This window comes from Pempheris klunzingeri, chromosome 4 (genome assembly GCF_042242105.1).
Source record: "Pempheris klunzingeri isolate RE-2024b chromosome 4, fPemKlu1.hap1, whole genome shotgun sequence".
NCBI classification, from domain to species: Eukaryota; Metazoa; Chordata; class Actinopteri; order Acropomatiformes; family Pempheridae; genus Pempheris; species Pempheris klunzingeri.
The window spans coordinates 18,004,546-18,076,634 of record NC_092015.1 but is presented as its reverse complement, the minus strand read 5'-3'; the positions used below and the strand labels follow the sequence as shown (position 1 = coordinate 18,076,634).

Here is a 72,089-nt window from a genome sequence, read left to right as displayed (position 1 = left end):
CCTGCTGTGCATCATTTCACTATTATCTTTTCATAAAGTAGCAGGAGCAATAGTTAATTTCCGTGAATGTGCAATATCAAACCATAGTTTACTAGGAGTCAGTGTCTTAGCTGATCCTCGTTCATTTGCAGTAATTCAGGATCACGCAGGAGGGAATTTAACTTGAGACTCATGAGAATGAGCAAAACCAAGAATGGGATAGAAATGGAGAGAGGCAGAGTGAATGAGGGAGATGAGGGATGTGTAGTTTTAGGAGATTAGATGAGAATTGGAGGCCAAAGAACAGAAAGAAGTTCTACTCTGCAGGTTGAATATCTATCCGTCAAAAATGTGTCCAGTATTTTTTTGTAGTCTTTCTACTACATCCCTCTATCTGTGCCCATATACGATTCAATGCAACCTTCATTATCTGACTATGGCTGTGTGTGTGTGTGTGTGTGTGTGTTCACGTGGGTGTGTATGAGTTTGTGATCACTGATATATCACTGTAGCAAACCTTTTGAAAATTAAGCCTTTATGGCAGACCAACCTGAGCATAATGACTCAGAGCAAGCAATCCTGGATGGAAGGAGCCTGTGAGAGAGGGAGTGAGAGATAAAGAAAGAGATGGTGAGACAAGTCACAACTCATTTAACAACACAATGGACTGTTGCGCCTGCAATCACGCAACATTCAGTGTAGGTCATGAAACAAGTGACAAAGCAGTTTTTGGCAGAGACAAGTGTTCATATACAAAAAAAACAGTCAGAAAATTGCACACTAAAATGTGACGCCATGTGTAACACACTTTCTCTGCATGAATGCATGTAACAGCCAGGGACTTACACAGCATGCTCGCCAGAGACATGAATAAATGCACAATTCACATCCTTACACCAATCTGACACAACAGTGGGCTAGCCTCACTTGTACCTGAGCTGGTGTAGAGGTGAATCATACTGTAAAGGTGGTTCCTGTGATCTCCTCCCAGGAGAGGTGACCCGGAATGAAAGGTAAGAGTCATTTACATAATTATCCTCTGGTGAGCAGTCACAAACATGAAAGAGAGACAAGACGGAGGCAGAACATCAGTGAACAACTGAGGTCAGTGCGAAACGGTGCTATTGTTAGAGACATGAAGGTTGTTGTACAAAGGAATCAACAGCCTGAGTCACGCTGCTAGGCTCTGCCTACAGCAAGTGTCTTATTTTATTTTTTTATTTTACAGTTGTCGAGGAAATGTTTTTGATTTAAATAAACATTAAAAGAAGACTTTTACTGAGCTACTCCATGGCATTTCCTGTAAAACCAAATGTAGAAAAAAACATGCTTTGAATAGTACACAAATTGCCCAAAATGAATGTCTCCTTTGTTAATAATTTGATAAATACAGGTATTTAGAAAGCATTATTGAAATAATACCCTAAACTTCCACAACATACAATTTTGTCAGGTGTAACTACTTTATTTTATTCTGACATCAGTAGTCATGGTGAATCGAAACAGTAAACAAACTATGATATAGTGCTTTGTGAAAAAGTGGGTCATTGTCAAGTAATGCTTTTCTGACTATTTTTGGCCTTTTCAATGAGGAGAGCATTTTGCCTGTTCAAGTACCTTCAACAACTCCAGTTGACTTATGCTCAACTCCTAAGGAATAACTGTGACCTGGATGACTGAGAATCTTCACAGACATTTTGCCTGTGTTTGTGTGAGTGCATGTTAACTGTCTTTCCATTACTCTGAGTGAGACAGAGAGAGAAGAAAGTTTTGGCAATGCAATAAACAGTGATAGTCAGCCGCAGGGCTTTAGATGAATATGCATGAGCACAGTGACAACAACCATGGGATGGAATGAGAGAAGGGGGTGCCTTTGTGTGTGTGAAAAAGAAAAAATGGAGAAGATTCTGGTAGGAGAATTAGTCTTTGTCTGGTTGGAAATTGAAGAACACAGCTGATGTTTCAGTGAGTGAGTGACAGACATTGAGTGAGGAAGTGATGCAAGCAAAGGAAAGAGAGAACGAAAGCAAACAATCAGGGTGTGAAATCATTCTGCAGGAGATTAAACCTGTGAGTGTGTGTCATCACAACAAAGGTGTGACAGAATTAATCCCAGTCGCTCAGAGCTCGTGTTTGTGAGGATTCTGGAGAGAATGACCTGAACATACTGCAGCGTTTCCACGCAGTTGATTATGTAACTTGTTCACACTTTGAACATTTTGCACGCAAAATAATTATTGCTTATAAAATGTTCTTGACAGACTTGCAGTACAAATCTACACTAAGTACAATAGCAGTATTTTAATAGTGGAAATACCATCAGCTATATCAGATGCTATTGCATTATAATTACATCAATAGAAAAGCTGCTCTGTTCTAGTGCCGATGTTGCATCAACACAGCTTCGCAGCTCCACGACTCATCAAAAATAAATCCAGTGTGTGACCTGTGCAGCACAGACTAGCCTCCCTGTGGCAATCGAGGAGGGCATCTGAAGCTTTCAGGTCCAGTGGTGCACTGGTTCTCTGTTCAGGCCTGTGTGAGACAGCAGATGGCATTTCTGCACACATACACATACTGTACAAATGGCACATACATACACTCAGTTGCCAGTTTATTAAGTACTTTGCCAAGAAAAATGCAGTCCCCTCGTCCCCCCCCCCCATGCACATGGAAATACGTAACGTTATGCCACAAATCCCCTTCCTTTCTCTGTCCTCCCCCTCAATGACAAGATGTTCTGCTCTGTGCGGGTGGACATTTGTATTAGACTGCATTAGTTGTAGCTAGGTGCTACATACACCTAATAAACTGGCATCTTAATATGCAGTACATAGATTGCATACAAGCACACAGGCACGCACCCCCCTTCTCCACACACTGCACACAAACATATACCAAACTATGTCACTCTCCTACACTCCACCTGTAGTCAACCTCTATCCCATTAACTCACTCTTAGCAGTATTAGCTCTGGTAGGAATATAATTGGATACCGTGGTGACCAGAGTAGGAAGCCCATACCAGCTCCAGGCTAGATTTAGACATGAGCAACCAGACAAATCTGGTTTCAACACCCATCGTGACACAGAAATGATTTTCATATCATCAGCTCAACATGGCAAAACACCATCAAAATTGAGGTCAAACAGGGTTAAAATAAGATTTTAGGGGTAAATCCAGCTTCGGAATCCCAGATTTAGTTGTATGTTTGGAACTGCACATCCTCAACAACAGCTGTAATAGCACAGCGACTCAATCCATTTGTCAATATCTGGCACAGAATCGTGGGATTGTTGGATGTGGGAAGGATTGATATGGATCAATCTCATATGGTGAAGTAAACAAAGTTAAGGGCTTATAGTCAGTTACATATCCCTGATCTAATGATCTTTTCATATGATTACACAAAAAGCTTGTTGGTTTATACATACAGGGAGGGAGGGAACGCTATACTTTCCTACAGCCTAGTGAACAAATGTTTCAGGTTCAGACACAGGACACATACATGTATCAGTGTGTGGGCACACACATACGGATACGCTCATACAGTGTCAAGCAAACCGTGTTAGCTCGAGGGTTGAATCGCAAATGTTCACCATGTCAAAACAAGTAAATCAATGCAAAGATTCATCATTACATCAATGTTGTTTCATCATTGTATTCTTCCTTTTGTGCAAAAAGACACATCCACTAACAAAAGAGACTAGAGGAAGTGTTCTGAAAGGCATCAGCTACTGTGAAATATATGAAAGTCTGCTGTCATAAAGCCACCTTCGTGTATCACAGATCTGAGGATGCTTGCATTTGCTTTAGATTGTGTAGGAATATGTAAGGTTAAATTTGCAAAATAACATTGCAAATCATGTGCCATCAATAATGCCATAAACAGTGGCTTACCTGTGTGCAAGAACATTTTGTTTATGAATTTTTTGTACTTGTGTGTGTCACTCATACAGATTATGTTACAGTATTTCTCATGTTATGGTTTTCATTCATTTTTAGATCCAACCAGACGTATCTTGTCAATTATTTTATCACCCATGCCAAGTACGTCTCCAGCGAAGATGACAAACCATCTTAATTACTAAATGAGATGTGGCTTTGTTCATCATGTGTTCGTCCATTTCCAGTTGTGGGGCACAGATTTTTGTCCTTTCTGTAAAAACACTCCAAAAAAACACTGATTTATTTAATAATTTATGATGCATTAAGAATCAGTGGGCGGCTAAAATTTGAGATTCGTTACTATGGACGCTAAGCCTATGTCACTGATGGGCTGTAATCCCTTTTTGGCGATTTACCTCCAGCTGCTTTGAAGGACATTTCAGGATTTTGTAAGATTTGATGTGTGTGACTGTGTTGCAAGATGGATCAGCCTTCCTCCACAAACAACACTCATAAAAGCTATTCCAGAGTGTTTGCATGCAGGTGAGGGTATGTGTGCGTATCTGTATGAAAATTAGTGGCTCTGTGCATATGGCAGTGTGTGTGAGCCCCTGGAAATATCTCTGAGAAAAACACCTGAAAGACATGCCAGATTGAAACCTGATAAAATCCAACCAAACCTCTGAAACTTTGCAAGAGTTTACGCATAATGGCAAAAGACATTTTACATACATAACGCAGTTAGTAAAATGTACATACCACTATTACAGACATAGTAGTTGGGTGGCAGAATGGCATTCTGAGGCCTTTCTAAGGGATTACATAGAAAATTACACAAAACATTAATATGTAAAAGACATATTTGTGTCATATGTATGAAATCATATGTATGAAACACAATACTTACTTTATAAATGCTTTGTAATTTAATAGGACGATGTCGTATACATAGAAGTGTGATGGTACATGTATCTGTGCCATACATAGTGTTCTTTTTGACCTGTTAAACAAATAATTGCCGTTTATGTATTGATGCGTCAATAGTTTAAAGTGGCAGAACTCAATATGTGTGTTAATTCCCTGTATTTTTACAGGGCACCTTTATTAGTCACATAAGGAAGCATGTTCACAGATGGAAACAGCTTTGTTATCTGCATAATTGGTCATTGTGGCGTAAAGTAGTAAAGAATGGCTGTGAACGCCTGTGCTCACACAAGTCTGCACGTCAACAAGACAGGATACTGACATAAATGAATTTCCAGTTTACTCAGAAGCATCAAAGCAAAAATAATCTCTTCATGTTTGTGTTTCGTGTTCAGCTACTGTAACACACCGTGACATGACATGTCAAACATGCGTGTGATCAACATGTTGACATTTCTCTTTGACTAATTTCTTGAGTTCAACTTACACTCTGTCTTCTGACTTTATGTGCTGCCTGTTTGTCATGTTGATCGGTTATCGTGTCATGAGCAGATATTTATTGTCGCTGCAGTTTCCATATTTGTCGGAGTGAGGATTCCGTCGCACATGCACTGCTGAAAATAAATTCCATTCAAATAGGATTTTTGTCCTTTGTGCATCTCAGTGCAAAAGGATGGTTATAATTAGGAGTGAGACTGACACTGGTGGGGAGTAGGGATTAGGGCAGAGCAACATGTGATATTGCAACAACGTTTATTGATTTTGCTTTATTTAACAGGAAATGTAGACTTAGAGATGTTATATGAAAAAACAGCATGAACACAAAATAAAAAATGAAAATAGATACAGCAGTTTTGGAACATCTCAAGGAGCATTTCCAACAGGTTGTGAAAAAAATTTGGGCTGAAATTCAAGTTGTAAGCTTTTTCAGTGTTAGGTGTCAAATTGATAATACAGTAGTTGCATTTTAAATACAGCGCTGTTACCTTTCAGGTGTAGACTTGGAAGAAAGCAGCCTGCAGCGCATCGGGTTCTCAGTTAAACTTTAATTGAAAGAAGATTTATTGGCACAAAATTATATAGAAATACTCACTGCCAAAGAAACAGATACAAATGCATATTAAGTTGACAATACTCACAATAAAAATGAAATACGGCTCAGATGATTTACAAGGTAGCTGGTGTTGGATGTCTAACAAATCTGAATTAGGCATGAAAATACAATTTATACAACAATGCAAAATCAGGCCTTTATATCAGGCCTTTCAGTGGCAGCACATTCACCATTGTATTTACTGCATAGTACTCAGGGTTTTAAATTGGTGTAAAGGCTGTGTTTTCTGCTAGCATGCCCCTAATAGTTTGTGGGTGGATGCAAAGTACAGTGTGTGTGTAAGCATTATGCATGGAGGCTCGTGGGATAGAGGAGTCTGCTGGAGTCAGAGCTCGTCATATGGGTGTCACTGCTTACTCAGGAATATACATTTTAGTATCTACATGTGCTTCTTTATTTACCCACAGAACTGCTGACGTTAGGAAGTACGTGGCCCTGAATGAGTCACATGCAAGGACATGACATGTGCCAGAGAAAAAGGAGCAAGGAAATGGAACAAGGAGAGTGGGAGAGGTAGATTAGAACACAAAAAGAGAAAGGAAGATGAGGGGAAGACAGAAATAATGGAGGGAGGACAGAGGAAAAGTGGTGCAGTGGTGACAATGACTTGAATTTGGTGAGGACAGAATGACTTGAGATGCACACGTACATACATGTACGTGATTGGTTACATGATTACATTATAATTCTGAGTCTCTCATAAGATATTTGTTTGAACCATAAACTAAACTAATTGCCAGTGGCACAGAGACAACGTGCAGTGGACAATGAAAGACAAGTCAACTACATAATAATAATAATAATAATGATAATGTTAATAATAATGCAATGTCAAAGTGTATTAACATTACATGTTAATACACCTTGCTGTGCATTCTGGATTGGTCAGTGTTGTATGTACACTACCACTACACAACAATGCTAATGTTGCTAGCAGTAGATTGCTACAGGTCACAGACTCACACATTTTTAAAAATCTGGTAGCCGAATCTGCATGTTGATATTTTGCTAAGCAAATATATTTTATGCCTGGTCTCAATATGAAGCCAGTTTGTTATTGTACAATTCTTTAAACGCAACAACATAAGTAAAAACTAGAAAATGCAATTTTTGAAGAAAGAGAATGCTGCCTGCTGAAAAGCTGACGCCAAACTGGACTGCTAACTTTTGAATGAAGGAGCAGGTGCTAAAAACATGGCGCCAAACCGGATTGCTGAGTTGAATGAAGGAACCAGCTGAAAGAATATGAATAAGGTTCCAATTTCTATGAATGGGATTTAAGAATTGAATAATGCCCAGAAATTATGAAACATGGAACATTTCAATGTTTGAATGAATTATGAATCAATAGATTAGAGTTGAAATTGACCTCTACCCTCCATTAAGTTGAATATTCTAAATAGGTTGAACGTGATTCAAGATATCCAGAATATATGTAGGAATAGTTGAAAGGCTGACACTAAACTGAATTGCTGAATTTACCATCTGAGCTATCTGATTGCTTTTACTTGGAAAATCTTCTTCCAGCAGACTTCTTGTTACTTGGTTGGGAGTCAATATGTGTTACATTTGTTTGCGTGTGTTCTTGCAGCATTCACACCAATTAGTTAAATTTTTCAGTTCAAACAGTAGTCAGCAGACTGATCGCCTGTGTCTACAAAGGTCAGCCATCCGCTCAGAATGGTCACAGCACACCACATGTGCAACGATACTGGGACACATGTGCAATAATTGGGGGGGCATGTGCAGAAGCTGCTTTTCCACAATAACGTGATCATGCCTTTATTTGATGTATTTTATGATGTAATGTAAAAGCACTTTGAGTGGTGGTCAAATTGACTAGAAAGGCGCCATACACATGCAGACCATTTTACCATTTACCATCTAAGTAGAGAGAGTAGACAGTGACATACCAGAGCCATTATGTTTATGGCTTGCTAGCATGTAAGCCCTTAACTCACTAGCTGCAGATGGCCACCAGCTAGCATTGTGAGTATTCCCTACCAAATTTCTAGTACAGTCTATTTTGGAAGGACGCCCTGATCAGTTTTGCTGTACCACTTTCTGCTGGTGTGACTCTGCATTAAATGTAATCTGCAGCCAATTAGAAATGAGCTATGGGATGCTAAGGATAATTTTGGACTAACTACATGAATTTGATACCTGTACTGCTTTGATAATATACAGTACTGTGCAAAGGTCTGTGAAAAAATGCTGTAAAGTAAGGATGCTTTCAAAAATGTAAAATGTAATTGTTGCTTTTAGAAAATGCAAAGTGAGCGAACAGAAGAAAAATCTAAATCAAATCAATATTTGGTGTGGCCATCCTTTGCCTTCCAAACAGCATTAATTCTTCTAGGCACACTTGCGCAAAGTCAGGGATTTTGTAAGGATCATAGTCAGGTGCTGATTAACCAATTATACCAAACAGGTGCTAATGATCATCAATTTCATAAGTTGAAACACAGTCATTAACTGAAAAACAGAAACAGCTGTTGGAGGCTTAAAACTGGGTGAGGAACAGCCAAACTCTGCTACCAAGGTGAGGCTGTGGTAGACAGTTTAATGTCACAAATCATTCACTACAGCACGACTGAGCACAGCAACAAGACACAAGGTAGTTATACTGCATCAGCAAGGTCTCTCCCAGGCAAAGATTTCAAAGCAGACTGAGGTTTCAAGATGTGCTGTTCAAGCTCTTTTGAAGAAGCAGGCAACGTTGAGGACCGTAGACGCAGCCAAGGCCGCTTAGTGCAGCTGATGGAAGACGCATTATGCTTACTTCCCTCTGAAATCAGAAGATGTCCAGCAGTGCCATAGGCTCAGAACTAGCAGAAACCAGTGGGACCCTGGTACACAGACATCTACTGTCTGGAGAAGACTGGACAGAAGTGGTTTTCATGGAAGGGCAAAAAGCCAAACCTGCAATTTGGAAACATGAGTAAGTGACTCAACTATGCACAAAAACATAGGAACTGGGGTGCAGAAAAATGGCAGCAGCTGAAGATGGCTGACGAGCCAAAATTCAAAATATTTGTCTGTAGCAGAAGGCAGTTTGTTCACCAAATGGCTGGAGAGCAGTAGAATAATGAGTGTCTGTAGGCAACAGTGAAGCTTGGTGGAGGTTCTCTGCAAGTTTGGTGCTGCATTTCTGCAAATGGAGTTGGAGATTTGTTCTGAATTGATGGTGTCATTAATGCTGAGAAATACAGGCATATACTTATCCATCATGCAACACCATCAGGGAGGCGTCTGATTGGCCCCAAATTTATTATGCAGCAGGACAACGACCCCAAACATACAGCCAATGTCATTAGGAACCATATTCAGTGTGAAGAAGAACAAGGAGTCCTGGAAGAGATGGTGTGGCCCCCACAGAGGCCTGATCTCAACATCATCCAGTCTGTCTGGGATCACATGAAGAGACAGAAGGATTTGAGGCAGAAGATGTGCGGTTAGTTCTCTGAGTTCCTTCAAAAACTGCAAGTGTACCTGGAAGAACTGATGCTATTTTGAAGGCAAAGGGTGGTCACAACAACAGATTGATTTGATTTTTGTAAATCGGTAAAAATGAACAATTGCATTTCATATTTTTGAAAGCATTCTTACTTTAGAGCATTTCTTCACACCTGCCTAAAACTTTTGCATTGTACTCTATGTAACTTTTGGTTGTCCTCTTGGCTGGTTTGTCCTCTACTCTGTTTTCCTTCTTTTTCTCTCTCTTTGTTCATTCTCTCCTCCCATCTGTCCCTTTATTACTACGTCGGGACAGAAATAGTCCGTTTGTTGCTTTCATACCCATAGTTTGGTGCTTTTATACTCTCTTTCTCTCAGGCTTTTCCATAAGTATTTATTAACGTAACAATGAATCTATTGTATCTGTCTGCCTGTCCTCTCTTTTTGGATAGTTACCATCAAAAACGCTGCTCCATCTGTACTCTGTAACACATTACGGCCCCCCACCCCCCATCCGTATTCAACCCTCTTCTTCTGGGAAGAAGCAAAGTGGTGCTCACAACGCATACCATTACTTAACAATTACCCTTTCAGATGGAACTGCATGACTATTTATGGTCTCCCTCATTTATTTCAGCCAGGCAGCAAAACGCTGATCGCTTCTAAAATTTCCATTTGTAGCTCCACTGAAAGTGGATTTATTGTAAGTGTTGGACCGCAGTGTGACTGTTGGTGCATTTTTGGATGTGGCTGATGTGTGTCTGTGTATGGGTGTGCATCCACACGAACAGAAGTAACCCTTCTAACATTTGCCTATAATTTCATGAATTTATTGCGCACAGAGAGACACAAATTTATCTATCACAGACATACACTGCTAACATTCTACTGTACTGAGACTGGACTGGTCAGTGTCAGTAGACATGTAATGAAATATCTACAGCAGTGTATGGGTGTGGGGGGCAGACACAGATATGTGTTGCCAGATGCATACAAACTTCACACAGGTACCGTTTATCATCTGTGTGGCTGATTTTCTTCTCAACAACAATGTAGATTAGCTCTGATTACTCCGACAAGTGTAAGTGAGTGCAAACTGGCAATGATTAGTGTTTTAGTAATTTAGGAGTTTTCTGGACTTAAGTTGTCCCTGATTTGATTTGGCACTCCACCGCTGCCTGAATTACTGTTGACCGCTGACAAAGCTTTACAGTAAAGGTGGGCATTAACACCCATTATTTTTAGGAGTTTCTCTTAATTTGGTCATTTAGGGGCTACATTGAGTCTTAATTTATTTTGTTGATAAAGCTCCTTAAGGCTATTAGTGGTATGCACTTGTGCTTTATTCCAAATGAGACAGTTTAGGTTCACAAACACCAAAACTAACTCAGACTGTGTTTGAGAGGTCCTTGTGTACTTATAATTTGAAAATGTACAAAGTTTGCCTTTTTACTGTTGCACTAACAAAACAGAAACGCTGGGAAAATACTTTTACCTGTCCTAAGTTTTGAGAAATTGAATGTAAATATTTGTTCAATCGATCGCAGACAACTGAAGAAAGTGTAAAATGAATGTGTTTATCTGTTGTATTGTTCAGAAATTATACTACCAAGTGCAATCAGATGCAGGAATACCCACACATACATCCACACGGTATTTACTGGAACTACAAATGTCAAATTATAGTTGAACATGCACAGTTATACACTGTACGAGAATAGACACTCACAGACACAGGTACAAGGACAAAGAGAGAGTGAGGCAGAGAGAGGGGAGGGTTTGCTGTGTCACATGATAATCAGCATCTCTCACGTTCTTCAAAAGAAGCATATGCTTCCCTCGGGGGGTGGAGATGTGCGGCAATACATCAGTGGGTTCAAGGACACACGGGCTTAATAGGGAAATCCTACTGTTAGATTTCTCTGTTTGAGAAACTCTCTGCATCGCATTAGCTTCAAGCTCTTGACGTAAGCAGCTATGGGAATCCTCGGTGTGACCTCGCACAGCAGCACTGTTATTTATACCATTGCCTGGGTTTATACTAATTAGATGAAAAGTTCTACTTTTCCGCACCAGAAGAAGAAGAAGATTCAGGTATCCATAAAAATAATCACATTTTTGATTAGGATTTTTGCTCACAACAGTTCTATGAGACATGTCAAAGGATACAGTATTATCTGTTATATCATGTGTGTGTGTGTGTGTGTGTGTGTGTGTGTGTGTGTGTGTGTGTGTGTATGTGTATATATATATATGTATGTATATGTAACACTGACATGAAAAATAAGCATCTTTAAGAGAAGAAATATCTCTAATATTCAAGTCAATCTGTGGTCCAACAAGACAAGCGTTTTAATACAATTTTATGTTGTTTTATTCTATATTACAGGATTTAAAGTGAGCTTTTTGTGTGATCTATTTTCCAGTGAACTGTTTTTCTTAATCAACATTTCCCTATTTCTATTGTTGTTTCTAAACTTTGAATTTCATCCGCTGGACCAAAGGGCTCAACAGAATACGCTGCCTTTAAAGTCCACACAAAACTAAAGGTTCAAGCTGGTGCCTGACGTATGCATCTCGTTAGCATCATCCAGTGTGCTTTGTTAAAGATAGGCACCCACAAACATCAAAACGTAACAAAGTTGCATTGCAGACAGGAGGGAGGTAGAAGCTGATTTTGTTTTACTGTGGCTTTACAGGAAGCAGTTTCATATAGAGGTACTGCTTTTGTGGAATGCAGTTGCTGTTCTGATTCAGTTCCATCAAATTAAACAAAATTTTCTCTTCAAAAACTTAGAGTAACTTACATTTTTATATTTTTTTTGTAGCTTTCTGTCATTGTTTGTTGCCAATTTATTTGAGCCTTGTGTCATTTTGTTTTGGAGTTACCTGAGTAACCATGTTGCAGTGCTAGCGATTATTACTATTATCGGGCTCAACACTTTGGCTTGATGGGTATAAAAGCCAACAAGGCGAGGTGTTTCATTACACAAAAATAATGTCCTCCCACTTCCCCGCTGCTTTTGATCAACCAGACATCTCATCCTGCATTAGCCTAAATATCTCATTATCTGACTCAATTAGGCTTTCATTTTGACAGATAAATGAGTTGCACTTCCTGTGTCTTTCTATTAGAGTAACTGCTATTAAAACAAGCCAGAATAACTTTCTCTGCCACTTTATTTGACTCCTGTAATCATTTCACCCATCATCCTGCCTGCTTGTTGAGCAGGAAATTGAGAATGATGGCAGATTTTTATTGTGGATTTAATCTGTTTCAGACAGGGGAGTGAGATGCACACCTTGATCTAGACAATTATATTATATCCAATTATAGCCAATGATTTGCACTGATGCCATTTCACTTTGAGTGCTGTGTATTCTATCCTCAAAACAGAAAGTACGAAGTAGTAACGAATAAACAGCAAACTTTTACAGCAAAAGTGCTCTTGGAGTGAGACACAAGATACAGGGACACTTTGTACGTGAAACTTTTTTTTTTTTTTGTAATTTTATACATCTTCACAAATAATAACTTGAAGTCCAATACAGTGATGCAAGATTGCAGCTTCAGAGTGAAAGACTACAAAGTCATTCTCAATTCATCTCTCTATTCAGACACAATCATTTTCATTGTACAATAGATCTCATCTTTGAGTTATTTTACATGTCTGCAAAGTAATGGTGCATAGTATACATTCCTTTAAACTATTGACTGGAAAAAACAACAATCATTTCGTATCTGCGATCACACACAGTGAAAGCACAGCCAATGTTGTTGAATTTGTCATATAGCTTTGGAATAAGCTGATATTGGATGGTCAGCAGATCATTATATATATTTTTTTAAACTTCTGAATTACACTTTGTCTTGCATGCATGTGTTGCTCTGTATGCGTGTTTCAATTCACGTTTTCATAAATGTTGTGGTGCACACCCTGTGATTACAGATAATGCATAAAAGACTTGCACAGCTCCGATAAATGTGTGTGTGTGTGTGTGTGTGTGAGGGAGAGAGCAACTTGAATGGATTTTGAGCGGCAAACAAAATCTCTTTTTGGCTTTGTGGCTTTTGAGTAAATTCTTCATACCCACCTGTCTTATTTATCTCAGTTTCTTGCCATGTGGTTACCTCTTTCTCTCTTTACCTCTCTGCATCTTTTCATTCTTTTGCTGCAATTATACTTCCCATGTACACCTTTATGTCATTTTCTCTGACAATAGTTACCAAACAGCATCATTCTTCTCCATGTAGATACTTTTTTTTTACAATACAGTTCACTGTCTGTCTGACTTGTAGCGTGTAAAACGATCCTTTAAAAGCAAAATAGATTTCTTGTAGAGGTGTAGTAGGTAGCTGAGGTGTAGTAACAAGACACATTATATAGTTCCATTGAAATAACTTCATAGCCACAGTGAAATTAGGTCTGGGTGGCCACAGAGCCTGTGTGTTACTGAAAAAAATAAAACACTCATGTCCTCAGGTAAAGTAGCCCGTGCCAAGATCTTCACCACCTCCACTGCTTCTTGATCCCATCTGTTCTTTTGTTGTTCTCATTTGTCTCTCTCCATCTCTCTCTCTCTGTCTGCCCCCCTCCCCTCCTTCCGCCTCTTAGAAGTGAGGACATAGCTGAGAGAGCAGTGACCCATATTACCCTGGCAACCACTTGTGATGAATAGTTTCTGTGCATTTGTGTGTTTGTGTCCTCATCTTCAAAGAGGCAGTTGTTTATGTCTGCAGTGTAAAAATGGTGTTCTTGACAAAGCCAGCTGACTGAAATACAGACTACAAATAGGAAATCTGAGAAGTCTTCAGACTTTCAGGGCCAATGGATCTTCAGGTCTTGTATAACATGTGATCCTCATGTGACTTCCCCCCCCAATATGGGCCTTCTTTCCAAGACTGCCCCTTGGTCTCCATATCAGGGAATTCTCCACAATTAGCTCCAACTTTCCCTGCCTTGGCATTTTGCCCACATGACCTTATAGTTTGTCAGAGGTCCAACCATCAGCAGTTATTCAATCCTAACTTTTTCTAACATGAAGATGACAAAACACTGAACATTCACGAAATAAACCAAAGCATGCACATAAAATACAGCAGGCCCTCACACACCTCAGCGTACATTAGAGTTTGTGGCAGCCACGGCCTTGTTGCCAGACACTGACTGGTGGACGCTGCGCTGAATTTTCACGTTGATGAGTGTTGAAGGAGTTCGCTTCGCTTCTTGTATTTTCTATGTGGCACGTGCTAATCATGTGCTGTGTTCCCGTACATCAGGTGTAAACCACACCATGAAAATCTAATGTAAATTAAATCAAAGATTGTCACAGACAGCTAACTTCCTGAGTAGATGTCTTCAAGCCAGGACTCTTATTAGACATGTGAAATGGGGCAGATTTACACTACAGTTACAACAAGATGGAATTTTGACACCTTGCCATGGCTCCTGTTTTGTAAAGACTTTGAACAACTTTTTTTCATTAAGGTCTTTCATATATGCTTACTTAGCTTGAGTTAGGTCTGAATAACTTCTCTGGAAAAGTTTGTAAAAGTATGAACCTTGTTTTGAGCGATTAATTTGACACCAAATTCAAAATGGCTGACTTCCTGTTGGATTAAGTCATGGCACCATAACACTTTTTTTAAGGCTTGGGATGTTACAAATGCCAATCAAATTTGGCACACGTAGGTGCGGACATTTTACAGCTTAGCATCATGGAGGTCTTAAAACTATACAACGACAGCTTTGCAGAACAAATCTGAGGTAGATCTTTTACACTAAATTCAATATTGTCGGCTTCCTGTTGACTGTAGAGCTTGACGCCCTTTGCCTTTTTTGAACATCTGGAGGTGTTACACATGTCTATCAAATTTTGTACATTTGTTCCAACTGCTACTTCCTTGAAATTTCATGACCATAGCTCATTATTGGCATGTATATGTCTTTAGGCCAGGAGTTTCAGGCAGATTTGACCTCGTACAGTCCAAATACAGAATACTTCCTGTTTTATGGGAAAACGTGGAATTTGGCCACATTGTGAGAGTAAACTTTTAAGACATTTTCGTCATTTAAGTTTTTTGTATACGCTACCAGACTCTTTCCAAATGGCCCAAAATACACTATAAATTCAAAATGGCTAATATTTTGGGGTCAAAGGGGAGTGCTCCAACATCCTACACATGCCTGCCAAATGTGGTACTTCTAGGTGAAACATGGACATGATGGCTTTCATTTTGGAATAGTATGGAGGGCACTATTGAGCCATTTTGCCACACCGTGTGACTGATGTCAAATGTAAATTTACACAAGGTGTGACTTTAGTAGCCCAACTATCTCATTTTGGCAACTAACTTTGGAAAATTAGAAAAATAACAGGGTCTTTAGAACTTTAACACACAGCTGATGTATATATATTACTGTCTACAGGTTTTAAACACTGGCACCTGAATACACATGTATACACAGCGTTCAGTTCAGCTATGCACATTCCTTCTAGACTCTAAAACAAGAACCTCCTCTATCACCTCAAAGCTCGTCATCTATCACTTGACTGTGTGCAATTTTTGCAGACGGCAGCTTGTGCACGTTTCACAGGAGCAAATGTGAGTTAAACTGGCAACAAATCTATGTGTACTCATGTGTATGCTGCTCCTCACAATTGTGTATGTGAAGTGGGTCACATCACTGATGTTTTGAATGAGCTGTTTCAAAGGTCAGCCTGACCGTGGCCATTTCATTAACCATGCAACTGACAGCCTTGTTGTGAGTCTGCCAAAGGATCCAGTGTGTTTATGTGTGTGCATTTCTGAATTTGCATGCATGCACATGACAAAGAATGCATTCTTCAGTCCTCACCATCTCACTTTGCACCTCTCTACATCTTTTACCTTTCATTTCCTACTTGACCTCTGCTTTATATCAGTATAAACTTTTTATTTCCCTTCTAATTTGTTATCCCCTCATGTACACTTCCCTTATCTAAGTCCACATTGTTTTTTTTTTTGTGACCGTAAATAACTCAGACAGAGTAAATATACTGCTGTTTTCCCATGTGGCTTTAAACGATTGTACCTTTGTATGATTAACATATTTTAACATTACAGCACAGCAAACTATGAGACCCACCACAACAAATGCAGATCAATGAAGGTTTAAAATGCAAATCTCCTGCTAGCTTTCGCCCTATTATGTCTTGCATTTTTGAGTAGCAGGCTCATTTGAGCACACAGAAAATCGAAAATACAGGATACCATTAGCTAATAATTTGATCACACGAAATGATAATATATATCTCCAACAGTCTCCTCAAATGACGGTTTAACCTGACAACAGAGAGTCAGAGTCTGGTCATGGCTCTCTTCAACCCCTACATTAGACTGTACTCCCAGGGGATGATAGTGATTCCATGTTTTGTCACCTCTCTTCACTGAGGTGGTGTGTCTGGTTGAGGACAAGCTGTGTTCTCTCAAGGACAATGGAACCTTTCTAGTATGGATGTTTGGAGTCGACCTCACCAAACTCTCTGAAATGCACAAACTTGAGTGCCACCTGCTCATTAGTAGTACATGCATGTTTTTGTGTTATTACTTGCGTAATGAATTGCATAAGATTGCTATATCTATTTATATTTTCCCTTTTGTGGGCAAGTTTCAGTTGACAAAAAGATGATAAGTTTTACATTGTTAGTAGTGCTTTTAGATCATTCAAAACAATTAGAAAAATGAAGAGTACAGCTGTCAACATCCTGTTGTCAGAGAAGCATTGTGCTGTGACACTCACAGGCATAAATGGAGTCTAATATAAGTGTCGGTCAAGGGAAAGTAACTGATATATTAGATGAGGGAACATTATTGCGTAGTTAATAGATGATGTTACGCTGACAGGTACAGCAGAGCATGTAGCTGGACTGTGACCTGCATAAAGACGCTGAGGTAGCAGTAGGAGTGTGAGAACAGCTCCGGGAATGTATTAAAAAAATTAGTGTTGCCCTGCGGATATAGACAGGCTACTGGACATGAGAAATATGACAGCCAAAAGCCATATGCTATGGAGGTGTTGCAATTGTAGTGCATATGAGAAACGATAGCCTTCGAAGCTGATACGTGATTATGGTCTTGGTTAATACTCGATTCTGACTGGCTTCAAGCTAACAGTCAGTTTTGATGGCCTTAAGGAAATCTGAAGGTTCACAGGAGAGATTCTGTCTTCAAAGTTTAAAAAGATGTTTTTAAACACTACTTACTTTCGTTTGTGTTAATTTGGCATTCATTTTGTGATTTTAAATGTAAATGTTCAAGCTTCAGTGTTAAATCACTATCAATAACAGCATATTGGCAAATTGTGCAATTAATTCTTTGATTTATTTGGATAAATAATGAAAAAGTTTTCATATTGGTGCATATCCAACAAAATATACACTGACACTGATATGTGATAGACCAATATCAGCTGATGGAATCGGTCTACCAATAATCAGTTGGGCTGTACTCTGTAGCAGCATGTGGATGTGTTAGTGCATGAAGGCAAGTCAGTGACAGCTAATGTGCACTGGTCATCGCAACAGATTGGTGTGGTGGTTAGGTGTTGGGCAAGATTGTCTTAGGAAACTGTGGAGACTGGAATAGTAGCTGATGGCTGTCTAATCAGAGTAACACAAGGATTTCCTACCATGTTGTTTAGACTGCCAGGCTGACACAGGGTGAGTTGGCTCCATCTGGGAAGGGCTAACCCACCATGTGTCGTTGCTGGTCAGCAGCCCCAGCCATGTGTCTGCTATTGCACCCTGCCCACGTCTTCCTTGACGGAGGCACAGGAGAAGCAGGCTCTTTCTCTTTTACTCTAACATTTTACTCTCTGTCCATGCTTTATGCAAGAACTGTGTTCAAAAGATACTATAAATACAGATATTTGTTGGCAGGAAGGCAAAGTGAAGAATCATATCATGCATGGGAACAATGCATGACATGAATGAGAGCATCTCTCAAAGCTGTTGCCCAGTTTCCATCAAAGTTTCAGTTATTGTACATGTCTTTGTGTGCCCTTTGCTTGATTTTTGTGTGGCCACTACAAAAGTAATCACATTTTTATTTCTAGAATTCACATTGAAAATAAATGTCTCCAGGGACAATATCATTACATCGCAATCCAGCGTCAATAAAATTCAATGAAAGGCCATCGTACACAAGGAAGGGTTTGATTCTCTGCATATCAATCAATCATCATACAGTACTCATCTACTGTGAGAATGAAGGCGTTACGGCCCTGCCCGTTTCTGTTCTGTTATGTGTTGTTGTTTTCTGTGTGGTCCTGTGTTGTCCTTTTGGTTTGGTTCTTGTGTTGTGTCGGAGTGAGCATTCCCTTTTTTTCCCCCTGTGATTGGTTTCTCCAGCAGCATCCAAGGATTTAAATCCAGGGAGTTCCAGTCACCAGCGGGAACCTCGTCTTAACAGCAGCTAGATTGGAACTTTGTTGTGAACTTTGTCCTCAGATCGGTTTTGTAGTAGATTGCTAGTGGTGCTCTGATTAGGTTTGTAGTTTGGGTGATGGTTTTGATTGTTCGTTTGTTTGATTGTTTGTCTTTAGTAGCACTGTACATATATTGCACTATTTTGTTTTTGTTCTTGGATCTTTTTACCTGCATGTCAGGCCTCTTTCTGTTGTTACAATAAATTGGTAAATTTGATTTGGAGACAAATTTTGTTTTTTCTCACTCTTTTATGTTGTGTCCCAGCTCCCCTAGACTGGGTCGTAACAGAAGGGCAACTGCAAGAGCATAGTTCACTATAGCACTTCAGTCAGTCAGATTGAACAGTTAATAGACATCATGACAATCATCATTCACCGATACTAAATAGAGCAAAGCGCCTAATAGTATATGGCTGAATTTTCCAAACAAATAAACAATACCAAGCCTATATCCATTATCCAAACGATGGTATGTGAGGAAGAAAATAATCATCATAATGGTAGACAAATCACGTCATCAACCAGGTTATGAGTGTAGTGTATCTCAACCTTTCCCTCTCTATGACCCACAATGAAGGGGATGTCTCTCATCTCTCAGGTCTGTAAGTGACAGAACAGCAGCGCAGCATCATTTGGTCCATATGGCCCCACTGTACTGAGGGTATAAATCTTGCAGGAGACCCTCTGCAACAACAGTTCGGTTGAATTACAGCCTCTGGGATTTGAATACTCTAGTAAAGCCTTTGAATACCAATAAACGTAAGTAAAGCTGTGGAGCCATGATTCTGCCCCTAGTGTCTTGTAATTGATCCATCCATCCAGATCACCCTCATGAGTTTTACGTTTCATTTCCTTGTCATGTGTAGGCCAACGTGGGCATTGTAACATACATATGGATATTGCAGCCTCACTGATCTCTTTCATCACGTTAAATAGCATCAGGCCATCTCTGTCCAGTTAGGACTATACAGTGCCCATCAAGAAGTGCCAGTCATTAAAAGACTCTGGGCTGTATTTCACCTGCTAGTGGCATGGATCTCTGCGTTTCAATACTGATCTCTCGGTTGTCCACTACTTTGGCACAGACTGCAATATCTCAACAACCATTGCATACAATGGCATGGAATTTGGTGCTGAAATGATTGTCTCACTCAAGACAAATTGTAAATTTTGGGTTAAAAGTTTAATTTGTACTGCTGCAAAACTAATTAGCTGCTGTATTTAGTATTTAGTGCCAATTAGCCTGTTTGCATACACTATGATGGTGAACATTGTAAGGATTATAACTACGTTAGCATTCCTACATTACCATTTGGCTTAAAGGAACAGTGTACCTAAGTGCAGTGTTACTGGCTGACTCTTGTTGGTACCAGCCTCTGTTATGGCAGAGAGTGCTTTTGTTTTACAATAAATGGCTCCCCTGTGTTCCCTTGTAGAACTTTAACAAAACTGGGGGTCTAAAGGGACGTCTGTACTCTGTCTCTCCCTTTGGCTGAGAACTGAAGAGCCCACAAGGGATGAGTGTAGTTAGACCTTTCTCATTAAATTAGCTCAGAGGCTTCTCCAAATTGCCAAGTGGACAGTGCTGGGTGTTGTTGTTGCCATATGCTGCTGATTGGCTGAAACCAATTCATCAGCCGCACGATCGTCTTTTATTGTCTTAGATTTTTACAATAGGATGGATTTTGTATGTCATGCTGAGTATGTCTTAATGCGGTTTATGCCTTTCCTTAAATGAACCATAATCTATCGCTGAGTTGGACAGGGTAGAAAATCTATCAAAATATTACATATATATAATGTTTATTTTGAGTTTACCAGCAGTAGACATAGCAGCAGTCTACAGGGCGAAAGGCCCGGGTTCACCGTCATTCCATGCATCCCTTCCTCATGACGTGCTCGACAGGAAGGCATAAAGAGCACTGCTACTGCTGGTTGACTGAGGTTATGAAGCAAAGGTTAGACCGGCATGGCTTTCCATAGTCTTCTGATGAAGCAATCCTCGGGTTTGTTGTCAGGCAGGGCAGAGTTGAAGGAGCTTCTCCTGTGTGGCTGAAAAAGCCAATGCAAACTCTTAGTGCTCTTATGCACAGAGGTGAGTGGCTCAGCTAATTAAAAAAGACAAGAGAAGTCTGTAGAACAACCTCGGCTCTATCACATGCCAACAATGGTATTGCAAACTCAGTAAAGGCTGCACTGGATTACAAGTCTAGATTGAGTTACAACTGTTTCAAGTATAAATGAAGCATGCAGCGAGTTGTTTTCTCTTTTGCACACACAATGAGTTTGAGTGCATTATCTTTTATTGTGGTAAAGGCCTACTTCTTTTTTCTTAATGTTCCTTGTTCTGTGGTCGAAGAACTAGAGCAGAAGCTCAATTTCACACCGTGTTGTTTGGAAAATAAGTTCTGCGTGTTTGTATATGTGTTTGTGTTTCTGTTTAAGTTTGTTCTAAGCACTAGTAAAATGGAGAAAATGTGTGGGTGTGTGGGCAGGCTCATGTAGAACTTGTGTGGTTAGTGGGTGTCTCTGTGAGAGATTGTGTTTGTGAGATTGTGTGATGTGAGCAGGAGAGTCGCACAGGTTGGTGAGGATGTGTATGTGTGTTTAATTCCTGTTCTGTACGGATGGCTAATTCCCTCAGACTTTGCTGTGATAGTCTGATTAATGACCCGCAGTCCGACTTAAAACAGCAGGCGACAGGATGAGGGCACAGATACCTTCTCTTCTCCTCTCTCCCTCTCTTTAGATTTTGTTTTCTCTTGTATTTTTTTCCTCTCCGTATGTCGAACCATTGCCTTCCCCTTGCGGTCTTTCTGGATCTAATTCTCCGTTTTCCTCCACCTATTTCTGTCTCCATCACCCTTCCTCTCTCTTTTCTGACTTTGTCTGTTCTCTTTCCTTCTTGTTTGTCTCCCCCAAAATGACCCTTTGTCTCATACGTCTTCCCTTGCCCTTTCTCTGTCTGTCTGTCCCTCCTTCTTTTGTTTTTTTTTAAATGTATTTTCAGGATTGTGGATTACCATAAACAAGATTTTTCAGAGTCACCAGGTCATTGTATTTGTGCTCTTTTCTGTCCTGTCCTGTCACATCTGCTTTGTCAAAACACCTGATCTCATACACCAGATTTGGACACATTTGGTACGGCTGTAGTGGATCTGTTTGACTAATGTTAACTTGTTTCCTAGAGGAAGTCAGGTGGGAATCAGTCATTCTTGTAGCTCTGCATGACTTGCATGATGCCACTAATATATGTAGCCTAGTTTTACAACACAAATGCATTGGTTGGTCTACCAGTCTTGGTGGTATGCTGTTTCTGGCAAATAACATGCAATAGGCCTGGTTTCACAGCACATGAACCCTGCATGGCATCTGCAGATGAATTTGAGTTTGTGTGCCCTCAGCAGTCTAGTCAATCCAAAGTGCACAAACTTGGTTCATCTCCTCACCTTATAAAGCGTAATGGGTTTATGTCCATTGAAGTTGCACTTCCTTGTGCTTTTGTTTGATAGTTACCATTTTCATTCCACCATGACCGCATACATGTCATTGAATATGGTTAGAGGATATATGGGACAATTTTGACAGGAAGTGAAAGAAACCAACTGTTTGGGCCCTTTATCGTTTTAGCAGAAACTTCTGATGTTCATGTCCTCGTCTGAGCAATATGAGCCCTTTTAGAAAAAAAAATACCCTCAATGTAATGTCTGTAAGCACAACTTTGTTGCTGACTTTATTGAAAGAAGTTCATGGACTTGTCTGTTCTCAGCCCACCCAAGCTGCTTGGTCACCTCGGTCACAGTGGTGCCACATTTCATTTCATTCAGTTCAGAACTTGATTCTTTCTGACTCTTTAGTCTAGGGGAGATGAAACTGCTTTAGTTGTGTGCTTCATCACGCTATGTGGAATGCACAGATTGCACAGATCCTGTTTTGCCAGTTTTTACTTCTGAGATGGCTCTAGATTATTGTTTATGGCAGTGCTTAGTGGATCCACAGACTGGACTGTGTAGGAGCACAAAGGGTTAGGGCTGCTGTGCACCTTAATGTCCTCCGTTTGATCGACTCCAATAGACATTTCTGTCAATACTCAGCATATCAATTATGTATTTACTCATTTTCAAATCACCATCACCTCATATTACTCTGCTTAATTTACATGGACCACTCACCTAACCGCGTGTGTGAGGCATGAAAATACCAAATGACCAAACAAAGCAACGTGAAAAAAATATCCAAGTTGTGTAGTGCTGCATGCAACTACAAACACTGTCTTGCATTCACTAAAAACTCCTTATTTTTTTTAAGCCCTTTGTTTTATCCGTCTCAGTCTTTGGCAGCGATGCTCTGTTATTCTGTCTTTATCCCATTTGTGTCTTTACACTTTCTATCTCGGTAGTCTCCCTTCCTTCTATCTCTCTGATACACCCTGTCACCCAGTGTTTTCCACTGATAACTGCAGATGGCCCCAGTTCCACATGGGAATCATCAGTGTTGAAAGTGAAACTAGTAGTGAAGTGGAATGCCTGAGGAAGCAAGGTAAATAATTTCACTAGACAGCAGTTTACCTGTTGATGTCACTAACAGATTGAAAATAAATGGGCCGTTTTTCTATGTTCTTCTTCTGATAAAACCTAATGTGTCCAGCTGAGAACTCTGTGTGTGTGTGTGTGTGTGTGTGTGTGTGTGTGAATGTGAATATCAGAACAGCATTTGTGCTTGTATATAACCATGTGTGTGTGTAAGTATGGGCATATACATGTATATGAGTGTGTGTGTGTGTGTGAGTGCAATTCTGTTGAGGTGGCCCACAGATAAGTGCCTGTGACAGCTTGTGATTACTCGTTGTTTCTTTCACTCCGTCCTCTTTACTTTTCTGCTCCCTCCACTCAATCAACCAACGTGTGCACACACACACATGTGTACACACATACGTGCACCCATACTCTTATCCTAAGTTGTCCACAGGGTCCACCTATTGTCCATTATTAGAAGAGTTTCCTCCCATGTGTTTACACCCATGTGTGCATCTCATACAGATTGTAGACTGTACTCACTCTATCTATCTATCTATCTATCTATCTATCTATCTATCTATCTATCTATCTATCTATCTATCTATCTATCTATCTATCTATCCCAATAGCAAAATGTCCTCTCAGAACATGAACCCTATACATTTCTTTTCATTGGGACTTGAAACCATTTTTTTTAATACAGAAGATTTTCATGAAGATTGATTGTATTGATTTACTTAACAAAAAGGACTTGTTGTTGCAACATTCTTCTTCATTGTGTGAGCTGTCACTACATACATTAAAGAAGCCTCCAATCCTCAGTCTGTCTCTGGAAATAACCTTACATACTATACTGAAGTGTCCAATTCCATGATAAAGGTGATAAAACAGCCTTAAAACAAAGAGACCATATATCCAATAATTCTTTATGTATTCTGTATGACATACGACATTTCAGCTTTTGTTTTTTTTGAATTACACAAATCATTAAAATTTTCTAGGTTTTTATAATCTTCCCTCCTGCTTTGGGCAGAATATCCAATTTGCTTTCCTTCACATTCTTCCTATGATTTTTGGGAGAAAAACAGCTTGTTCATTACTTGGACAGTGCAGCATTTGTGGACAGACAAACTGAAACCGGGCAGAAATGACAGAGTCTGTGATGTCATGCCAATGTATAGCCTGAAGATACGAAACTGAATGGGAGGCTGACTTTGTCGGCATGCAGACGTGTTTTATAACAACAGCATGAACGTCATTTTTGTTATTGCCAGGGGTCGACTGCAGCACCAAGTCAAATTCAGGAAACAAAGCCTATGACACAAGTCAAAATCTCCTGCTTTGGGCGAGGTAACAGCTGGGAATTTTAAAAAGTTTTAACCTTTATCTGTATCACACCAATTAGAATGGATTCTGTCTTGCTGCTAGCATAATAATCTGATAGGCATGTCCTGCATTATAAAGTCCCCATACCAAGTTTGAACTAAAACATTGATGTGCACTACAATTTAAAAGGCTCATTTGCTTGATAAAAAAATGTTGTTCCATCTACCAAACTTGGAAGCAAAGAGCTGCAGTAAAATAGGTCAGATTATTTCCCAAATCATTTTCATTCTGAGACATCTGTCCTCTGCAGTTTGGAGTGGGCACCAGTGTGCACGCAGCTTCAGGGCAGAGCTTACTGATGCTTACTGTTATAAACCTCTTTAGCCAGAGGGCCAGAGGTGTGTGACAGACTGTGAACAAAGCATGACAGTCTTTAAAGAGGAGGCACAAAAGACGTTTGTTACACAACCAAGAGAGCTGCAAGTTTATGATCTGGCCATTATTAATGATGTGCCACTTCTCGGCGCACCAAGAGCCTCAGAGATACAGATTTGGTCTACACTGATGACGGATGTGTCACGCCAGCTGACCCAGGTGCGTGAGAGTACGCTGGAGAGGGAGAGAAGTGGATGGTTGAAAGACATGGACGTCACAGGAGGAACAAAAACCGTGACCACCATGAGTCATAATTGTGGTCTCCGCATCCCAGAAAAGGGCTTCTATGACAGGTTCCCCCAGCAAACAGTCATTGCACACTCAAAATATACACTCAAACAATCTCTTTTCACCTCTTCCTTTCTGAGAGGGTGGCTTCTTAAAATGACACACTCCATACTTAGTCTCAGTCAAAGCACCGATACAGAAGAGCATGCTCCCTCGCTCACACTTTCAAAAATTAGACACTCAACGCAATTCAGTCGCTCTGACTCTGTGTGTTCTATTATTCCTCACTTCTCTCCCACTTTCCCCGGCACTCTTTGGAAACCTTTGCTCAGGGAAACTAAATCTGTAATCAGCTTAGTCGTGTTGATGCATCAGACATTTTTAATCAGCGGTATTGAAAAGAGAGCAGCTCAACGCTAAGGCGCTTGGCAAAAGCAATGCACCGAGAGGAGAGGACGGAGAGCTGAAGAGAGGACAGCACATGTTTGTTTTTATTTTTATGTATATATTCATTGATCAAATGAAAAACATCTTTACAATGTTTGAACGCTGCATCAGTGGTCTTTGTAAGGATTTAAGTAGACCCTCCCTTGGAGAGACCAATGGAAATTTGTTTTCAAAGAGAGAGTGATCGTAGAATGGCACTGTAATCAACCAAGTTTACCCTGAAAAAACACTGTGTGAATCGTGTAGAGTAGTGCCATGTGGGGAGCTGTAGCTTTACGGTATCGAGGCATTAAAAGAAAAAGTATAGAGACTGCTCCTAAAGACAAGTTAATTTGTTTCCAAATTCCTTCCTCACTCTGCAGGTGAGATGAAAGAAAACTCTTGTATCTTGAAGGTAAACATGAACATGTGCCGGGTTTAGAATATGCTATGGTTGCATTTTTGTCTTCTTTGGTTGGATTTTAAGATGCACTTCTCACTTGCAAGGGAAAAAAATACTCTTAATCATTCCCAAATCCCTTGGACTGATTTCAGATTTAATCATATATCCAGAAAATACTCCTTTGAAGAAAGGAGAGTCATCAGCGAATCAAGTAAACTCCTCGTTACACTGTAAATGCAGAAGGAGGTTAGGACCACTACAGCAAAGCAGTTTCTGTCCAGCTTAAAACAGCATCATTGGATTCAATTTTACTCCTAGAGAAAATTATTGAGCACAAAAGCTATACCATGAACTTTTGCTGACATTTCAAACCTCAAACTTTTTCCTTGAGTACACAGTGCCGTCATCTCTGTGTGGTCCAGACACAAACAGTGGCTAATATGGCTTAATTTTACTTGAAAGAGTTGAACTACTAATTGGCATTTGCTTTTTCTATGTGTCAGCAAAAGCTGCCTGATAAACTATAAAAGCAAAATTATCAGTTTCCAGCAGAAATTGATACATATTTTACATATTACGTTAGGGTGGCACATTATCTCAGCTGCATGAGTTACGTCCCCCAAAGGACATAAGTTAATTAGCTGTAATTACTCGCAGTTAATTGCTTTGTTTTTCTTAAGACTGAAGCTTGCAATAATGGAATAATGTAAAACCAATTAATTGAAATAGAATGAACACAAAGGAAATACACCTAAATGTAATCACTATTGTTTAATAGCATATTTTTTTAACTCTAAACAAAGATTTTCTCCTTTGAACTTCCGATTTCCAATAAAACCATTAAGGCCGTTAAGACTACTTGTGAGTCTGAAATGAATGTTTCTTATATGTACGAACAGAAATTCTAACAAAACCTGGGCCTATATGTCAAAGTGCCAGCTCAGAACCATCAAAGCCATTAACATTAGATATCTGTTTAGAAGGCAATCATTTCTTATATGCACTAAAACACAAACCCTCTGTTGCATATGACATCTAATTAGCGACTCATAAAGTTTTTCAAATTAACTAAACTCATGGCATTCTCTAAATGACAGTGATGTAGGAGTCTTCTGTTAAAGCAACAGAATTATGAACATTACGTGATAAATATTATACCTAATACGCTGTGGTGGCTTATAACATAAATAACAGGCCGATTATTTTCAGAATATAAATATGATTTTGACTAACTATTCCTGCCCTCCACATGTGCTTGTGCATTGCCTTCAGGTTACAGTACAAGTAGACACATCAGCTTCTTGTGTAATATCCAATACCCACAGTATTCAGTTTTTTCACATTAAATTCAGCTGATTGCAATAAAATGGTGTAGTATAATATTTTTCAAAAGGAAATTATGAAGAAGTGGGTGTGCTTTTTGAGGAAGACAGGAAGTGAGGCTTAAGCAACCATTGTTCAATCACAAATCTTAATGTTTTCCTTTGACTTGACGTTGCGAGGCTATATGGACAGATTCAATGCCCTATTTTGACAGAATAATGAAATAGCAAGACTATATAAGATACTGTTACTAGAAGAATTATTGAATTGTTATATGTTGCTGCAGTGGCATAGATAGAAAACATATACCATAGAAAATAGAAATGCTTCAGTTAAGGCACAAATAGGTTTCGATTAACAATGTCGATTAATTCATTACATGCAATAATACAAAAAAATCGTTTCCAGCGTAATTGTCTACATGGTTTTATTTTGTATTTTTTGTGTACATTTCTTGAGCACAACCTGCTGTCTCTTTCAAAGTTGGCCAGCTGGGGTGCGATGTGTGAAATCATCTGGCATAGGACCTGCATGTAATCAGTCAGCCTTCCATCCAATTTCAACACAATTCTTCTACTACATTCTATTAAAGAAAACACATAATTATGTATGTTTCAACCTGCTACTGTTCGGGAGCATTAATATTAACAGTTGGTGGCACTAACTCTCCACTTAGCTGACAATAATAATTGCCAAAATATAAAAAGTAATTGCAAATGAAGAGGGCACAACAAGTTGTTGTTAGTAAATGAGCACCACTCAAACCAAAATGATGGAATGAACTTTGAAGTAAACAAATATGGCACTTCCGTGTTTGCTTCATGTAGTTATTTGAGGAACGTTATTCTCCTCTCGGCTAGACACAGATCCATCTCAGCCAGTTGTTTATTTAATTTTTCTCTGAATTCCTGGCAAGTAGTTTTTTTTTTTTTTTTTCTCTTTTACAAAATGTACAAATTGAAAATTTGCTTCAAAACAGGCGGATGGAAACACAGTTATTGAAATCTGTAAATTACTTGTTGGACTAGACGTGTTTGTCTGACAGCCTGTTCGGGGTGTATCCTGCCACTCACCAAATGTAAACTGGAAAAGCTCCAGATTCTCAAAACAATGGGAAAAGTAAAGGCAGAAAAAAATGGACAAAAACTAGTCAGAAAGAAAGTAAATAGAAAATGGATGGATTATAGAGTAATGTCTCTTTGTTTATTCTTTGTCACAAGAGGGGTGACGGGGCCTTGAGCCAAACTCAGCAAACATTTAGAATCAGGTACCCGTGACAGGTTGGTGGTCTGTAAAAGGGCACAAAGACACCAGTGAGTTAAAATAATATCACAGTAAGGGTTTTCTTCTAATTTATCTAATGACCCGTGTTTTGTTGTTTTTATTCTTGTTTTTGTCTCTGTGAAGCCCTTTGAGATTCATATGTGATAAAGAGATAATTTAATAAATTACCTATTAGGATAATGAAAAGACTAAGTGAGTGAAGCAAGGAGAACTAAGCACATGATGGAAATTACCTTGAGTGAGGCCAGATGCTGAGATTTCACTAATTATAACAGACCTGATGTGAATACAATGCTATGAAAATAAAATCTGAAATTTTGAAATAAAAACGAAAGTAATAACCACAACTCATGCGGGAAGGATTTGACAGATATTCAAGAAAGAACAAAAGCAAAGACATAATTCTACTTCTATTTTATTTGATTATTTCAAGTGCAAGAGTAAATAGGGATTAATACTTTTTGCATATACTGCATCATCAGCTTCAGACACAGGTGCTTTACACAATCCGCTATCGCTTACAGGTATAAGCACGGTCACAACATTTATAGTGAGAGAGGTGAGGGACGCGGGGTAGGCAATTCGTTCCCTGTCAGTCAATATCCTTGTAACTCTACTTCACATAGTCTGGGGATTAACAAATTATATATGAAAGCATACCACAGAAAAATAATAAGAAATGGTCTGCAGTCTAACTGCAGCCCATCACTTACTGAAAGAGAGGTAATAATAATCAGATCATGCATTCATTTAACATGGCTTATAATCTAAGCCACTAGAGGCTGCATCTTACTGTATTTGTGGGCAGAACAGGGGCTTGCTTGCTGCATGTTCTCTACCCAGATGTTCCAACACAGGGAAAAGAAGCCAAGCTAATATAAGCCTAAGCACTCACAATAGAGCCCACTGATTTTAGGTTTGAAGTGCACGGAATTAACCCCAAACATCCATCGCGCTGCTGCTTGATCGTACATTTCATTCACCACTTCATTGTGATGAATATTATTGAATTAATTCTTTCCTCACCACCACTCAGGAGAAGGGACAAGGACAGTACATCGGTGGAAATCTCCCAGTGATATTCTTTATCATCCTATTCATCTCTCCTTACCTCTCAGTGACACGCGCCTTCATCTGTTTTCATTAAGCCAAAGCTGCAAAGAGGAGAAGAGGAAGCTGGCATTCCTTTAATGTGGGAAGATGGCTAATTTCCACAAATAGAAGTTACACAAAGCAAACCAATTTTAGATCTTTAATATGATGCATGACTCCTATTCCAGATCTGACTCACCTCATCTTATCATCTTGCAGCCTCCTCCTCCTCCCTTACTCCAGGGAACAAGATCAAGCGAGCAGTTTGTCTTTTTTGCGCCAACGCCCGGTTCCATGATATACCAGAGGACAAATATTTGTTTTACCCTTGGTTCTCGTCCATTTAAAACCCTTGAATGGTGATTAAAAACAATCTAGTAACAGAGCAGTTTCCGTCCCACACATTAGCACATGGGTCACATGTGATGAACTTTGACTTGCACTGCAATTTGCGCAGCAGACTGAAAGGCTCCAACATGGCGGAGCCTATAATCACGGCAGTATCACGTCATCTGATGTCATCTACTGTGCAGACTAAGGTGCACTGACGGCTCAGAAAAGGCTCTAAATGCATTATCTGCCTGTACAAAACATCAGTAAGATGCACTGAACTGCAAGAGTCCAAATCTGAAATGAATTCCACCCAATATGGTACTGTTGCATTATTATCCTCATCTTTATAACCATAACTGCTGAATTAAAAGAATGACAAATCCTAATGTTATACAATTAATAAGATTACTGTTAGGTCACACTGAATAATCATGAGCCAAGTATTTCTTTAATCCAGAAGCTAAAATATTCTCTATGTTCTTGTGACTGTGCTCGGTAATATGAAAGACTGATCTGACCTTCCTTTGTAGCTGAAATACATTCAATCACCAAAGTACTGTGTGAACTACTAAAAGACTTTTATCTCTAAGTAATGCCGGAAACAAACAGGATTTTTTTTTTGTGGGGGGTGGGGGGGCATTTTGACCTCTCGCATCTGAGGTTATAATGTCTCTTGTGTGTGACTGGATGTCGGGATTGGAATTGTACTTTGGTCAAACACAGTTTTGGTCTGCAAAGCAATCCCTCATGTCTGCTTTCATAATCTCTCTGGCATGGAACCAGACCTCACTTGACACAGACCTTTCTTTTTTTTCAATGACCACCTCATAGCACTCATAAACATACACACAACAACAAAAAAGACCACACACTCACACACACACAAACACACACACACACAAACACCGAATGAAAGTAAAAAGTTTGAACTAATGCAATGTTTTTTTGTTTTATTTTGTTTTGGATTGCTGTGCTGTTGCTTTGTGCTACTACCTACCTATTTTTAAAGTGCTTGTTGGCTGATGCTTGCTCTACTACTACAAGTGCTAGCACGTCGGGGTTCAAATATCAAACAGCCTCAGGATATATGCTGTTCCTGATCCAAGATGTTCTACGCCTAGGACTTTGGAATCTCCTACCAGGGGGGTGGGGTTTGAAGATGGAGCTAGCAAGGTGACATTAGTCGGTGTTCTCCATCTTGCGTCTGATATGTGCGGCCAGGGCAGGAATTTCTCGTCAGGCATGGCACTTGTTTCCACTCCGTTTGGCCTTATACCCCTCAAAAAATAAAATGCTCTGTGGCCACAGTTGCCCTGATGCCCTGTAGGTACTGCCCAAGCTGATTTTGCCATTTTCTCCTCTGCTTCTTTGCTGTGGCTTTGTTAGGCCCATGAGGAACCCAAAGTTCTGACAGCAGCCCTGAATATAATTCTAAATGTAAGCCTACTGCAATAGTGACAACTTCACTATTAACCTTTCCCTCTGAACCGCTCACATTCACCGCCACTCTCTGATGAGACATGCTAGTCTGTGCCCTATTCTATAAAGCAGCTAAGGTACTGTTACTGAAGGTCAGCACTGAGTGACCTAAGTTACAGCAGGAAGAGTAGAGGAGAATGGCAGGGGTCACTACAGATACAGGTTAAAAAATACACCTTCTCAAAAGAGAAAGAAGGTAGTAACACAGCAGAAGATATTGGAGAGATAGATAGAAAATGGAGACAGCAGATGATGGAGGGGTTGACAGTGCACTACACTGCATAAACTGTATTTAGTGTGTGTGTGTTTGTGTGATGTGTGTGTTTGTCCGTGTGTCTGACAGAAAGAAAAACCTTTTAATATTCCAATAAACTAATGTTAACATAAATTCATTCAACTGTTTCTCCAACTCTAGTCCATACATTTTTGATGATTTTGTTGTGGAATAGTTGTGTTCTGTTTCTACTCAATAATAAAACTAACAACTGCTAATATTTGTGTCACCATATTAATCAATCTAGAGAGTACTTGAGAGTTGGGGTGCACTTTTCAATGTTTTAAATAATTAGGACATACTTTGAATGGAAATAAGGTCAAAGTGCTTAAAAGAAAGTATTAAAATTGGAGCTGAGCTCCAGATGGAAGATCCCCCCACCACCCCTGCCTGATGTCCAGGCTGAGGAGCCCCCAATGCAGCTCCCCCTGGCCCACCATACCCATCTTCAAACAAGTCCAGTGACTCACCTTATTTATAACATCTTATTTGTTTATTGTAATCATAGTTATTCTATCTATAAAAAATAAAACCATCTAAAACCCAAAACACAAAAAATCATTGTATTGTATTTGATGGCCTTGCCTACCTGGCACTTGGCACTTCTGTCCACAAAAAAAAACTGACAATACCAAAGGCCAAGGGACTTGCCAGGCTTATGTGTGTTATACTGCATATGGAGGAGACAGAGGGGAGGGAAGGTCACTACCAATGATTTCAGATGCTGTGTGTACAACTCTTTCTAACTGTCCCCTCTCAAGGGCAGCTGTATTGCCATAACCATACTGACAGTGGCAAGACGAGGACACTCTCCACAGCAGCAACACCTCCCCAGTCACGCCAGACCTTTTAAGCTGGTGCAGAGGCCGAAGCCTCTGGTAGGCCTAGTTGATTGCGTGGCTGATGTTGACCTCTCACTTCAGCGTGCCATATGGCGTTGCCACGGAATTTACAGGTGTCAACCCTCTCCATTATGTGGTCGTTGATGACCAATGGAGGAGGGACGACCGCATCCCTCTGGAAGATTATTTCTTTTGTCTTACTGATGTTCAAAAAGTTGTTTGCCCCACATCACTCTAAGAGGGCCCCACCTCAACCCTGTAAGCTTATTCATCACCATTCGTCATCGTCATTCCTGCCACTGTTCTGTCATATTCATATTTAAACATCTGCACAGATAAGAGTCAGATGCTCAGAGACATAATTGTTGTAACAGGGGGAACTGAGGTATAGCAAAAGTTGAAATCAGGCAAATGAGATGCTTGGCGTTTGGTCTCTGACAAAGTTGTCTTTGCTTTTCCATGCCTAAAAATTGTCCCCATGCCCCACGATAAACCATCCAGTGTACATAAAAATGATTTCAAGAAACATTTCTGGGACCTTTTTCAATTTCCATGGAATGATGCTATTATATTTCTCCGCTTCTACTCATCAGTAGCCTGATGAAAGCCGGCTGCCTCTCCTTGTATCGTTCAGTGTCACCAAATCCCTTCTCATTTTGAAAGTCTTCAGTCTGTCATTACCCTCTCCGTGTCCCTTTGTCATATTTTTTCCCTCTATTCCATAGACTTTAGTGTTTATTTTTCTCGGTCTGCAAAAAAGGAGTCATCTTCCCCTTTGTATCCCTTGCATTTTCTTTCTCTTTCCCTGCCAGCTTCTCCCTCTTCACTACTTCAGTCTGTTCATCACCCCTTTGGTGTCTGAACCCTATTCCTACAGCTTTTGTATCTCCAATTTCTCCTGCACCTCCCACTATCATTTTCCTGCTGCCCCACATCACTGCGGCCTGTTCCCTATCTCTTCCTGTACCTCCCCCATTCTGTCTCTGTTTCTCTTTAGCTGTCGGGATTTGTCCTTCGCCTAATCGCCTGTCTCATTTGAATGATGTGTGTCTCCGTCTCAACTGACAGCTGAGGTCAGACTCATTCTCACTTGGCCATGGTGTTAAATAGCATTTTCTGGTTAACTCCAGGGGATGTCTGAAATGCTTCTTGTTATGAGATTAACCAACTGAGCGCTGCTGTTTCATGGACATACCAATCAAGGGCGAGGGTACATGTCCTGATGAAACTCTTGAAGGTGATTCAGGTTTTTGCCAAAATATACAGGCAATCAAACTGAATTTCTTGTGAAGAAGAAAAGTAGGTTTCCGTCTGTCCAGTTTAGGCTGTTTTGAAAGAGTTTGAAGGGAGAGAGTGGTATTCAACTGCTAATAATATATGTATAGCTTCAGTTATATATTTTTAAAAAAAATACCTGTTGTTTTGCAACTTTTTCAGTTTTTTTTTGTTTTTTAAATTTTCAATTGAGTTTCTTAGTTCAAGATAACATTTCATCATTTTGAACTCACCCCTGTGCTATTTTTGTTGATCATGTGTTAGGTAACTGCTACTCTTTATATAAATAAGTATATTAGTCCAAATAAGTTATTGCTAAATATGTCATTACATCACAATCTTTTTTATAATATCTTTATCAAAATAAGGGCATTAATATATGATATATATGAGAGTAAATACCTTAGTTGAGAGTGTCTAGATGAGCAGTAGACATCTTTTTTTTGTTTTTGTTTTTACAAAGAGGAAATGTGCCTCTCGGCTACCAAATTCAAATCCCTTTGCTAGTATTTTGACCCTGAATCCTTGCCATCTCCCTCTCAGATCTTTTCATTGCTTTTCTCTCTTGCTTTGTATCTATATATCTCCCTCCGCTCTCATTATTCCATTTTGTTGGACCAGAAATCAACTAATCTTCACAGCAAGCTCACGTATCAGCCAAACCGCCCAACCTCCACCACCACCCTGTAAGAGAGAAGAAGCCAACATTATTTTTATACGACGAGTTTCCCAGAATGACCTGGGGCACACGGAAAAGTCTGACAGAATGTAGAAGAGTTTGCAAAAAGTTGATCTAAAAAACATAATGATGATAAACTTTGTTACAGTTTCCATAACAAATCTGCAAAGTGATTTATAAAGATATATTTTCTGTATAGTTCAGCATAAAGGAAGCATCATAAAGTAGACACATATAGGACTAATTAACCTTAAAGTCAATGCTAAAGGAGAAAAAGGCAAATGAGAATCAAATCCTAAAAGGGCAACATTAACACAATGAAAAGGTCACGATGTAGAGTCATTTAAAATGATGATACTGATTTGCCAGCCTCAGATCCAGTTAAGGCGCATGAATATCAATTACTTAGTGGCCATCAATATGGAGATATATTTGAGGAAATACCCTCTTGTCACAACCACTATGTGATAAATTTAACACCTTAATAACTACTAAATTCTTTTAAAAAATATCAATAAAATCAGCACATACCCCGTGACCAAGAGAGGCAAAGATAGGCCTTATGCACTATTGTGATCAGTCCCTCTACAACTACTGCTTGTGTTCCTCAGTGTTAAAATCAAATTGCTCAATTGATTGTATTCGTTATTGTATATTCTGCTGATTGATTTCTCATTTTGTCTGAAAATGTTAGAAAAAAGTATCAAAACATGTTTTTGTTCTAACCTTCCTGTGTCCAAAGTTGCTTGTTTTGTCTGACCAAGAAACCAAAGCCCAAACATATCGAGTTTATATTCATACTGAGAGAGAAACATACATGAGAAAAATCTCAAATCCTCATTGAAAAATGACTAAAGGGATTAATCTGTTTTCAAGAAGTTGGCTAATTTATTCAGCTCTATCAGCATTTGCCGCTGTTGTGATAGTGCCAGCACTTCAGAGCGAAGCTGTTTCAGAGATGAGGAGCCTTTTGCTGTGGATAAGGCACCTGGTTAGGGTGCCAAGTGGGTGCCTCTTTTGGATGGTGAACTTGGAGCAGCTGACCAATTAAGACCAGGGCAGATAGGAAGCAGGACATCTCTCAGTTGGCCTGAATATGTGTCAGGAAGGGACCTGCAGGAAGTTTGTCAGAAAAAGGGCATGTGGACTTTGCTGCTTTAACTTGTGCTGCTTTACATAAATACACGAGTAAGTAAATAGTAACTGATGAATATGGGATTAGAGCACATTCTTTTAGGATGGTCTAAAAATAATGATTATTAATACATTCATTAAGACCAAATACTTGAGCTGAGAGTGTATAGCTGTACAGAAAACATTTCCAAACAAAGAGGGATTGTGCCTCTCAGTTACCAATACTGATCTTATCCTTATCTTTTCATTGCTTCTCTTTCTCTCTTTGTATCTTTATTAAAAGTAAGAAAAAAAAGCTAAAATAAAGACTCTTGTTTTTCACTAAATACTGAGTGAGTGCTACCATACATGTCATACAACTATTCAAATGTCATTCGAATGGGTAGCTTTTTTTTTAAGTGCTGCAATTTTCTTAAACTCTCCACTTTTCTGCCTCATGTGAAACAAATGTTAGTCTTTCATTTCGTCACTCTTTCGTCATTGTGTTCTGCCTTGACTTCGCCTGAGGGTTGGTAATAGTAATTTCACATGACACGCAGTGGGAGGTGTTGTCGTCTTAATTAATGAAACTGTCACTGTCGTGCATTAATCACAGCTCACCCCTGATATCTGTCAAAGTGTCATGTCTGAGAGCTAAACTGTGGCACTGACATGAGTCAAAACAACTAACCTCCTGTGAAGTGACTGTTCGTAGTTCAAAAGGATTATCTGTGTATGATTTCATATAAAACTGCTGTATAGTTTTTGCAAGTGTAATAATACAAGATATATAGAAACCCAAAAAGCATTGACATATTCTTCCTATGATACTGTACAGCTATATCAGAACTTATACATTTGAAAACCCATATTCGAGCGCTGCTAGCATATGCTGTAGTAGGAGTATTCAAGTCATTTACTTAAGTATAAGCGGCAATACCACACTATTAAATACTAAAAAATATATAGTAGCTAAATGAATGTCGTGGAGTAAAATGTAGAATATTTTGTACAATATTTTAACTGTAAAAATAGAAACATTCAAGTGTAGGAAATGTGGAGGATTGACAGGAGGATCAAACCACTAAGCCTACAATTAAAGGCCGGCCTGCTCCACCACCTGAGCCATAGCTGACCCAGTGTGGTAATAAACTGTGTGTGTCTAATGGTCCAAGAATATAATGAATTGAATACCATGTTTTTTTTGTGATTTTGGAGAGAGCTGTAAGACAAAAGTTGGTGTGGCCACATGATTACCACTCCACGCATCGCACCTGTCTGCCGACTGTGGCACGTGGCGAGTCACCAAAATACAGAACAGATGCAGCCAAGGACGAGCTGTCCCAGAGCATCATTCTCACTTGAGGTGCAGTGAAATAGGTTAAGCAGTTGTCTACTTTTTTTTTGTGGTCATTTTCAGCTTTTCTTTATCCCTGCGGTCATGACCAGAGAGGAGCATCACCTTGACTAAACACAGTAAAGATGCTCAGTCTGGGCTGGTATAACTTCTGTACTATACCTTCAAAGACTTCCTTATAATCGTTTACAAAGATTCCCTCTGTCTTCTTTTTCTTTGTTGTCTCTCTTTCTTTATCTCAGTATCGCTCGCCCTCCCTCTTGCTTGACCTCACTGTCTTTATCTTCATCCATTATGGATGAGGCGCACTGAAGACAATGTGAGTCTCTTTGGAAAATACCAAACGTTTTCAGAAACGAGGGTGCAGTGATGTCACTGCTAATGCCAACGGTCATGTCTCAACAGACCACCTTTGCCAAATGTACTCCTTCTGCAACTTCCCTGCTCTCTTTATTTATCTTACGTTCCATCTTTTCAAATAGAAAAGAGCTTTCTTAAGTTATTGTGTGTGAGTTTGTATGGGCGTGAATGGGGGAAAGAGTAAGGATCCAGATTATGACAGAAATAAATAGCTTGACACTAAAAGGTAGAACGAGTAGGGCTTGTATGTTGCAGCTCAGCGCTGTATCTGCCATTTTTCGTAGCTTCCTTTTGGATACGTGCTTACAATCTGGCCTGTGTGATGTTATTGACTGGAATCTATACACCGACTGTCCGAAGGTTAATGCCCAGAAACACAGCAGCCCCGAACACAGCTAAAGAAGAAAATACAGGCAGATACAGACACCGCCACACACACACACACACACACACACACACACTAGTGGGTCATAAGAGTGATTATTTTTGTATTAATCTTACTTTTTTTTTTGGAAAATCCTAGTCATTCAAGCATTAACAGTAATGGGTTTATTTTGGCAGAAAAAAATGAGATAACTGTAGCTAAGAAATAACATGTTAGCCATATTAAGTCTTTGCAACTTCTTAAAAAAACTTAATATAACCCCCGCTCACACACACACACACACACACACACACTTTGTACCAGATGCTCAAACAATGTAATTACTTTTGCACAGAGGTTTCTAAAAAGCATTCAAGGTCATTCAACCAAAGTAGTTCATTTGTCTCCAACATCTCATTAGCTTTTTGTATCAACACTCTGACCTTTGCTCGGCGACACTGTTTATTATCACATTACTGTCTTCACTGACAGAATGGGGAACAATAACACAGTATGCTAAACTGTGAAACACGTCCGACGAGAGTGACGAGAGTAAATATCTTTGAGCAAGTACTAATGGCAGCCATTGTTTGTATTGTCAGTGACACTACAAATAACTTGTGTTGACATAGTTGTATCTGTTGCTAAATCATATGAGAATGACAGGACTGACTGGTAATGCACTTACAGATTTTCACCCCCCAAAATGGAACAAATCAGTTTATACTCCCAGCTTGGTGTGCCTCTGTGCGCAGACAGCCAACATAATACATATAAATAGCATTAAAAAGAAGCATTAAAGAATAACCCACTGTGTTATCAAGCTTATATCCACATCTTTAATTATCATTACATGGTCTTTACTGATAAATACAATAGACGATACATCAATACAAATCCAGAGCATCCCTGATTGTCTTTCTGATTAAGTAGTTTGCAAGAAATGAAAAAAAGAAAGAAAAAACCTTCAGTAGTTCTTCCCTCAGCCAGACGTGGTGATAGCCATTTAGGGCATGCCAGATGTCAACGAGGAAGTAATGCCTTTTCAGCTCATTTCAGCAATTAAATCTGTGTAAATCATGTTATAAAATCTGACCTGGTGTCTGCCTTTGGTGTCAACTGCAATATATTCATAAACTAATCTCAGATTATATTCATGTTTCAGTCTTCATTTACCGTAATCACCATTTATATGCACACCTTTGACAGAAAGACATAAAGAAAGTAGCAAATGGTAGCTTAACATGAACTAGTGATCAGGAATAAAATCCTCATTTCATAATAGAAGCCACATAACTATAACTAAGGTTGTTGTGTACTTGCAAAAGAAAAATACAAAGTGTTGTTTGCTCCATCATGACAGTTTGAATTTTAATAAAATGTTGCATGTAGTCACCATAACGTGAGCAGCTGCACCTCTGAATGAAGCAATCACTGGACAGTGGTGTATTTGGTTGACTTGAGAGTCCCCTGTCAGTCCCGCAATCAGTATCTCTTTATTAAGCTGCACACTTGTTGTAGTAAAAACACATTTCTTTGAAAATATACATGTTCAATAGTCATATCTGTTATCATTATATTATTGTTTTCACCACTATTTTTATATAAACCGTTATATATGGCTGTAAGATACAGCCTCGCCCAGGCAGCTGTCTTCACTTTGTCAATAGGTTAAATTTATAGCCAATAAAATTAGGAGAAGCATATAATTACAGCGAAATGTGATCCCATTTCCCATTACACACAACATCAGGTCATCTGTGAAGAAAGAAGCAGAAAGAGACTTTTATTTTGTAATCTTTTACAAAAGGATTGCTTAACCTAAGTTGACTTGTGTATATATAGTTTAAAATTATTCAACTGCCATTGCAAATTAGGTGTGTTGGCAAAATTGACAAACTCTCAGCTGTGTTCAAAGAACAACTCAAACAAGAACAATTGAAATAGCTCAACCAAACTAATATGACAGGTGGTTTCTCCAAATTCAACACAATATGCCACTATTGTTTTCTAATAATATACTGACACTTTCAATAAAACTGATCTAAAAAAAAGTGTAATGTTTTGTCAGTCTTACTAGAAACGACTCTAGTCTGCGTTCAGTTACATGATGTGATTTGGATAACAAAGACATGGTCATTGTGGATGAAGAAGGTGACTAATTGGTGCCACACAGCAGACAGTGCCAAAAATTCTTCATATACAAGTGTGTGCAGATGTGCGGGACAGGCTGTGTGTGTGTGTGTTAGTGTGTGTGTGTCAGTGTGTGCGTGTGTGTAAATAATGACCCCAGTGGAGAGGTGTATTATTCACCCTGTGTGATCAGTGTTCAGTGAAGTGATGACTGACCCTCCTCTCCTCCCACTCAGACCTCCAGAACTGTGGTAAAGCAGAGGGGGAGCGAGCCAGGATACAAATCTCCTCCACAGGCTAAACAAGGCAAATCGCCTCCCTGGCAGACCCTGATGCAATGGCGCCTACTACAAATAACTATGAGGAGTTCTGTGTGTGTGTGTGTGTGTGTGTGTGTGTGTGTGAGGCAGAAAACTACATACAAAGATGGATAGATGCTCTGTTTGTGTTTGTGTGTCTAACCTGAGACTCTCTGTAATTTCGGCATTAATTTGCCCCAGAGATGACACTCGTCGGCGCTCATCATTCTCATTTGCTCTGGATGATTGTAGTTCAGCGTGACATACTCCTGCTGTTCAGGGGTGAACGCGGGCCAGTTAGCTCCATCAATGCTCGGATTCCTGACAAAAAGAAACGCCAATCAAGACAATTCAACAATGTCATGAGGGTCCTCACACAGCTTGAGTGACTAATCGTCAAATCTAATGATGCGTACCCTGTCCGAGCAAAGTTGACCCAGTGCTTCATAAACTTCTTGGTCATGTTCACTTCATTCTTCGTGTATTCCAGAGATGCATTCAGAGGCATTCCGAACACAAATTCTATCTCATAGCCGTGCATAGCACCCATCCATTCGGGCCAAGGATTAGTAGATGACCGGTGGTCAAATAAATAAAGGAAAGTCTTACCACCACGCTGTGAATACCTGCAAAATAAAATGAGAGTATTGAACGATCTATGCACTGCACTAGGTAAGGTTAATTAGAGAAAATGAAACACAAATGTGTATACAGTATATCTATCAGTCCACAAGAAATGAGAATTAATCGTTTCTTCCTACATTTTAACATGTACGATGTTGGATAGGATAGTCAGGCTGTGTTCAGGCAAACAGCAGATGTGTATTAAAAAAAAAAACACACAATCCCCTTCATTCATTCGTGTGAACACGAGTGCTCCATATGCAGCTAGGTAATGCAGAGGGCTCTGGCGAAAAACAAAGAAAAAAGCAACAAAATCCGGCTCAACGTTGTCCCACAATGTTATCCTGCAACGCGCTGCACTGGATCAAATGCAGATGTGTGTGCGCATTTCTGATAGATTACTTTAGTCATATTTCTCATTGGCATTTACATTTTATAAACACCAATGCTGTGTTGTAGCAAGTCTCATGGATTAACTCGTGGATTCCTCAAACTGGTCCTCCTAGATTGTATTTTACCATCTCACCAGAAACTAAGAATTCACAAATTCAAGGTTTTGCTGCATAAAACTAATATGTGCAGTGAAGTGCAATGTGGCTTGCTCATAAGGTCACACTGAAAGTGTCAAATTATTATGAAAAAATATCAAAAATACAGAGAGATTATGTCAGTGCAAAGGATTCATTGATTGGGGATATACAGAGGTCAGAGTTCACCAGCCTAACAGAAACTTTTTTCTTCTGGAATAGTATTGCTGAGGATGTGATGCACCTTAATAATCCAGCTAGCTCTGATTCTGCATATTCTGGTGTATCAGAACAGCATTTTTTTTTTTTTTTTTATCACAGGGCTCTTTTTGGTCAGAAGACCAGGTAAGACAACTGAAACCTTCTGGGATTTTAACCATCAACTTTTGTGGCCATTCATTATGACCATAAGTCAGACACATCATGAAAACTCCAAATTGCTCTTTACCTGTGAGCGAACTCTAGCACAGGACAAACGATCTGTTGGTCTCCAACCAGACTGCTCAGTGAGTCACGATTTTTCATCCTGTTATTCTCATCTGTCCAATCAGTGTACTGGAAAATTGCCGCTTCTTTTGTGACATCACTTGCACTTGACAATGTAAGGGCCACGCCAGCCTGGAACTCCTTTCTGGTGATGAGACTCTGCCCAGTGATGTTAAATCCAGGCGCTGAATAAATTAAGAAGTAAGGGCCTTCATCCTTGTTTAAGCCAATCAGCACCTCTTTCTTTGGGAGGTTACCGGTACTCAGCAACACCTGCAGGGATAGACAAAAATGGTTTGTTTGTCATGCAAGTAGCAGATAAGACTGCAACATTTTCATTTTGAGCCAAATAACACTGCAGTAATTACCCACTGAACTTAGTTTTGATGATGATGGCTACAAGTCTAACAACTTTTGACTTTAACCAACTGCATCTTAGTTAAAAGTTTGTTAGACTTACTACCGTAGCCTTGTTATAGAATATGAATATTAAAATCAACTGAATATGTATTTCCATGTGTGAAAGGTTTCTGGCACTAAGTAATTAAAATGCAGAACCTAAAAGATATAGCTTTGGGTCATTGACATTCCCTACACCAGCCATTTGAAGTAAGTTATCGAAAACACACAAAATCATGCATCATGCACAACACACACACACACACACACACACACACACACCTACTTCGACTTTATCTGGTAGGAAGTCCCCATCAACATGAGGGGCAAAGGGTAAGGCTAAGAGTGTAGGCTCCATGAAAACATCATTTTGCTTCGCTAAGATTTTCCCGGGATCAGCCTGCTGCAGACAAGCTTCCAGCTGAGCTGGATGAGATTTGGGACACCCCAGTAACGTTGCCAGCTGCATGGACCTGGATATTGACGAAGGGAGGGAACAAGGAAATCAGCAACTGAGCATGTTTGCTATTACTTTAGGTTTAATTCAATGTAAAAGGTTGCATGTTGCAGTGTGAAACAATCCATGAGAGCAAACGTGTCATAACAAATCACATGAGAGAGTGAAAAGACGAAAGTGAACGACTAAATAAATACAATTACTTAGTGAGTGAATTAAGACACCCTACCTTCTCCAGACCTCAGACTGGCTGAGTGTGGCCCAGGGTGCATTCGGAGAACCACTCTGCATTATGGCCCTTTGAAAAAGAGCATGGCTGCCTGGGGAGAGCAGGTGAAAGCCCACAGATGCTGACCCAGCGCTCTCCCCAAACAGAGTCACCTAGAAACGACAGCAAATCACAAGCCAGCAGGTTGTTTCCTTGTTTGTTTAAACAATTTTAACAATTATCTGCTTTCAGGAAAGCAGACCTAAAAAAATAATTACCTTTGAAGGATCACCTCCAAAAGCAGCAATATTATTGGCAACCCACTGGAGGGCCAAGCGCTGGTCCAACAGGCCCGCGTTCCCCCGAATGTTCTTGCTGTCAGGAAGAGACAGGAAACCCAGTGCTCCGACTCTGTCGTGGACGAACACATGAATGAGGAGAGACGGTGATGGCATTTAACCAAAGATAAATTCTACATTCATTTACTCTCATAGATTCCACAGTAATGAGTACGATGAGGAAAGAGATGGGTATTGCTCATACTGATAAGGACTTTCCTGTTTACAAATTCCTTTGCTCTGCTTATTGCACCCAATCCAGCAACCATTTTTTGATGACATTAGTCTTATGCAACTTGTATAAATCTAATCTCTTTGTGTGTGAAGAAGAAAACCTGTTCCAAGATATTCACCTCATTGCTATATTCACCTCAAGGACATTCCAGTTCTCATTACTAGCAATTTATATTTTCACTTTACTGCAGTTCTTACCTGTAATTCATTGATACCACAACAGCGCCTTCAAATCTACTCAAAAAGCGACCATCGTACATGTCCAGAGAGGACGTTCCTGAAGTGAACCCCCCCCCATAGATCCAGACAAGGACGGGAGCTGGTGCCGAGCTCTGAGGCTGTGTTTTGTTGAAACGTGGGGACCAGACATTTAGAAACAGACAGTCCTCACTCAGAGGAGTGTTTGGGTTCCACATCTCTGTACCTTTGAACCCTGGAAAGAAGGATAATTTTAATGTCAATACAAACAGATTGGGAATGCTGTCGGCTTCCAAACTTTTACAGAAGCAGTAAATAAATAAATGTATAAATAAATCTGTGGTTTGTTTTTCTCTTAATGAGCTACAAAGTAGAAACAGCAGTCTAGCATCAATGCCTTCGGTCTACATCTATCTATCATATCTATAATTGGTCATAACTGGCTTCCAAACTACCCCTGACAGGTGGCCGTGCCTATAAATATCTATTTACCCGTGACCCAGCTGCAATCCATCTCTTGGGTGGAGGACTAGACCTGTATCAAATTCTGTTTGTGTGTGTGCTTATGAATGTGTACTGTGCCAGTAGATTTTTGTTTGCTAAACTAATATATCTCCAAATTGCTTTTTACCATTCACTCCAAAGATTTATTACTGTCTAAAATACAGTAATAAATAATTCAGTCACTCACACACTGTGTATGGGTGGGCGGGTGGGTGGGTGGGTGTGTGTGTGTGTGTGTATGCGTGGCATGGTGTTACATAACTGCCACCCTACCCTGTAAATACAGTGGCCTTTTAAAGTCATTTTCTAATCAAACATGTACGTAGATGGACTGCTTTGGTTCCCTGTCACTCTTTGGTCATCCGAGAGTGACAACGCAATTCTAAACAAGGTTCAACTCTACGTCAGTCTTAGTTAAGTCCGCAAAGTTTCAACTTAAAGGGGCAATCCATAAAGTTTGCACAGGAGCATAAGTTTACTATTCGTGTTTAGTCTGACTCAGACTGGTGTTGTGGGATGTTTTCTGTGGACCTCAAAATTACATTTACATTGGGTAGGACCTGGAGATTTAAATTTAAAAACAAAAAGCCCGCATTTCAAAAACGGGCAAGGAGAAAATAACGAGTTGACCTATCAAATTGCATCATGGGAATTGTAGGATCTAAGGTTTTTAGAGCTTCGAGTATTCTAAAGGTGACTGAAAGCCAGTATATCTGTTTGTAGTCTATCAATTTGAAATCCCCCAACTTTATGGTTGAACCACAGGGACAAATTGATGTTTATAATGACAGTGCAAGTAATGCCGTCTACTTGACACTAAAAGTAAGGAAATTAAACCTAATATATTCCACTACGTGCCCTACTAAAACAAAAAAAAACAGTTTTTCTCTTTAATAATATTTGTCTTTTTTCCCACCAAGATAATAACTTATGTGCAGAATATCTGGATGTAGTCTGCACGTGATAATTATTTGTGTGTATGTAGGGATGCTTTAGTAATGAAGAGAGTAGTCCAAGATTAATTCAAGAAGTTTATGTAGGTTTACGAGCTCGGAGTCTAACATCACAGGCATAGATGAGACTAAAGAATACAGAGCAAAGCTTTCACATATATATAGGATTCCACAAGCAAGATCTGGTTTCAGGTATGTGAGGGGGTACCCAAAAGATGGACTTAACCTTTACATGTGCTGACCATCGTCCAGACAAAGTGGAGTCAGGAAGATAGAATGCTGACTTTAGAGGAACGTGTATGTTATCTAGGACACATGTCCCTACAGCATGTTACATGAAAAAGACATTCTAACAGTGTACAAAATAAATTATTAAAACAAATAATATACCTATTATGGAGGCTCCATATAGTCCTGGTGAGTCATCAAGTATTGGCCGACTGATTTCATCAAGTGTTTTAATTACTTGACCTCTTTTTGAGGTCGCACAACACCCACTTGAATAATTCACAGTACACGCACACAGCCCAGTTTACAGTGCATATACATGCATGCGTGTGTCCCTCCATGTGAACATGTATCCTACCTGGAAAGGCTGTATCTATCACCTGGTAGCAGGAATTTGGGAATTTGGTAGCATCCTTCACTCCTTCCCATCTGTCCACTGGCTCTGGAGCTTTGAATCTCAGTTTCCCCAGAGTTGGTTTACCATAAGGAATTCCAAGAAATGCTCTGACATTACCGCCAAGCACTGAAAGCAACTTCCCTTGAACTTTCCCATGCCTAGTATTGATTACAAGGTCATCTTGAGTTGCGGGTGATGCAGTCAGGAAATGAAACAACAGAAGAAGAAGTGCGGAGTATGTACACGGAGAGAATGTCGCCATGGAAAGTCCTAGGGAGAAGAAAAGAGAGCACAGATGCAAACATTTTATCATCAATCTTTACATATAATAATGCACCCTATTAGATTAAATAAACATTACATTGAATAACTGATAATGGAGCACATGGCACATTGCAAAAAAATGTGTGTGCTGACACTTTCAATTCCCTTTATTGGCCTATATTTTCACTTTACGTTTTACTTCTATTCTTTCTATTTATACATTTTAATTGAAATTGTACTCGAGGAAAGAATTTGAGTGCTTTCAAAACCATTGATATGATTGTAAGTAAATTCTCTAATGAGAATGAAGTTTTATAACAAATAACAAATTTATGACCACGTCCTCAATATTTAATGCTCATGCTTGGGTTCAAGGATCAAGGACCGGTCTTATTTAGTTAGATTAATTTACTTTTACTGCTCAAGGCATAGTCCAAGTTCAGATGCTGTATAGTTAAGACGCATAAGGCGCATTCTCTGCTCCCACAAGCCTCCACACTGTGAGTTTCCCTCTCTTTCTCTCTCCCTCTGGCCTCTCTTCTCTTTGTGTGGACTGCCCTCCTCCAGGTCTCCACAGTGGAGAGGAGTTTGTGTGCTTCTTGTTCTACCTGTTGACTCTTTTTTTTTTTCATGTTTGCTTTGCAATCTATATGTAATTTTGGCATCAAAATTTATTTACACTGTGATTTTTACTGATGTGTTCTGTAGACATGATGCCTACTTGAATGTCTGCCCCCACTCCCCCCCCTCTCTTCCAGTTTCTTCCCTTTTTTCGTTGTTAAAAAGGTTTTTGTGGGAGGAGATTTTCTTTATCTGAGGGTGTCGTGCTGGAAAAATTACGAACCCCCCCTGAGCAAAATTGTGGCGTGTGATTTTGGCCTGTATAAATAAAATTGACTTAATAAACAACAGCCTGTTGTGGAAAATACCAGGGAGCATCAGCTCTATGAGACATAAGCAATAGCAAACAGGGCAAAATGTTAAACATTTTAACAAATGTTTGTACAAAATATTAAACATCTTTTGCAGATGTTTAACATCTCCATACGGGGCCCACGTAGTAAAGCAACTGGCAGTAAACCAACTGGCTCTGGTTCCCAACAACGCCTTTGGCTAATCAAAGCGTGGATCAAAGGTCCAGGTCCTCAAAGAACACTTGGGAATGCCATAGTGGATGTGTGTGTGTGTGAGATAGAGAGAGAGAGAGAGTGTGTGTGTGTGTGTGAGAGAGAGAGAGAGAGAGAGAGAGAGGTTAATTCCCGCGACAAGTCTGTCACTTTTGGAGCGCCTTATAATCCGCAAATATTTGGAGACAATAAGGCCGTTGGTTAACTTGTAGGCGCAAGTGAGTGCACTGGCGCAGCTGGCTCGTGGAGCCGCTTCACTTCCAATAGACACAGACTGAAGCAGCAGCAGCAGCAGCAGCAGCAGCAGGAGAGGAGAACGCGCGTAAAGCTGGATTTAATAAGGAGCCGCACGAGAGACGCGCTCATGCACTGATCCATAAAAATAACCAAGTAACAAGACACATCCTGATAGTAAATCGATCAATAGCAATTTTATAAAAATAAAAAAAAACCCTAAGTGACGTCTTACCTTGTCAGTTAGCGGTGTATGTCCGGCTGGAGTGAGTGAGGACACTGCATTGATGGGGTGAAGGAGGCGTGGACAGAATCCCTCTGTCCAGAGCCTGCTGGGCTGGCCCGGCCCTGCCCGCCACCCTTAACTACGGCTGCTGCAAACACAGTAGTAGTGATGAGAATACTAAGAAATGTGTGGAAGTCTTCGGGTGTGAGTAGCTTAGTCAGTCACCGAGGAAAAGATGCTGGAACACTGGATTTCTTACACAGTAATGTTTATTGATGCTTAGCAGGGGAGAAATGAGACGGTAATAATAATATAATAAGAAGAAGAAGACTGAGAGAATAAGAGTAATAATAATAGTGATAATAATAATAATCGTCATAACTGAGGTATCTGGTGGTTGCATCTATTTATGACTTGTCCATTTGGTGTTTATGGCTGTGCCTGTTGGTGTCTGTCTATCTAAATGAAGGATGAAGTATTATTGTTAAAATTATTATTATAAACTTAAACACTAAGGAACGCGTGAGGAGGGGATAGGCTCATTTAGCACAACTTCCACGCTTTTGTTTTGTTCGTGTGTGTCAACAACATATATCTTTTTTCCCCTCACATTATCTGCTCTTGCATATCTTAACAACTCGAGCATTATTAACGTTTTCATGGCTACGTTAAGACACTCCCAGCAAGTCCAAAGTTACTCAAAGCACGAGACATAAGCATGTAAGCAATAAGCTACATGGTGCAATGTTCATGTGTGTGGAATATATGCAGCAGTACTGTACCTACTCATATGTGTATGTGTGTGTATATATATATATATATATATATATATATATATATGTGTGCATTTCTTAGGTATGTATTTCTCTACACATGTATACTTACTTCTGTGAAGTATGCTGCTGCCGCACTTTTATTTAATTTTAATTTTAGTTCTTTCTATTCTGTTGTTTTTCTATATTGTAAACTAAAGCTGGGCAGAGTCCAGGAAAAAGTTCCCCACGGGGAAAATAAAGTATATCTTATCTTATCTTATGTTTACTAAATTAAGATTTGACTGAAACCACATTGGTCTGTAAGCTCAACCAAAGTCATGTATTACCCGTTGGCTGTGAAGCTATAGGCTTAACCTATGTGTGATAAATGGTTAACCTGAAATAAGACTGACACCGAGCGTGCCTCTGAGCGAAATCTATACCTAACATCACACCGGGCATCAATTTTCTTTCTTTTCGTGACCTCCAAGCTGATTTGCCATGATGACACAGAGTCTAGTTCCTCCTCATTGCACCACTTCCTGTTTCTGTCCCTTGTTTCTCACACTACAAGTCTGCTTATTCTGTCTGAGGCTTTTTTTGTCAGTCTTTGCTTTCCTTTTCCACTTATCCGGGGGCCAAAGCTGGAGAGAAAAGTAAACTCTTCTTTGGAATTTTTAGTCCTGTGTGAGTGTGTTTGGGTTTGCATATGCTTGGTCTGTGTGTGTGTGTGTGTGTGTGTGTGTGTGTGTGTGTGTGTGTGTGTGTGTGTGCGTGTGTGCGTGTGTGCGTGTGTGCGTGTGTGCGTGTGTGCGTGTGTGCGTGTGTGCGTGTGTTTGTAAGGGATTTTGTAGTGTACTGTATGTGTGTTTGTTTATGGATACATACATGTGTGAGAATGCCCATTAGTTATGTGTGTGTTTGTGTACGTGAGCACGTATTCATGTTATATATAGTGTGGTAATGTACTGTTGGATTAACATTACACAAAGCCTTACTGGGATTCTGCAGTGACTCGGCATTAGTATTATGTTCACTATCACTGTGCGTACTGTACATAGGCATAGGCCATAAATAATTCCCTTTATGACAGAAATCCAACGATTGAGATCTAGACTAACTTGGATTTCTCCCTAAAAATCTACACCCATTTACCAAGAAAAACATAGAAAGTAACGAGTAATAAGTCCTGCAAGATTTGTACTGTGTGTGTGTACTTGTGTTTCTGTGTTCCCCCTTCTTGTGTGTGTGGGTGCTGATGACTATGTAATGAAACAAGGTCACCCTCTCCAAAACACTTTAATTACTTTTCATGCAACACTGGCAGTTTCCAGGTCATCTATGTTGCATAATAGGCCACTGTTAGAGTGTATGTCAATTAAGTAGTACAGAATGTAAAATTTAAAGTATCAAGAATGAAAATTGCTCTAATGTTACCGCTATGCTCTTGTATCTCAAGCCGTCCAATTAAACAGAAAAAATAAATAAATATCTGCATTATGTATTCCCTATGAATTGATGTTGTTGCACAAATATAATCATGTAGATTTTTGCTCATTATTGGTATTTTATAAATCATAATAAAATGTATAATTTATATATCATATAATCTGACAAATGTTAAGGGTGAACAAAAATGAGAGTATATGCTATTTTTTTTTTGAGAAATGTCTCAGATTTTTGTTTTTCAGAAAACATAATCAAACCTTACTCATGGAAAAATATCCTGGCAGTAGATTCCTTAAAGTAATAACTTCAAACCACAGGAGAACATTTAACCTGATGATTTGGTCTCTTTTTCTGTCTCCGTCTGTCAGTCTCTCTCCCTCTCTCACACTGGCTCTCCATCTTTCAGCCTACTAGCCAGCTGTAACAGTGGACGTCAACCCAAGAGAAATCCAGTCATGGGAGGTCTAGCTCCGTATGTGCACAGCTCAGCAGGGGGGGTTGGATAAATGCACAGACAGAGGTATGAAGAGGGACAGAAAGATAGAGAGAGGGGCAGCAAACAGTTGGTCTGAGAAGCGAGACAGCACCATAACCACAAACCATCAGGGATTAGGCGGTTAAAGGAAGAAATGACAGGCATTTGATAGGAGCCTTTGAGAGAATGTTTTCTCTCTCTCATTCCAACATCATCAAAATAGGCTTGGGACTGGAATGCAACCCCCCCAAAATACACACACGCATAAGCACAAGTTAATTTCACCCATGCCCTTTTAATGCCAATCTGCTGTTATGAAGGCAGGGATAAGCAGTAAAAAAAAAATAAAATAAAAAAAAAGAAAGAAAGCAAAAAAAAAAAAAACCCCAAAAAACGCTTAATTCATGCCTTGTGTGTAAGCTTGGAGCAATGAGATAGTAAATATCCAATCATGGTGTCACAGAGAAGGATATTGGTTTGTGTCGTGCTCTTTCTTTCTGTCTGTCTCAGACTTTTATTTGAATGTGAATGTGTGTGTAAGTGTGTGTGTGTGTGTGTGTGCATGCATGTATGTGTCTATATGCTCATGTATATGTATGCAATTATTCAAACCCAGAGCTTGTTGAGCCACTTAAATCTTGTACTCGAGCACCATAGTTCTGTTTATATACACAAAAAAAAAATCTACTTTACATTTCAAAAACAGTGCTGGACAATAAAGCAAGAAAAAGAGGGCAGGGTTTAAAAGCTTAGAGCTGTATAATCATTTTGAACAAATCTGCAGAGACACAGGTAGCTGAAAAAAACCAATGAAACGTACATAAAAAGGAACAAGCTCTGATGGTTAAGGATTACAATTCCAAGTTGAACTGTTTTTTTTTTTTTTTTATCAAGATAGACTTTTTGTTTAGCAACAATCATGGGAAACAGGAAAGTCTACTTCAAGAATGGAGGACTGGTATTCCTTGACTTCCCCAAGCATCACCACATCCTCCCTCTGATTTCTGACAGAAAATAGTCTGCTACAGTGTGGAGCATATCAGACATGACACATGTGCAGGTACATGTGGTGGCAGGCTTACACATACACTGACGTGCGCAGACACAGACTGCCGGGTTTACCAGTGAAGGGTCTAGCATCCTTTAACCTTCACAGGTAATAGAGCCTTTGTCCTTCGCCGACATAAGCCTCCCTAATTGGTAGAACAGAGATAGATAGAGAACAGAGTTAGAGCTGGTGGGGTCGGGATGGGGTGTTACTTAAAAGCTGCTCAACTGAGGAACAGAGGGAAAGGGGTAATGAATGTGAAACAGCTGGTTAACAGGTTTCAGAACACACCACTCTCACTACATAACTCAGTAAATGGGGAGCAGAATTGAGACTGACAAGGTCAAGTGGGACAAAGTGGTCTATAAATATATAGTTCTCTTAATTGTAATAATTAAACCTGCTCTGTTTGTTTTTTGACTGAAAATTATTGCTGGAATGCACATCAGATGCAGTGCAGTATCCTGTATGGGCCCAGCCCCTGCATGTTAATATTCAAGGGGGGAAAAAAAAATCACTGAGCAGCTGTATTATGTAGGAGTAAATACAAAGATTGCATTGTCCAAAAGAAAAACGAAAAAAGGGGCTGTCTTATCAGATGACACTTCTAGCATTTTCCTGTCTCTTCATCTCTCTATCTCACACCATCATTTACCCGCCACATTCGTTACTGACTCACCGGCTGCAGATTAATTTTTTAGATTAATTTGTCCTGTTTGTTAATTGTCCTTTCAAAGGCAACTGAATTTAGTAGCAAAACACGTTCATGGAATTAATGTTTACAGGGAAATGTGGCTACATAAGACAAACACATTAGTTAATTTTATCAGACAAAAGAGGAGGTGAAAGTACTAGTGACAGAGTAGGGGGAGATGTTTGGGAACGTAGAGATATACAAAAAAATCTAGGATATAAATATAGGAGTGTAGGGTGTCCAAGCAGGCCTTACACCCTAGAACCTAGACCCCTGGCTTTATTGTGTCACCCCCACTTTTCAAATCAATGATATACTGTATATATATAATATGTTAAAAATATAAATTTGTCACAATTCTGTCAACAGATATGCTGTGCATAGTATAATTTGGCTAATATCAAATTCTCCTTCTGGTATGAACATGAGACCTGCCTCAGAGTGCATCCACATTAAGCCAGTTACATTTGTAAACTTATAATTTTCTCTCTTTTTCAGCCCTCCGTCCAGATTGTAATAATAATATAGTGGAACACATAGTAGAGCCTTTTGTCATAAACCTGTTTGAAAAATGATTTCATGATTATAAAAGGAGGATTCCATCAGAGCAGCGCGCAATTAAATTACTATTCCATTCTTGCCAATTTGTAACTTGTAAATATGTGACCACAGAAAGGATATATAACTGTCACTCAGCAGAGTAACCAGCTTGTGTAATCAGCCTCGGCTATGCTGGAACAAAGTTCAGAAATTCATACAACTTTCTCTCGTCTCTAAATTTTCTGTGGCAAGAAATTTGAAACCTTGATGAAGCTGATCATACCGTAGACCTCTTGTAATCAGTTTTTTTTGCAATCCGTTTTTTTTTTTTTTTTTTGTCCTTCACACTTTTTTAATCCAAGTCGGGTTCACTTGATTGGTTTACCCTGAGTAGATCGATTTGCTTCTTTAGCATTCATTTGATGGCAGACTCTGAGCACCAATGTGTGCTGGGATAGTAATCAAATGGACAGCTCTGTAAGCTGCAGTGCTAGCAGACAAGTTTGATCTCAGTTTGTCACTGATTAATTGATGTCTGTTAAAATCTTAAAATGTAAAAGTCAAGTATGGATACAGGGAAGAAAATTATATCTGTATAGAAGTCATTAAGTTTAAGACAATGAGATGGTGACTATACAATAAAAAAAACAGTAAAAATGACATATATTGTGAGTTACTGAGAGATGGTACAATCATAATGTACTAATTATAAAGAGGGGTTGCTGTGCAGCTTGTGCACAGGCAGTGATTTGGCACTATTTCAGAGACTAATCCTGCTCTGATTGGTTGTTTTCATTCAGGCTCAGTGGATTCTTGCAAATATCGGTAAGAGCACTAGGAGGAGCCAAAGGAGACTGATTTCACAGATTGCCTGTCTCATGTGCTGCTGTCAGGATACAGTGACAGTCTCAGCAAATATGACATAAAGTTGTTTTGTAAACGTTACCAACTGCTGCTTTAAGTCATCTTAAATCATTCCTCTGCAGTCACATGGTCAGCACTGGCCTTAAAAATGCACCCGTGACGTTCTCTCCTAACTCTGTCCCCACCTGAGAGCTTCAAATAACAGATGTGATGCCAAACATACCTTCCAATAAGCTTAGATTCACGACAGAGGTTGAGAAAAGGGTCAATTACAAATGCAACTTACAATAATCATAAAAAAGAATAATATATGCATTTAACCCCCCCCCCCCCCCCCCCCCCCCCCCCAATGCAGTCTTTGTCAAACAGGTTCTTCAAAGTAATTACCTTCCTTATATGCACAGCAGAACATTGTTTTTAAAACACTTTCAATTCCTTTTTTAAAATCAAGTATTTTTATGGTGAGTGGTATTGGATTAAAAAAAAAAGAATCCATCGTACCTGTGTTGTTACCAAGCATGGCTACAGTCCAAAGCAAGAAACAACCCTAAAAATTCCAATTTGAACCAGAAACACTGATCTCAGTGTGGTGATAAAGATAGACTGAAACATCCAATTGTATTAACAAGTAAACAGGTTGTGTTATTTACTGATTAAGTGCAAAAAATGGCATCAGCATTTGATTGTGCAATGATTGATGCACTTCCTTTGTGCCATAAATCTAGCCTTCATTTCTTCCAGCCAGAATCCAACCCAGTGGGAGACAGACTTGCATAGTGAAAGCCAGGCTTGTAGAGAACCAATCTAAATGCTGATGGTGTCATTGTTCTATAGCCATTACACTGTGCAAACATTGTAATGATAAGTTAAAGTTAATAAAAGTTGTCTACTTTCACTTTAAGTCACAGAGGAAATGCAAAGGAACACTTTATGTTAGCTAAAAAAGGTAGATAAATAGATAGATAATAAATAATAAGCCTTTACTTTAAATGACTATAATCTTTATAATTAGTCATCAAAACCGAGATAAAAATAGAATTCCCCCTCTCTGTAACAGGAGAGAGTGAGTGCTCTGTCCTGAAAGCTGGATTTGCCAACGATGGTTTAACCTGCTGCATTTTTAAAAATCCCCACCAGCCACTTAGAGCGGGAAATTTAGGTCAGATGAGTGTCCACTTTACTACTTTACTGAAGTCGCTGTATATAATTCAGGTTAATTAGGTCTTTAAGACCCAAAAAATGAAATAAAGTCATCTCCCACTGCCACTTGATGCTGTCATGTCCATTGGTCTAACAAAAAATATCTTTTTTTTTTATCTCCACGCAATCATGCATGACATCATATTACTAAATAATGGGTCACGTTCTCGGCTAATGCCCACATCCATATTAGGGTCAGGCTTCACTCTTCAGAGTAAGTCAACATGGTCCTCATGCATGTCACAGACAGATTACCAGGGATTTAGCCTGTTTATGCTGGAGTATGCTGGTGGCTAAAAGGTTAGAGTATGAGTGCAGCTTGACTGCAGGATATAGCAAGTGGACAAGAGTTATCTGTGTGTATGTGTGTGTGTGTGTGTGTGTGTGTGTGTGTGTGTGCGTGTGCGTGCATTTGTGTGTGTGTGTTTGAGCATATGCATGAGAGAGAGAGAGAAGGAGAAAGAAACAGGATGATATATTACACAACCATTTCAATGGTGTAAAATTTCATTTGAAATCCCATTTTGGATTCAATCTTAATAAAACACTCAACTGTCTTGCGACCCATTTAGCGTCTCATTGCTCACATACCTACCCGAAGCTCACTCTGTCTTTCTCACTTGCTCATGCTCCCAGGAACAAACACACACACACACACACACGCTCACTCATGTGCACACATGCACACACAGAAGGGTCTTATCAGGCTGCTGTGTGTCTGAAGTGTTGTTTTTATATTGCAGCCATATTTCATTTTGGCCTAGTTTCTTTAAATTGCCTATGGGGTTTTGTATGGGGAGAGGAACCATCACATCTATATATGAGATTGAGGGAAAGAAAGAGAGGTGGGAGACTTGTTTATGTTCTTATTCATTTTCTTTGCCTCCTTCTGACTCTCTGTGTGCTGCCCTTTTTCCTATTGTGTTTCATTTCCTCCAGTTTCTCTTTCTTTTCCTCTCTTTCATGTTTTGTTAACACATGTCAGATCCACGTCTATTACCGCCTCACGGCAGGTGACGAACAGCTCTCCATTACAAGGGGCCGAGCCTCAGTGCACTAACGGGGTTCACCTGCTTAGTGTCTCACCTATTGGCTCTTTAAGCTGTTGCGAGGAGACTCGCCTAGCTTATCTCACTACCTTCCTCCGAACGTCTGCCCTACTTCCACTGGTGGAGCACCCGGCAGAATAGCCTAGGTGCCGGATACCGCACACCAGCCACGCCCGTTAACGGTAGCTCTCCTCTTAATGATCCGGGCACTTGGTGTATTTGCTAGGATAGGATTTAAAGACCTTGTTAGGTCCTAAGGGCCTGTTGCTTTGCTGAGACCAGGGATACCTATTATGAGTCCACTGATGTTAAAACATTTAACCTTTACTTTATATCGTTAGAAGACCTAAAAAGCTCAATGTCCACAATTTATCTTTAAATGCAAGTATTCTAAATTTATTGCAAAACAGAGCAGGGAAAGGCGTACAGCTTTAAATTAATTAACAAACACATGTTGATTGGTAATTGATTCAATACTAAAATTATTCATCTAAAAGTTACTTACCATCAAGGAGACTGATGCCTCCTTGTTGAATTTTAATCTGGGGAAGGAGAATAGGGAGATCCTTCGGCCGTGGATCTCTCCTTCCCTGCAGCGCCCTGGATGTCAGGATGAAATATCCAACTTTGTCCAAAGTATGGTGTTTTCACCAGTCCTTCCTTTGCTGCAGGTTGAGCAAAAGAGTCTCTGCGAGTCGAAAACCTCCCCGGCCAAAGGGAAGTGGTCAGTCCCTTTTCAGACGTCGGAGCCTGTCTCAGTCTCGGCCGGAGATATTCACAAAGTCCCTTTTTCTGTGGTGTTAAAGTTGCTCAAAATCTCACTTCTTGAATAGATTATTTCTGAGTCCGCTGAAGTACCTCAAAGGTCTTAGCCACAGGAATCCGCGGAAGACTGACCCAGAGCTTCCTCTTTTCATGCTCCTTTTATGTTTTAATCTCAACTGCCTCCAAGCAGTTTGTTCCGTTTTAAGTTATTATCCTTATAAGGTACAGTCTCAGGTTTAAGGTGTTTCCCATAAGTTACTGTTAAGAAGAGGAACTCAATTTGAGTGCCTCAAAATCTCCCTTCCCTGGAGGCATCCGTTTGAGCACCAACTGTCATTACTGATTATGCTTAATCATTCTCTTGTGTCACATACATTTCCTAATTCAGTATTATAACACTTTGTCTACCTTTCACCTCTCTACTGTCAAATCATACAATGATCTAAAACATTTCCATTACACAAATCATCAGTACATTTCTTTACTCTTTTTAGTATTAACCTTTACTTATTTCATGATAATTAATCATCACATTTGTAAAATACTTCATCTCTTATAAATCACTTATTAATTTGATCCTTTATAACATGACAAATCATTCATTTGTACTTGACACATTTGCACATTGCTGTACACATTGCTGTTATCATGAATCACTCAGTCCACAGAGGCCTAAAAGCCTCAAGAACAGTTCTGGGTAGTGAGGGGATTCAACTTTACTTGACACACACCTCTCTCTCTCCTCTCTCTCTCTCTCTCTCTCTCTCTCTCCTCCCCAAGCATGTGCTGCTGTGCATGGTGGGTTTACAGTAATTGCTGTTGGGGGGGGGGGGGGGGTCACAGGTGAACTGGGGAATGATGCATGGAAACAGAGGAGCAATGGGGAGGAAAAGGAGGGAATGGGGATATATGGTGTTCTCCCTGGGTATTACACAGTGAAGGTCTTTTAAAGTGGAGGATCAAGGTATTTGAAAAAGTCAAAAAAAAAAAATGTTGAAAAGGAAGTTTTTCTTTGTTTAAAAGAAAAACTGTATGGAACAAACAAATATTGAAGTTGTAGACAGTGCCCCCCTTCTGTTTATTTCAATATGTTTATTTCATAAAATGTCATTTTTTTTCACGGCTGTTCATCACATTACTGGAGTTGACTTGTGCAGAGAGTAAGCAATTGCTCTCTCCTCAACAATTTATTTGCTTTCCCACTGTTGCATCACAAATTTCGAAATGTTTAATGTGACTTTTGTGCTGTAACAAATGGTAACTCACTGGAAACATAGATCGTGTCCACCGGAGTTTGCATGTGAGAAAGAGAGAAAGACCAGCGAGATGGAGGGACAGATTAAATTCATTTGTGATTCATTTTGAAGTTGACACAGTGACTTTAGATTGGTTTTACTGGGAGAAAAAGTACACAGGCGCAGTCTGTCTCTTGCACCCACACATGCTCAAACATTTGTGAACATGATATCTCTTGCTTACTTTCAATTTGTTGCAGTAAACAAATAATTTTAAAATCACTTTGACCGTAGTAGATGCTTACTTCCTATATGTTTCTGTATCTCTGTGAGTCTTTGTGTGTGTGTGTGTGCGTGCGTTGTACAGTCTTTTCCATGCACATTCATTCAAATCATGAAACCAATTTAAAAAGAACATACATTCCCCGTTCAACCTGGACATCAGCGAGAACAGTCACCAGGTGAATACAAATCCGAGTACAGTTGTATGGTTGTGAAATTAAAATGACTGTGTTTTTCATTTCTAATCTTATCGACTTCTAATGGAAACCACTGAAGCCACAAATTGTCACATGCACCTGACATGCCAGGCATAGTTAGCTCTGTGCGGGTTGTGTGTGTTGGTGTACGCTTTTGATTATGCAAGCTAGGCAACTTTCGCTCCTATTAGCTGTGAGATTTGTATTAATAAGATTTGTGCTTAGCTGCTCAGCAACTCCTCAACCAAAACAAGTGGAATTGGCACAAGTGATTATGATAATGTAGAGTCTACGTTATCATTATCATCATTACATTGTAGACATTACATCACATCATTGCAGATGTTTTGATCATCTTGAAAATGATGAATATTTCTCCTTTTTTTAATTTACCTTAATACTTTGACCCCCAACAACTAAAGAAATAAGTAAATATATTAAATAAAATGTGAGAACCGCTTCTCATAGAGACATTTTTGAATTGGTTAATACTGAATGCACCCAATTCTGGCCTTGAATTGTCCTTGTCTACTATTTTAACCATTACCTTGCCATCACACTGCCATTTTAAGTTGGTGTTTGGAAAACGTTGGAATAGAATAGGTGTCCACTGGAAATACAGCACAAGGCCAACTTCCCTTTATAACTGTTGACAGAGTCACAGGCTGTCATTATTCTCACTGATTGGTTTCCAAATGTCAAGAGGGCGGGTTTGTCAGTTATGAGTCTGTCAAAAGGCAGACGTCAAAGGAGGGGAGAGAAGTGAAGAGAGTGGCATGCTGATAGTGGGTAACTTTTTTGTGAGGACCATCCCAGAGGTAGTTTGGTTTAGTTTCCTTCTTCTTCCATGATTTGTTGAAGTTATGGCGGATCACTTTAACCAGTACTACATGTACCGTGACACTGCCCATACCCCTGGGCATGATACTTTCAACCGTTGTTCTATTGCATGTCTAAAATATACCGTGTGGTGAAATGCCAGTCTCGTTCAGTGAAAACCGTGAAAAAACAAGTGACAAGGTGACAACTGAATCACAAATGTCAAAAACGTTGTTCCTGATCTAATCATTGATGCCACAGCAGGTATTTATCATCTGCTAACAATGGCAAAACACCTGCTCTGAAATTACTGACGAGGCCAAAGGTGGGACCTGAATATTTGTCTGAGGAGTCTTATAGCTTGGGTGTGCTCAAAAAGAATTAGTTAATACAGCGTGTCATCCAAAAGATGTTGGAAGGCAAAAATGTTTATCTGTTCTGAAAGGCCACGGTCAAAGGTGAAACGCTGGCCGTCGTAGAGAGAAGCAACACGTAACAATTGTTCAACTATGGAGTTGACGGCACATACTTACAGTCTCTCATTCATAGTGTTGTACTCATTTGTACAGATATAAAGCGACAATACTGGTATCTGATTTCCTCTGACTTGACAAGTGGGCAGGCAGCGTCACTGCAAACGTAAACCAGCAAGAAAGGTTTATCATTTATTTCACTTATTGTGCTTAACATATGTCTTCGGTGAGACATGCTTTTCCTCTGACTTGTTCTGAGGTCTAAGGTCTGTCGTATTGGTCGTATTGTGCAATAATATTCAACCCGTCTGTGTTTTGTGGATTATTTGATATCTGTTGAGTCCTTTGCAGACAATTTTCCACCACAACACCAAAACACCACGAGGAGTATTTCACTCAGAATGAGAACACATTTGCAATGGTTTGAGCACCGCAAACCATAAAAGGAAACATCCGAATTAATTTACAACAACAAAGATTTTCTTCCTACAGATAAATTCAAATTCATTTGCCTGCGTCCTCTTAGTTATTTTCTAATCAGTGAAATTAATTTCTTCCAGCCGTTTGTTTTGAACCCCTCTTATGTTTTAATCTGTACAATGTGCCACTAATCTACTGATGCTAATGGCTTATCAGTTTTGTAGAGGATACAGTAGAAAATAATGTATGAAATACGTGAATGTATTATGTGTGTGTGTGTCTGGGTGTACCTATAAGGCAGACAGAGTACGTGTGTCTGTGTGTACGTAAGTGTTTAATTGTATATAATTCGTCCTACGTGTATTTGCGTGTGTAGTTAATTGTGTGTATTTTTTCCCTTTAACAGGACTGACTGCTGGCACTGTGGTTTGCTTGGTCGCTCAGCAGGACTCTATTAATTAGACACCAGAGGAGGATCAGGTCTCACGAGGAGCGGCTAAAGGTCCAGCTGTATGTAGGTAAGTAAGGGAGAAAAGGGTATGAACAGATAAGGACGGAGAAAATAAATGGAAAGGAGAGGGAGAGCGAAGAAGCAGAAAAAAACGGGGAAGGGTTGTGGTCAAACATGGCATGGGTGGGGATCCAACAGTGGAAAAGATCTCATGACGGAACTGACAGAGATATGGAGGAAACTGGAGTTGAGGCAGTGAAGGAAAAACTGCTTAAAATGTGACAGGGAATACAGCGGAGAAGAGAAAGACAAGAGGGGGTGCAAACAGCGGAAAGATAAAACACTAGAAATTTTTTGGATGCCGTGGGAAGGCACTAAGGAAGAGGGGGATGAATAGAGAAGAAATTAATTAATTTTGGAAGAAGAACATAGACATGAGAGGGAAAAAAAGAGGACAAGGAGGGGTATGTGGGGTGGGTTTGAATGCTGGAGGGAAAAGTTTCTACAGCAACCGAAAACAACATAAAAGTTTATATGGACATATCGTAAATACACGAAAAAGAGGCAATGGCAAAGTTTTAATACATTTTAAATAATAATCAATCAATAACTGGCACATAAATGAATAGATGATAGGATGTGATATCAGGCTCAGATAGATTTATAAGATACACAGATTTGTAATTCATATTAGTGCAGTTTGTTTTTTTTCTTCTTTTTTTATGTTCATAAGATTCCGTTTGTAAAACCACATACTGTATAATGGAGAAATGCTGACTAATAACAGGCTTGTAAAAATATCGAGCAATTTGAGTCATACATTGAAATATAACTCTATTAAACAGAACAGACATTCCTCACAACTCAATCTATAAAAGTCAGCTTGTAGATATACATTTTTTCACCCTCTGGCTTTAAATAGCTTCTCGGTAGCTTAGTGATGTGTCTTGTCTTGTCTTGTGTCTTCTGGTGGATTTGATGATGGGAGGTATTATCGTACACTCCAGACATTTGACCATCGCTGCAAAGAAAACTCATTACTAGCAGAAAACACCACGTGTTCGGGTCACCCTCTGGGCTGAAAGACAGGAGACAGGATCTGATGCCCAATGATCCATCCCAACATCCTCCCTAAAAGGTTCTGCCAACCCATCGCCAGATAAGAACACCAATACCGGACGATTCTGTCACACCATAGATTACAGTCAGTGGTCATTAGTCGGTCTGTCCATTACTCAAGTCCAGTGTGAAATATTTCATCAACTATTTAATGGACATGAAATATTGTGCATTGACATTCATGGTCTTCAGTGTATGACGTTCATCGACTTTTGTGATATACTAATTCTTCCTCTAGCAACGCCAGCGGTGTGTGTTTATACGGCACTTAACTAATGCACTTTATTCTCAGACATTCACACACTGATGGCAGCAAGCTCCCATGCAAGGCACTGGCCTTATCATCAGGAGCAATTTGGGATTCAGTATCTTGCCCAAGGACACTGTTCGACATGTGGTCGGACCGGCTACTCTTTGAATAGTGAATGCCCTGCTGTTCCTACTGTGCCACAGCTGCCACAGTATTACTCTTGTTTAACATTGCCCAGTAATGTAAGACTAGGCCGGGTTCTGTAGTGGTTTAACAAGATCGCAATACACATCCTTTTACTTCTCAGAAAGGAGTTATATGACCAGAAATGGTCACTTATCAACAAGATGTAAACCTGGGTTGCTTGAAAAAACAACCAGTACGGTTGTTTTTCTACAGAGGTCCATTTGTAAAAGAAGAGCCAGTGGGGGAAGATGGAATTGAGGGGCATGTTGTGCCACAGATAGAGGAAATGCATTCTGCACACAAGATGAGATATTTAGAAACGTTTTCTTTATGATTTCTTTATTTTTTGTGATTACACATTGCTGCAAGTTGAATGTGTAGACATATAAATACACACACACACACTCAGTGACACCTTTTCTAAACATTGTCTTTGGATGTGTATTTGTAAAGTCATTTGTAACTCCCCCAGTATTAGCAAGGACATGTGGAGTGAGAATCACAAGGGGAAAGCCTGTCTTGCAGTGACAGCACTTTTCAACACAATAAAAGCTCTGCGCAGGATGCCAAAACGCATGGCTGCATAATGTGTCTTCATTTTAAAGTGGGGAGAAAATGTATATGAAGGATGGAAATATGGGAGGAGAATGTCTCTCTGGTGCAAATGAGCATTTTATTTATTTATTTTTTTATTTTTGGAAGAAGCTTCACGGAATTCTGCATGAAGTGGCTCCAGTTAAATTCACTGGCTGGCTCGTTACTCCTATTAAATCTCTCATTTACTAACATTGAAATCATCGCTCTTCGCCACCTTCCTGTGACTCAAATAAGACCCAAGAACTGAATATATATCCTACAAATGAATGCATGTGGGGCTTTTTTTTTTTAGTAATGTGTGTAAGAGTTTACATACATATAAGGACACACACAATGAATTTATTTAAAACTCATGACTGATTTATTTTAGTATTTTAGTTTTTAGTATTTTGAAACTTTAATCTCTAATTGTCTGAACAAACTTTTAAAGTAATTTCATTTTTAGACTAATATTGAATTGACTCCACTGTAAAACTTATTTTGGATTTTTACAAAGGCTAACCTTGTTGCAAATAAAACAATCAATACTGTAACCTTGCTGTGCTCATTTGCTCCAAATATGAACTCCGCTTGAATCAATGGGATTTTTGAAAAAGTGCTGCTTTTGATAAATTTGAAAAAAAATTGCGTATTGCCAGAAAACACTTACAGACAGAGTCTGTCTCAGAGACCGAGAATGAACAGGTCATTTACATTCAAATTATGTTACATTGTCTATGAATATTTGTGCCTTTATGTGAAACATGGGTGGGTGGGGAATGCAGGTTATTGTCAACAGGCCTGCAGTCTCCCAAGGGTCTGGGTACTGCCCAAAGCATATTAGTCATATATAATTGTGTTACTAGCAGTCCCAGCTGACCTCTGCCTGAGCCCTAGTACCCCTGCGGTGCCATGGATGATGCCTAGCGGTGCCAATTTCAGTGCAGTCTGTCTTTTCTCTTTCAGCTATAAACACCCACACTCATACACGTACACACTTGTGCCCTACATAACCATTCCTAGCAACGATAACCGGCTTATTATTATTATTATTGTTATTATTATTATTATTGTTATTATTATTGTTATCATTATTATTATGGTCATAGGCAGTGGAGCCTATGTATGTATGTGTGTGTGTATAGATAGACAGACAGACAGAAAGACAGGAGATTTAGCATTGTGTGGCTGCTGCTGTACGTGTTTGTGCACTTCTGCATACAGGTGTGTGTGAGTGTGTGTCTGTGTATATATAGGTCCCATTGGCAGGATTGGTATCCTGACTATGAGCTAATAGACCTATCAAGCAGTCCCCCCAGGTCATACAAGGCTTTGTAATTGAACCATTGAGAGTTTTCCACTAACCTGTAACTACTATTTCTCTCTCACACACACACACAAATGCCTAAGTGCACACACACATGCATTCACAGTCAGCCCTGTGGCCCCTAACACACAGCCACTCCAGCTACTTTGTGGGTACAGGCTTTTCTTCACACATCCTGTCGTCCCAATTGCCAATTCTCTATCTACCCACACCCCCCTTTACTATACTCCCTTAAATCCCTTACTTTTTCTCCTCCTCCCCGCTGACCTCCAATTTTGCAGACATTGCTTTGAGCTATGTCCTTAGCAGACATCTACTTCTCATTGTTCCATAGCCATATTTGGTAACAACAGTCATACCTTGTTATCCTTACATTCAAACACTCCCTTAGGAGACACTTTTTCATGTATTTATCTTATAACAAAACTGGTGAGTAAATCACTCAAATTATACAATAATAAACTTGGGGGCACTGAAACTTCTGCATTGTTCATCTGCAATTAGATAGGAAGGCTTAGGTAGCACAGGCTGTTAGGTCTGAATTACAGCAGTTAACAAGTACATTCAGGGCAATTTTGCTGTTAATTTCTGCAAACATCTGTTGTCATACAGTGTATTTGAAATAGAGTTAATATTACTGGAGCAGCTGAGACCCCTAAAACCATGAATAATCAAAGCTGGTATTTCTGCTATCAGCATTTCATGGAGAACATGGTGTGGCTGTGGATATTTAACATACCAGGTGACAGAATCGCAGGATAAGCAGTCTTCAGACTTATTTTGAACAGGCATGCAATATAACATATCTGTCAATACGTGAAATGTAATCTAGATCAGCTCCTCTACGTGATATGTTACTGTAACAGATAAAGAAAACACATGGGACCAGAATCATAAAGTTCTCAATAAAGTTAAGTCAGAAATATGTGTGAAATATGCGTAAGCTTTCTTTTAATCAGCCATGTGTACTGTACAGCAGCCATTTTTTTTGTCTTCTCGTGGTTTTACATGTCACTGTGCAGGCACTCTGACCAGCCAGTAGGAGTTGCTAGTGCAGTTAAGAGTAAAAGAACCCCTCTCCCGCCCCCATAGACATGGGGAATGGCTGACCGAGCCAGAGACCCAGAACTACCATTACAGGGATTTGAACCTACACACCCACTGACTTTTCTATTTAAAGTCAAAGAGGTCTTGTTCGACTAATCAATGACCACTTAAAATGAGCTCATAGTCAGTTATTAACAACAGGCATGCAACTCCTGTTGTGCGTTAGTCTGTTTGCATGTGTGTGCATTCATGTGAAGAAGACACACTTTGTGGCCAGCACACACACACACACACACACACACACACACACACACACACACACACACACACAAAGTGACAGACACAGGGACACAGCCACAGGAGTATTTTGCATGTCATTGATATTCCACTTAGCTGCAGAGACAGCAGCATCCAGTGCCCACTATGGTAAATACACAACAAAGCAATTAGCAGATAATAATTTCTGAAATGTTGCCATTGAGCAGGATATGATCCCCTGGACTTAAGTCACAGTTGTAAAATAAGAGTTTTGGGAACATTTCAGAAATAAAACAATACATATTTTCTTAATTTGACTCAATGGGGGTTATTAATCCTGTGTGATAGGTCCCACAAATGTCCTCTCTCATCTAAATCTCTTGAAAAGGTTAGCAAATACATTTTTTCAGTTTGGGGCAGTAGGATTACAATGTCTTTGGTTTCGCACAGGATATTGTAAGGGGAATGAAATGACCCCATGCTGTGTTGCAATCAGTGCCATTGTGTAAAGCCACAAAGAAAGTCTCACCCATTTTTTTTGGGTGAAGCAGAACTCCCCCTAAGTGCTGAAGTCCACTGCTGAGACCAGCGGTGGTTAGCTTATACCTCTTGGCCACAAATGTCTGTTAGGGGGTGCCTGCAAGCTTCAAGCCAGTGTTCTCTGCCCGAGACTTAACAAGCTCTGGGAATGTGTGGAGGCAGAGTGGCAAGACCCTCTCTGTGTCACAGCCCATATCTGGGGTTTGCAAACTTCACTAGAGTGGCTGGGAAGATTGTTGTCCAGTGCCAGGGCACTGCTCAATTCAATGACAACAGCTTCCTGGTTCCTGGTTCTGTTAAGTGGTTAGGGACTAAGGGACCTACTGCCTGCAAAGGACAAGGAGTTGGTGTATTGTTGCATACTGTACTTCAGCACATGTGTCTTTGTGGATCATGGTGATATATGAGACCTCCCTGTCAAATAACGAGTATCTCTGAGTGTCCTACTCATTTGAACAATTAACAACCTTAACAGGCACCTGCCATGCTTGGTTACACAAACCATCGAGAAGAAGGACAAGGACCATCTTATAGTTTTGACTGACCAGCTCATTTGATGACTTCTCCTGCAGTAGTGTAAAACCTTTCAACGTTACGTATTAGATTTAAAGTCTATAATTGATTGTGTGGTGCCAACAATTAAAATGAGTGGTGCTGGAGCGTGCACTCACGGTGCTCCTTCCGTCAGCTGTCCACTTGGTAGAACAAATGGTTTGTTGACCCCTCATCTGATGCTTGAAGTTGCATTCATCACACTGTATCGGTCTCACAGCTGTGTAGATGGTGTCTACGTTCCCTAGGATTTGTCCTCAAGGCATGTAAGTCCCCCTCTAGAGGGTGGAGCTTGTTTGAAATCAAAGGTCATATCCTATTCAGACTGACAGAGAGACATTTTCATTAGCTGTTGATCTAGAAAAGTCAACGTGACCAGGCTCCCTCCTCCCTCCTCCCAACCTAAATGGGACATGGGTTGGAATTAAGGTTAGCACAGGCATCTATATTAGGGAAATAATTCAGTTCAATGATGTTTAAACATTTAAACATTCCTATATGAAAGGAAGACATTTCTGCTTCTATATGTTGAAGCCTATAGTGCCCTGCTCAAAAGTGCAGCACACATGGGGCCGAGAACGTTCATTGGCCGTGCACTAAATGCATAATTTAGTGGTGAATGGCTCTTGCTGTCATTATAGATTACTTCACTTTGCGTAACTATGACTTCATTTGGTCATGAAATGGTGCATCTATAGTAAACAATAAATACGTAAAAAGTCTTGATAATTTAAAGATTTAAATTAGAATTTGAATATACTTCTTTTTTTTTTATATGGGAACATAAGCACTGGTCCCTGACCTGTAAACTCAATGCAACCTAAAGTGGTCAGCATCAATCTTCCAAGTTTCCATTACTCCTTTCTGTCAATGCCTCTTCCTCTTTTGAGGCCGCAGTTGACTGATTCGTCCTCAGACTGAACTGTGTCATCAATATCCCTTCTGTGCCTTCACCTCTCTCTGCCCTTTGACATCTAATTAGGCCTGACCTCATCACGACCCCATGACATGGCCCAGGCACAGTCACAAATGGGATAAACTCACTTCATTACTATTGGAAGTAACCCAAAATAAAAACTCATTTGGAGAATCTAATTCTTTTCTGAGTGCTCTGAGGCACTATTGTTTTATGGGGTCAGCTAATCTGGCACATTTAGAGATGAGCAATTATCCCATGCTTAGCCTGTGTCTAACTCGAAGAAGAGTGAGAATAAAGAGAGGGTCGCAAAAAGCCGAGTTATTTCTAATGAGGTCAGCGGGTCACGTGTTGACATTAAATGTGGGTCAGAGAATATCAGATGTGTAAGGTGCATTTCATTTACATTTTGTGCCCCAGACCACCAGTGAAAATATTGTTTCAGTATGGCACAGTTCATGTTTCTGCATGTTGTTCTGATTACTTTGTTGAATCCATCTGTGTGTTAGTATTGTATTACATTAATTACAGCTCTTACGACGCGCAAGACACCAATTGAATCAAATACAGTAAATGTTCCCTTTCTCACACATACCGTCATGTCCCAGTGAAGGGGAGAACAGTGCGTGTTGTGTCAGGCTTTGTGTGTGTGGCGATCAGGAGACAGACCGACAGGCCAATTATCCTGCCCTGACACTTTAAGCCTGATCCCCCCCCCCTCCTCCCCGTAGATGGGTCATGGGGTGGTGGGTTAGCCCACGCTTGGCACACCAAGGGGGACATTGAGGCGCTCTTTGCACTCTTGTTCTGTCACTGAAGCCCCACCTGGAACAACAAGGTCAGACACCCTGTCCTCTTAATCTGCTTTAAAGGTAGCCAAGGGCGTGTCAACACACCTTAACACATCACACACATACATGTATATGGATAAATGGGTATGGGTAAAGAATACTAGGTCTTTGTACATGTGCACATACAAAAATGACCATCCATGTTAATACACAGTGAACCACACATAGATGCATAAATGTGAAGACAAAGAGAGACAAAAAAACCAGAGCATAGATACATTTACATGCCAGAACATACACAGAAACAAAGCCAACCCATGTTAACATGTCTGTAGGATATGTCCCACACACACACACACACACTCACACACAACTCTTTGTGAGCAGCATACTAAATCCAGTCTTATAACTTTACAATTGCCTTATGTCCTTCAGCCATGTCCTCACCAATGCCCTCTCCTCCACTCTTTCCCTCTGCTCCTTCCCTCATTCACATTTTCCTCCCTCCCACTCCCTCTTTTGCCTCACATTCTCCCCCCCTCGTCCTCCTGTGCGTTTGCTCTTGCTTTCCATTTTTTTACTTCTCCTTTTTCACCTTCTTTCATGTCTCTTTTCATTGAAAATGCAAGAAAGAGGGGAAAAAGGACAAATGGGAGAAGAGAAATAAGGGAGCGAGGGGAGCATACGGTCTTTGGGATTTGTGCGTGTGCCACTCCGCTTATCTTTTGGTTTGTGACGTGCCGTGCCAGTGTTTCCAGAAGTCAATCTGTCTGTGGGTGCGTCTGCTTTTGTTTGCGTCTGTCTATCTGTATTGTTCGACACCACTTTGGACAGACCAGCAGGCCTAAAGCAGCCGCCCGCTGAGGCCTAGAGGCACCTCGGGCCAAACATAGAAACATGCAGAGCAACAAGGCAATCACACACCATTTGTCCCTCACTTCCCAACAAGGTTAGAGCTATTATGAAAAAAAATAAAATAAAGACAAAGATCGCCTGCAGCCCTGTGCCCACACAAACAGGGATTGTTTTACATTTTGTCCTTTTCTGGCGGAAAACAAGTCTGTTTCGCTCCCAAGCATTTTCTTCCGGGATGATAGAGTTTGTGGCTGTAGCGTACTATGGATGCCATACTCCAAAAAATAATTGAAAAATTACAATACTTCATAGTCTATTTACAATCCTACCCTTCCACCATTAACTTTTTGTGCTCCTATATTCTAGAGGCTGAATACAAGCTGAGCTGGTGGCCATTCTATCGCATGAATAAGATAAATACAGTCAACCCTTTGAATGTATGGGTATTTTAGAATCACCTCATCTCCATGTTAAGTGATGGGGAACATCCTGACTAACCTGGGGACAACAAGAAAACTCTACCCTCCACAGAATGACCCCAGTCAGCAGGCAGATTCAGAAAAAAAGATATGCCGTGAGGGCGGGAGTGCTGACCACTGAGCCCCCATGCTTCCACCTTATTGTTCACATAATCCATGCATAAAAACCACCAGCAGAGTATGTCCTCTAATTCAGAATTAGGATCAGAAGACATACTGCATACTTTATGCTTCATTTGATTTGCTGCCATGCATATGGTCTCATGCTTTATGTGTTGCTCCTTCATAAATTAGACATGATGTGCTAGATCAAAAAGTGACAAAGAAAAGTCATTCCATCTCTAAATCAGCACTTTCAATCAAATAACTGTCAAAATTATGGCAATGTGCACACACACACACACCCCAAAACATTGCAATCAGCGAACACACCAAGAATCCCTGCCGATCATCTAAATAAACAGAGTCTGTCTGGGCGTATGTGCCACATTGAGTTGAAACTGTAATTAGCCGCCTAATCATAATCATTGTTACATCTCTCTCATTCACTTCCTGTGCAGGGGGAAATCTCAGTCCAATTTACGTCATTAAAGTAATTGCCCAACATTCGCTATTGCACCAGTTAATGCCAACTTATGCCAATCTAACCTCCCTACTAGCTCTCATTTGCTATGATTAGCTAGTGATGCTAACTGAGCAAAACCATGGGAGACACATCAAGAGCTGCTTGCTGGCTTCTACACTAAAAATATGCTGTCATACACAAGGACACATGTGAAACCCCCTGCATTACACAGAACAAGACCCGACTGCTGACAGTTTTGTCTGACACCTGAGTGTTTTTTATCATGCAGGTCCCTCTAGTGCCACAAAAGGCATTATACAACTTGTTTTTCCACTTGCAGTACTCCCCAAGACCTGCAAACAGCCTGTGATGGGTAAACTCAGCAGAGTTCTCCTTTAAAGCTAGACATTCTCCAACATTTATTACATTTTCACTTGACCATAGTTTGTGGAGGAAGTCAGGCGGTGATCTGTCACTGGCAAACATGTCACTTTAACAAGACCAATGAAAAAGCAAGTATAAGAAAATGGAAGCCTATTTTTGTTTTTGTTAGCTTGCTGGACATGTCGTTAATCACTTGGTGTCATGAAAAGTGAAAGACTGAAACTATTTACCAGTTATTCATCATGTGTTGAAGTGAGGTGCTATTGCTCATTTTGCAAACTGGATCATCATGGATCTCTCCCCAGTTTACCACTGACATTTACACTTTGCTGACCATTTGATGGCCAGTTCATAGTGATAAATAAAATGAGTAAAGTTGACTCTCAGCCTGAATGCATGATTATTTCTGGTCTCTGTGAGCTTAGACAGTCTCATTCGATGAGGAGAAGCAGGCTCGGTCCGGCCTTCAGGTCGGATGAAGGACCCACTGTTGCATCCAGAAGCACACACAGGAAGATTGACTCAAAAGCTCGACACGAGGCAAAACAGAATGTAAAAGGTGCAGTTTAATGTTGCACCAAAAAAAACAGACGCTATTAAAAAAGTACTTACAAACAGACATTGTATACAGCAGGGAAGGAAGAACAGGTGGAGACAATCAGTACAGGGAAGACAATCACAGGAACGGGAAACACACAAGGGCAGGAAGTCAAGGGGCCTGAAACAAGAGGGAACGCCACAATAAAACGGGAAGTAACAGAAAAACCAAACGTAACAAACCTGATGAGACATAACACCCGTGTGGACAGTGTGTTTGGAAGACCCAGCTTCTGAACTGGAGAGCAACATGTGGCAGTAAACTTCTGAAAGGCTACATACAGCTACAGGAGAGCAGGCGGAGAGGGTTATACAACTGGTACAGCAACACAGTATTGGGGCATAACGACTAAGATATTATTTTTTATCATATCATCACATTTGTTTTGTAACTATGGATGTCACTTCCTCAAGTTCAGTGATCCATTGTGTTTGTTCTTTAAAATATCCCAATAAAAACACTTGCTGAAAAGATACCACCGTTCCAAGCTGTAGCTACTATATGTCCACCATGTTTGAGTCTCTTTTCCCCAGTAGATACTAGAAACAATTGAGTTTTTAACTCTGTTACAGATAGACACAGTGTTGGGTTAATAAGAGAGCATGGGCGTTCTCTGAGGTTACGTCTGTCTCTGTGTGTCTCTCTGTGTAGAGAAAGAGGGATAGAATGGCAGAGAGAGCTGATAATGATACCTTGCTTAGGTCAGGGGAGAGAGTGGGAGGGAGACCCTAACCCTGAATGACTATTTGGAGGAACAAGTGCTCTGCTTGCGGTCAATTAACCTTGAGGCTATTTCTGTGTGTGGTCACCACACACACACACACACACAGACATGGAGTGAGAGGAAGAGGACCCCAGGAACCAGGAAGAGAGTAATTTACTGAAGACAGACCTAACCCCTTTGCCCTCATGCTGTCATTCTGTTTAACAGCAGCTGACAGGGAAACACAAATGTACACACACTCAACCATTCTCTCTCTCTCTCTCTCTCTCTCTCTCTCTCTTGCAAACCTTGAAGATTCAAGCAAACACAAATATTTCACTTTGATGAAGTTGTTTTGAACTCAACTCTCCCTTATAATATCACAATACCACACAGAATTTAAAAATAACAGACAGCGACATTACTGTAGGTCTAATGTAACACTAGAGG

The 72,089-nt window shown here is 39.9% G+C and overlaps 1 protein-coding gene across 1 annotated transcript; it reads right to left on the bottom strand.

Annotated features, from left to right (window-relative positions):
• Positions 1-38,757: 38,757 nt before the first annotated feature.
• Positions 38,758-47,988, bottom strand: LOC139200390 (acetylcholinesterase-like). Its single transcript, XM_070829672.1, has 10 exons — positions 47,787-47,988; positions 45,888-46,196; positions 43,845-44,079; positions 43,353-43,485; positions 43,096-43,247; positions 42,696-42,882; positions 41,973-42,283; positions 40,790-40,999; positions 40,537-40,694; positions 38,758-39,699 (listed from the first exon to the last, which is right to left on the bottom strand). Exons 2-10 carry the CDS (start codon positions 46,186-46,188, stop codon positions 39,605-39,607), a joined length of 1,782 nt encoding a protein of 593 aa, XP_070685773.1. The 5' UTR covers positions 46,189-46,196; positions 47,787-47,988; the 3' UTR covers positions 38,758-39,604.
• Positions 47,989-72,089: the final 24,101 nt, after the last annotated feature.

Bases quoted from the DNA above. Each gene is read 5' to 3' on its own strand.
- LOC139200390 (XM_070829672.1), bottom strand. From the start codon at position 46,188: ATGGCGACATTCTCTCCGTGTACATACTCCGCACTTCTTCTTCTGTTG. The intron at 44,080-45,887 runs GTAGGATACATG...CCTTCTTTCCAG, and splicing joins GATAGATACAGCCTTTCCAG to GGTTCAAAGGTACAGAGATG. The intron at 43,248-43,352 runs GTAATTATTTTT...TGTCGTTTCTAG, and splicing joins TTGGAGGTGATCCTTCAAAG to GTGACTCTGTTTGGGGAGAG.